General features: G+C 35.9%; 1 pseudogene; it reads right to left on the bottom strand.

Moving 5' to 3' along the window:
* Positions 1-19,496: 19,496 nt before the first annotated feature.
* On the bottom strand, positions 19,497-25,247 carry LOC120253872 (annotated as a pseudogene).
* Positions 25,248-63,325: the final 38,078 nt, after the last annotated feature.

The raw sequence follows: 63,325 nt of genomic DNA on the forward strand, positions 1-63,325 counted from the left end.
GAGTCATTTCAATTATTAATGATAAGACAGCAAACCAGCTTTTGTTGATTGAACAAACTAATTTAACTATTTTGTCTAACAAAACACCCGCTTCTTCACTCTACAACACCTTACTCACCTTCTTCACTAACAACTCCGCATGTAATCTTAGTTAGCTATTCGTTTTATAATGAAATATTTATAGAATGAGTTTTTCTAATATAAAAAGTTGTAAAAGTTTTTCTTAAAGGGATTTTTGTTGAAGAAAAATTGAAAAACAAAAACATTCACCATCTCTAAAGTAATGTGAATATAGGAAGACATATGGATGGCTTTTGATGTGCTGTAAATAGAGGTGAGAAGCATCAAAAGACACATGGATAGCCTTTTTAATGCACATCAGAATCGAGGTGAGAAGCATCAAAAGACGGTTAAATTTTTGAGGAGGTCATCGTAGCTTGGCCATTTCCACCTTTGGTCATCATTTTTCAATTTGTATCAAAGTGCCGTCATCTCGAATTATCATTTCACCCGAGAGCGGTCATCTCTTGATTTCCGGTTGAAATTTAGGCGACGATGGCGCACTGGGAGTAGCCATCCACATTAAATAAATTATTTCCTCACACCCAGCTTTGACTTGACTGTCGCATAATTTCCACGCTCATTTTAATTAACCCCACTCAACAAGCTAAGTCAAGACAGTCAACATCTTCTTCACTTCCCTTTCAAGTTCATGCTTTTTCAAGAGAGCTATGGAAGAGAATCGCGATTTAGAATCGACTGGACGGTTTTCCCCTGTCGGCTGTGAAAGCGAGGCGAAAGATGGAAAAGAACCCAGACCTTCGCATTTAGGGCATCGCCGATGGAGTTGAAAAGACAGGGCATGTGAGTGAGTTTCCACAGAATGCTTGTGAAGTGATTTTTGGGAGTCATGATTGTATAACCCATCCGGTCTTCGAGGAAAGTGAAGAGAATGGCTAGTGATGTGCGTTGTGAGATGATGTTCCCAAAAGCAATCATAATGTGTGTGCGGTTTGAGATTATGGCTGCGCAGTTATACATCAATCATAATTCTTTTTATGTCTTGGGTTGAGATTATGGTCATGTACTTCATGCGTGTTGTAATTATACATCAATCATAATTTCTTTTTTCTGTGTAGTTTGAGATTATGGGCTGCGGATTATACATGTATGTACTGACACATCAATCATACTATTTTTTATGTGCTTTGAGATTATGGTCACAGATTATACATGTTGTAATTATACATGTGTGCAATGAAAAACCATGGATGAATTGTCTACGATTAATAGTCTTGAATTGCTGCGCATTTCGATTCATAGTCTTGAGTCGAGTACATATTGCGTATTCATAGTCTTGAATTCTGCAAATTCACTAGCCTAAATTCGCCGCCAGATTGATTCATAGTCTTGAGTTCCGCAGTTCATGCGATTCATCAGCCAATGCTGTCGATAGATTCATAGTCTTGAAAATGAATTTAATTAAAAGTGCTTGAATATCAAAGAGTTTTATCAATCAGTACATGCTTCTTTCAAGATAGTACAATAACTCAACCATCATAATGGGAAGACCACATAATAATTTGAACCCGAATATTATGGTCCTTGCAGTATTCGTGTTTAAGATATCCACTTTGATCCGAATAGTATTCTTGTCCTTTAGCATTGAGAAGCCCCACAGTAAAATGGACAACCCTTTTCGCTATAAGCCTTACATCTAACTCTGCTATTAGGGCTCGAAATTCATCACAACCCTATTTTTACCCCATAATTTTTCACACCGCTTGCTTGAATTGTGAAAAAACTCTAAAACTTCATCCCTATGTGAAAATGAGATCCTTCTACATTCCTCTCCTCCGAATTGTAGATATCTCGGCCTTGGGTGGATTTATCTCATCCTCGGGCTTGTGGAACATGGTATGAGATCATCAGATGCTAGATAGTCAGCGAGCACCTCCTCCGGATCAACACTTCTTCCTACTAGTTTCCTCCGACGGTAGCGGCTCTTCAGGCTCATCAGCACAATCTTCATTCCTATCAACCCCACCATCATCCTCCTCACTATTCAAACTATAGTCAGAGTTATTAATATCACTCCCATTGGCTTCCTCATCTTCAGGATCTTCATCTACATGGTCCTGCACACCTTCATTGCCTACATTTTCTTCTAATTCATGTTCCTCGCATAGTCTCGTGGTCTTCATTCAAATGATTAACTTGTTCTCGATTCATGTTCTCGTACACCTTCATTGCTCGTATCTTCCGTCTCGTGGTCTTCATTTAAATGATTAACTTGTACTGATTCATGTTCTTCAGGATCTTCTTCAACTTGATCAATGTCTTCTGATCCATGTTCTTGCACAGCTTCATTCATTTCTTCTTCTTTAGTATCTTCATCTAAATGACCAGATTGTTGTACTTGGACGTCCTACACATCTTCATTGCCTTCCAAATCTTCTGTAACTTCATGTAAATGATCACATTGCTGCACTTGGACCTCATTCAATAGCTTCACATAAATACTTATATGCCTACTCCGCCCACATTCGAGCTTCATTCTAATGACATCCGAATCACTTTTTATTTCTCTCACACCACTCGGCTGCTTTCACGGTAACCAAAAACTCGCATCCCTCTCGTAAATACTCAACTCACGGGCCATATGTTCAAGCTCTATTCTTGATAAAAATCACCATCATCGTAAGTCCACAACACCGCCATCCTATACTCACTCCTCTTTTGAATGTCACCCATCCCGAGAACATGTGTATTGAAAAATAGTCGCGAATTGAACCGGCAACATCAAAGCAAAGTGTGTTAAAAATTCATCATATAATAATAACCCTCAAAAACAATATTTTCCTCATCAATTGAAAGGGCTACACAACTATCAACTATCAATAAAATACAACATCAACGATAATTTCCAATTCACAAACCCATTCAAAAATTAGATTAGGTCATTTGAAAAAGTAGTGTTTAATCACAAGAGACAACACCCCCAAAAATCTTCTATGCCATGCTTTCTAAAATGTTCACAAGTGTAAAAACAACTATGGATGTAATCAATTCCACAAAAACCAAATTTAACATGTTTGTTGACAATCTTCTTAAAAAAGTTTGAACACCTTTCATAGATTTAAGACATTCCCACTGGTGCTTCATCTTGAGCAAATCAATGTACAAAAACGATAAGTTAATGTGACTTACTTGACACTCGGAGCTTCATCTTGTGCACCTCTTACCCGCCAAGCGTCGACATGATGTAACGGAGATGGCTACCACCGTGTCGCGTCTCTAACTCCAATCATTCGCAAACAAAGAATTTGAACTCCCTCCCTCTTCCTCTCCCCTGCTTCCCACAACTCTCCGTGATCGGTTTTCTCGATGATCGGGCATGAGGTTAGGGGATTGTAGGGTTCGGGTATAGGGGCCCTCTCACGAGAGAAGGAAAGAGGAGAAATAAGAAGATGAGTGACTCGTCTACCGACCGAGCTTGTCGAGTGGGTTAATTAAAATGACGGGACTTCACGACGTGTCAAGTCCAGCTACGGTGTGAGGAAATAATTTATTTAATGTGACGCTGCTACTCCGGCTGCCACGTCAGCTAAATTTGGCCGGAAATCAAAGAGTGACCGCTCGGTGAAATGAAATCGAATTCAGATGACCACTTTGATACAAATTGAAAAATGATGACCAAAGTGGAAATTAGCCAAAACACAAGTGACCTCCTCAAAATTTACCCCTCAAAAGACACATGGATGGCCTTTTAATGCACTGTAAATCGAGGTGAGAAGCATAAAAAGCCACGGATGCCTTTTGATGTGTTGTAAATTAGTTTTGAATTAATTATAATTTAAGTGTTAAAATTTTGGGTTGTATGGACTAAAATTATGACTACCAATTTTGATTTATAAAATACTAATTAAAAATAGATATGTTGTAGTTGATAATATGGTTGTTTTTAATTAATAATTTATATTAATTCATGATTGATATTCTTAAATATTTTTAAATTATAAAAGATGATATATTAAATTCATTAAATTTATTTAATTTTTATGAAAATATATTATTATTATATTTTATTTTCAAGTTATTTTGCTTGATTAATTCAAACTTAAATTTTTAATTTTTGCTTCAAATAATAATCAATTAAATCGAGAATTTCCATCTAATCTTTTCATTTGTAGAAAATAATTACATGATATATAAGTTGAAATATTTCACTCAAAAGAAAAATATAAAAATATTTTAAAGTTTTCTTTTTGTGAGGGAAGAAGAACAAACCAAATTTTAGGACTTACATGTAATAATTTTTGCATGAAAGGGAAATCATCCAATCCTTGATGAAATTAAAGTAAAAATAAAAACTATCTTACAACAAAAATAATCAGTATATTTTTGGGGTTTGTAATTTGTTTTTTTAATTATTTATTTGTGAATCATATTATGTTTCTTTGTTTTATTTTTCCTTATTTTTTTGTAGTTTTTCCTTTATATTCTATTTGGTTTCCACAGGATATCAATTCAAAAAGTTATTTTTTTAAACAACTTAATTTTTATAAAATAAAAATAAGAACAAATTATCATTGATAATAATACTTCCACATTATTCAAATTATCATTGTTAATAATACTTCCAAGTTATCAATTCAAAGTAGCTTTTTGTTTTGTTTTAGGTTTACATTCACTGATGGTGCTCATCCAATAAGAGTGGTTATGATCACGAGAATAATGAATTTGATAAAATAATAATGATACTATATATATAGAGATATATAACATTATAATAAAAATCATACATGTACCTATAATTATTGTGTTCATCTCGAGAAAAATTTGTTTATCCATTGCAAGGAGAAATTTGACTATCACGATGATGATGATGATTATTATTATTATTATTATTTTGACAAAGTGGATAATCTACTCGTGAACAAAGAGCATGCTTTAATTAAACCACCACTTCAGCCTTTTTACCCTATGTATTGGGGACTCACTATCTACATCTACCATAAGGGACTTTACTATGTTTAGTACAGGATTTGAACACACGTCCTCTATATAAGGACTCACTATCTGCACCTACCATAAGGGACTTTACTATGTTTAGTACAGAATTTGAACACGCGTCCTCCATGCGAGAAAAAATGTGCTTTATCACTATGATTCCTCCACATCAAAGATTATCATACTCTTCAAAATGTGGCATTATTATAAGATATTTTATTATTTATTTTAAAAATATTTTTTACTTGAAAAGCATAACATTATTTTTAATTTTTCAAATATTTTTATCTCTCGTTATTTATTTTTAAACAAGTAATAATAAAAACTAGTAATATATTGTACATATTGTTTACCCGAGTATGAAATATTTGTTGACTTATAATCCATAATCATAAAATCAATATTATTAGAAACTATTTTTTTCTCTCAAAATTATTTCAAATTTGTTAAAAAATTAACTCTATATATTAAATAAAAACCATCCATGTGTCGACGTACCTTTTGGGTTTTAACATCGATCCCTTTTACGTAAGGTGTTCATCCTTACTAAGGAGCAGATTTTGAAACCCAACATATGTAGAGTGAGGGCATAAGTTTATGTCAAGAGATTAACTCCACCTCTATATACCTTATAGTACATGATTTGTTCATAATTTATAAAAATAAATAAATAAAAAACCACCCATGTCTAAAGCAACCTACAGAATGATATCAACTTTAACATTCATTAGTTTTAAAAAATCTAATTAAATGACCGAATTTCCATGTGCCTGAGATATAAGCGCTATTGATAAAATTAATTTTAAACATATAATAAAGATTATAATACATGTTTTAAATATAAAGACGAAAAATACACTATACAAGAATCAATCAATAGTGTACATTCAATAAATATATTACATATTTATTTTGCTAAAATAATACAAAATTCTATTTTATAATTAAAACAAAAATTCTAAACTATTATTTATAATTAGAACCATAAGTATGCACTTTGTTTTATTTACAATAAATTGTAATAATTTTTTCGTTATTAGTTATACTTTTGATAATTTAGTATCACTATTTGTTCATTTTTATAATTGGACCCATGATTGTGGATTAGCTACTTCAAATTATTTTAGTATAAAATTAACTAAACTGGGAAGAGGAATTATTTTATAGAGTTAGCTTTTAAATAAACAACACATAATATCTTAGTTCAAAGAACTTTTCTTTTTAAATAATAAAACCAATGAAGCACTTCAAGAAAAAATTTGTTTTATTATTTAGGTTTAATTATCCAAACAGTCTCTGCACTTTTGAAAATTTATCATTTTGGGCTCTTTACTTTAAATTATAAATTTTTAGTCCTTCTACTATTTAGGGTGATTGATATGACTCAATTAAAATAGTAGAGGGACTAATATATTACAATTTAAAGTTGAAGGATAAAAAAAAATATGTATAAAAAATTGGAGAGACTATTCAAGAATTATACCTATTATTTAGCAGATTAGTACCATTTAAAAAATAAATTTTTTTTTTAATAGGTTTGGTATGTGACCTGTTGGGTTCATTTCACTGGTGGCCACATAAGTTTCATAAGTATAACGCTATGGCCACAAATGTTTTTTTTGTAACGTTGTGACCACAAAACTATTCTCCAATTGCACTGATGGTCACAAATGTTTTTTTTGTAACATTGTGGCCACAAATGTTTTTATCATTATAACGATGTGGCAACAAAGGTTTCTCACGTAGATCATATTTTTGTGGCCACGCCATCACATTTGTGACCATCGAGCTGTCGGGAGAATAGTTTTGCGGCCACAACGTTACGTAAAAACATTTGTGGCCATCGACTATAATCGGAGAATAGTTTTGTGGCCACAACGACGACTTTTTCTCGACCATAGCGTATAGTTTACTATGAAACTTATGTGGCTACCAATGAAATGAACCCGTGACACCTGTTTCCTAATAACTTATTTTTGATAAATAAAAAATTAAAAAAATTGACTATATTTAAAATAAGAGAATATAATAAGACCACTATTCCATTTTTAAGAATGGATTATTTTTCCCAAACCTAATTAGAACATAAGTTTTTAGTTTAAATCCTGACAAATGCACTTCGTTTGGATTATTTTTCCCAAACCTAATCTCTGTTTTTCTCCATGGATGTTAGTAATTTTTGCAATCATAATTTTTCCATATTGATTTTTTTATTCTTTTCACAATTTAATATTTATTTTAAGTGCAATATGATTAAAAAAAAAGACATTTCTCTTAATTGAATTTCATAGATTAGATTTCAGCCCAAAATATCTTAAGTTGTTAATTCTAAACATGAGGGAATTATATTTATTGCCCTTACTATTGTTTTAAGTGGAAATTGCCACCCCCTAAGTTTGTAATATTACCAAAAAACACCCCTTTTAATTTGACAATCCCTAAAAACCCCTTCCTTTTAAACACAATATTTTACAAACCTCCAAAGCATGTAATGGTGGTGAACGGAGTGATTTTTCAAATTTTATGGACAAAAATTATGCTTGCATGGGAAGTCGTGGCATTGCAATCATTTTGGCGGTTTGAGAGGAAGTGGTGGATTTTTTTCTTGGGTAATCCCAAGAGAGCGGCTTTCATCGGAGCCAGTATACTTGTTTTTTTCTCGACTTGCCTCTTGCCTTTTTCCCTTTACAGGGTTGTCTCTATCGGCACATCCTCCTGTAATTTTTAGTTTTTCCCTTTCCACCGGTGTCTCGAAGGAGAAGTCCTGCGCAAGTATTCGGTATTTCATCAGTTTGCAATATAATGTATTGAAGAAGTTGTGATTATGGTTTTATGTTAACTATTCTGGTACAAAGAAAGATTTTTCGGTTTTGTTTTGTGGTTCTGTTTTTATTGGAAGATATTGAAGTCTGTATGGGGATTTCTCGGCTGGGGTTTTGTTAGTCTGCAAGAAAATTTCTCGGTTAGGGTTTTGTTTTGTTTTACAATTTTATTTGTGTACAAGATCAAAATAGTTTTTCGATTTTTATGATTTGTGTAATATTTATAATGTACGTTTTCCCTGTCATTTGATATGGTTGCAGTTTTACAAATGATCTTTCCGTTTAAAAATGAGTTTTAGTTTAAAAACGAATGTCTCCGTTTATATATTGTGATTACCGTTTAAGAAAATAGATCACTATTTATAATATTATATATATGTTTAATAATTTAGGCTTTTGTTTAAAATATTATATTTCAGCTTAAAACTTTTTGAATACTGATAAATATGTTGTTATTGTCGCAGGCTTGTGATTATGGCGGTTAACCTAGTAAATGGGCGATGCTACTTAACACCGGTAGTGGAGACCTTGGCTGAATTGAAAGTTCACATGACCCCTTGATACTGGGAAATCATCTGAAGGACACCGATTGCAGCATTTACTAAGCTAGAAGCTGTATTCCAAGAGAGGGCCCTTCTTGATTCTCTATTGCAAAGGTACGATGGCCGTACCAATAAATTCAGGATCGGGGAAAGCCTGCTGAGTTTCAGGCCTGAAGATGTGGCCCTCATTTTTTGTTTGCGTTGCGATGGAGACGTAGTCATGTTTCAGAAGAAGAAAACACATTCAGCTTTCGAAGAGAGGTATTTATTAAAAAACCTACCAGAGACACAGAGACTCCATCAAGAGAACTCTTGAGCAACTTGCTCAACAGAAGGGAGAAGAAGAAAATTTTGTCGAAACTCGATGGTGTACCTCGTGGGTACAATCCTCTTCCCAAATAGCTCATGCTCGATTTCAAAACTCGGATTGTTGATTGTGTCGATGTATCTACACTGGTATGGGGTGATGCGCATGGGCGCAGGCGACACACATGTGGCTTATGGAGGATATTCCTGGCAGACGCTCGAGTGCAAGCTAGATGGGCTGTGAAAAAGACCAACATTGGGTATATTAAGGGTTGCTCAGTCGCGCTTAACATCTGGTTTTACAAGCTGACCAGAACCGGAAAGAAAGTCCGTTTCAGCATGACCCCAAGGATGTTATGCTACGGTGAAAGTACTCACCGGAAGCAAGGGACGATACAAACCAGTTTGTTATCTCTCAAAAGAAAAGATGTAATAAATCATGAATGATGTGTTTAACAGTAGTCGTTAATGTTTAAATATAGTATTTAGCATTGAACGGTGTTTATTTTCCATTTACAAGTATTCTTTAAAAGTTTAAACATCTGCATTTTAAGTACATGTGATACCGTTTAAATATATAAGTTAAATGTTTAAATATAGTGGAAATTGCAAAAACCCTCTAAGTTTGTAAAATTGCCAAAAACACCACGTTAGTTTTACAATCCCTAAAAACCCCTCCTTTTAAACACTATGTTTTTCAAAACCCCAAAGCATGTAACGGATGTGAGCGGAGTGAGTTTCAAATTTTATGGACGAAAAATGCCCTGCATGGGAGTCGTGAGTCGCAGCCATCTCGGGCGGGTTTGAGAGGAAGTGGGGTGGGTTTAGTAGGGTAACCCCAATGCAGCCAATTTATTGAGTTGCATTTACTTGCTTTTTCTCAACTCGCGTCTTCGACTTTTCCATTTCAAGTCGTCTCGAAGTTGTCTCTCACGACGAAGCCTCAGCAGTTGGCATTTCATCAGCTTTTCCCTTTCCACGGTATCTCGAAGGAGAGTCCCCAGCATGACTAGTTGGCATTTTCATCGAGTTCTGCAATCTAAGGTATTGAGTATGGTTTTATGTTAACTGCTTACTACAAAGAAAGATTTTTCGGTTTTTGTTTTGTGCTCCTGCTTTTTGTTAGAAGATATTGAAGTCTGCTAGGGGGATTTCTCGTTTGTAGTTTTGTTAGTCTGCAGGGGAGATTTCTCGGCTAGGGTTTTGTTTTTGTTTTGCATTTTCGATATGTATACACTATCGAAATAGTTTTTTTCGATTGTTATGATTTGTGTAATATTTATAATGTACATTTCCCCTTTCGCTTTTGATATGGTTGCGGTTTACAAATGAGGTTGACGTTTAAGAAATGAGATGTTATAGTTTAAAATTTGTTGTCTCTGTTTAAGTATTCCCGTCTCTGTTTAATTAAATGGGTCTCTGTTTAACATTTGATATCTCTGTTTAATAACTGAGAGGTTACCGGTTAAAACCTTATATTTCCACTTAAACTTTTGTCAATACTCCATATTGAATGTGTTGTTATTGTCGCAGGCTTGTGATTATGGCGATCAACCCTAGTTAATGGGCGATGCTATTTGACACGGTTGTGGAGACCTTAGCTGAGATTGAAAGATAACATGACCCCTCGACTAATCGGGAGATTATTCGAAGGACACCGTTTGCGCGTTCATTTCGAGTCGAAGCTATATACCAAGAGAGGGCCCTTCTTGATTCTCTTTTGCAAAGATGCGATGGTCGCAGCAATAAATTCGAGGATCGGGAAAGCTCTTTGAGTTTCGAGACCTCAAGATGTGGCCCTCGTTCTTGATGCTGCGTATGCGATGAGTGAGCCGATCGTCTTTCGAAGAAGAAGAAAACCGGTCGACGTTAGAAGAGCGGTATATATCAAAAACATCACGAGAGACCGCAGAGACTCCATCAAGAGCATTACGGTGCAACTTGTTCGACGAGAGGGAGAAGAAAAATAATTTTGTCAAACTCCTGATTGTGTACCTCATGGGTACAGTCCTCTTCCCAAATACATCATGCTCGGTTCCGAACTGGATCATTGATTACGTCGATGATCTACCGGCCCATGGGGGCGATCACGCGTAGGCGCGGGCGGCCTTTACAAGTGGCTTATGGAGGATATTCCCCAGCGGCCGCCCGAGTGCAAGATAGATTCGCGGGAAGAAGACCAACACGAGGGTACATTAAAGGGTTGCTCGATCGCTACTAACGTCTAGTTTTCTACGGTGACGGAGCGGGGAAGAAAGTCCGCTTTGGCAAGGTCCCAAGGATGTTGTGCTACGGTGAAAGTACTTACCGGAAGCAAGCGACGGTAGAAACCAGCTTTGCATCGCTCAATGGGAAAGAGGTAATAAATCATGGACAATGTTTAACATAAGTCTTTAATGTTTAAACATATTATTTAGTCGTTTAACTTTAGTATTTACTGTTTAAAACTTATTCATACTGGTTTAAATATTTTGTTCTCCGTTTAAATATATTCTATAACGTTTAAATATATAACCAATCTTTTAAATATAGTTTTTACAGTTTAAAAATGAATGATTTCACTTTGACATTGTTTGGTTTTACATATGTTAGTTTCACGAGATGGTTCCGTGAATCTTTGAAGAAAAATATTTATTGGGGTCAACCGGCGGATGGATGCTATTGCTCCCGGAACCACTTGCTCCGAGGCGAGGATGAGAGGCGGACCTACATCGTGCTGGCTCGGCGTGAGTTCTCCTACTTCCGAGCCCACCACGCGACGCAATCCTCGGCCAGGAGAAGCCCTCTCCCACTGGCAGATTACGATAACCCCTCTACCACGACAGCGAGCAGTCCCCAGATTGTGGCTGCCCCAGGCCATGGCAGCTCAATCGGCGACATTAGGCGAAGATGTCACCGCAACTCTTATGCAAAGGCGTGCGGATATTGATGGCCAGAAGTTTTTCTCGGCTATCGCTCGTGTTGAGGCACTGGAGGGACGTTCACAACCGACTACGCCATCCCTCCAAAGAACTGAAGCACCCGGGACAAACGAGGCGTCGGAATTTGACGACGACGACATCATCGGGAAGGTCATTCCAAGACGGCCATATTCGAAGAGACTTGCTAAAAAGAAGAGAATAATACTGCCTCTGTCTCCACCGCCGGTGACGATGAAACAATAGCAACACCATCGGTGGCGATCTCATATCGGTAGGGCATGCCGCCGTTGATGACATGGCCATGACGTGGAGGACATCGTCAATGATGTCGCCGTTCAGCGGTTGAGAAGGTCGTCAACTCTCTTCTAATGAATCGATGGACCGGTGGAACCGGTTCGAGAGATACGGCATCAAAAGATGGACCCAATCCTTGCGGATCAAGAACAAGCTAAGGAGTGTGTCTCCCAATGATGATGTCAGTCGTGGCCGCACGTTGAGAGAAGATCGTTGAATCCCTGTTGCAGTGGCCGTGGCGACAATGATCGCAATGAAGCAGGACACAATCCCACCACAAATACAACCATGTAAGGATGCATCTGCGGTTGATGTTGTCGCCATCGTCCCCGCATCGAAGCCAGGCACAATCCCACAACAAGAACAACCATGTAAGGATGTGTCTACGAGTTGATCTGCATCGCCATCGCCCTCGCATCGAAGGAAGATCTCTTGGCGGTGCTGAACACCGTGAAGATGCAGCAGCGAGTGCCTCATGAAGACTCCCAACCGAGCAGCGAGAGATGATCAAGGCCAATCAACAATGGGACCGAGACGGCTCAAAAGCTTTTTATTCCCATGGGTTGGCCTGTCTCGTCTTAACAAATATAAGCGTGAGTTGATGAGGATCTTCCTCAAATTGCTCTATGGACTGAGTAAGTCTTAAGTTTTTATGATAGTGTTTTAAAGTTTTTATTATAGTGTTTTAACGATTTTTCTAATGGTGTTTAATGTCTTTTATGTTATCATTTAATTTGTCTACTTAACGTTTAATTATATATAATATCATTTAACGATTGATAATATCATTCAAACATTTACAATATGGTCTTATTATATCCATATCGTTTTAACCTCAGACCTTGATCGTGTGGAAGAATGACTGTCATGACTCACACGAGGACAAATTGTACCTACTTACTGCTTGAGGGAAGGAGATGGTCCGCAAATGATGTGATGGGCGCTTTCGTATGCATTATACAAAAAGTCGCGAGAGAGCCATATCCTTCACGAAGCGCGCCTCCATCACCGAGACCGCTTGCGCTTTTGTATGTCAAAGCGAGACGATGCACATGAAACAATTATGGCTATGGTCGGGGATCTTGTCGCATATCTGTATGAAGTTCAAATTATCATCCTCCCGATAATCATGAATGGACACTTCCATGTCATCGTCCTCAACAATGATAAACAAGAATACGAGGCATTATTCTTCATGTCAGGGAGTACGATAAAGGCGCGTTGGACATGGTAAGATCTTTAATTATGTCCGATTAATAGTGTTTGGTATTTAATCGGTATTCTAATCTCAACTTGCATATCTCGGCACGGAATCTATTCGAGCAATTGTGTCGATATGGAGTTCGGTGAGTCGGCGACAAAGTACCCACTGCGTGCGACGACGGACACCCGCGCAGGAAACAAGGAAGCGTCGATTGCGCGAGTCTCGTCATCGCGGTTTATCGAGCAATTACTTTGGGGTGAGAAGTTACGGCTCACATGAGCATGGACGTTCCTTACCTCGGATTAAGATATGTTACCCGGCATACTTAAGGAGGGAGGGCGCTGGCGTCCCATGACAAAGGGGGTCGTCATAGCGGGTTAAGATTTGTGACCGAAGAACATGTCTTGTATATCTCAATGTCAATTTTGTTTTCGAATATAAAGCATCGGACATTTCAATTCATTGTTTTCGTTTCGGAATAACATGACTTGTATATCTCAATGTAAATTTTGTTTGTTTTCAATTGTAAGGCAGGTTAAATTTCATTTAGTTTCATTTCATTGTTTAATTTATGTTGTAATTGTGTACATTTCCGTTTAATTGTTTAAATATACCATATATTGTTTAAACATCAGTTGAAATATTTCAAATTACAGTGTATCCGTTTAAAATAATAATGTCTCTGTTTAAATACATTCAATTCATTGTAAAGAGTAAGAGTTTAAATATGGAAAGTTGCCCATCAATACACAATATTTTCCACTATCATCGTCGACTTATTTATAATGCCTAGTCGTGACGGTTTCATTGCAAGAATACGTCGGTGTGGCAGGGATCCATGGCGGTACGTGCAATGTAACTTTCGTGGACATCAAACGCTGCGACTCGATCCTCTTTCGTCTAAGCCGCCCTAAAGTTGTCTTCGGTCGCGGGCGGTCATAAGCAAAAGCTCACGATTTCCGTCCGAAGGCTCCATCATCGTCCGGTATGAGGGAATATAGCTTCCTTGTACGCTAGTTTGTAATTGTCGACGGTGAAGTACCCGCTAATAAATCGATGTACGTTGGTGTATGTCTGCATTATTGCAGCGCAAGCGTGTTTGCAAGGGATACCATAAACTTGCCACCTTCGACATGAACAAGTTACGATGGCGAGATCTACGGAGTTCTCTGACGCGGTCGATCGCTCGTAACGATCATCGACTACAACGACCAACACGAAGATTTTAGCTGTCCCTCAACAATGATCTCTACCATCGAATGTATGTCTGGGCATAAGTAGGTCTCCCATTTGTTCGCTTGCTCACGCCGGTTACATAACATGCGCATCAAGTTGAACCTGGCAAATATGGTTAAACAAAGACAGTGATGGTTAAATAATTCGTAAACATGTTTAAACATTATTGTAAATATTTTAAGCGAAAGGATTAATATTTAAAAAGTCGGGACAAATGTAATTAAACAAAGATTGAGAAAGTTTAAACAATCACCTCTGAACAGATAATTTGACCAATGTGCCATATCTGATTTATTAATCAACGTAGTGATGAGCTTCGAGTGATGTGGCACTGCGGTTTATTCACGGCATCATGAAATCTTTAGCCATGGATGCCCACGCAACGCGGAAGCATATAGAACCAAAGACTCCTCCCTCAATGCCTTCCCAAGTCCGACATCGCTTTCATAAAATTGGCATCCAAATGTCAAGGCGAGTATGCATGTGGCGAAGAAGGGAAGACTCTGCAATTGCGCTCACAAGGCCCTTGGACACGTCCGACACGAAAGTAATTATCTCATGATAATCTCCATCCTCGTATCAAAGCATCGCTAACTTAGATATGAACCAAGTCCAATTAGCATTGGTCTCGTTGTCGACTATACCGGTAGACGTGGAAAAACTATTGTTTCCATCTTTCCTCGTGGCACCCGATGAGTGTACCCCGATACTTTTCCAAGGAGGTGGGTACCATCGAGAAAGCGAAAGTGCCCGCAAGCCCTCTTGAATCCCACAATACACGCTAAAAGAAAAAGAATGCACGCTTTAAAACGACCACCGTCTCTTTCCACGATCGCAACGCTGTCCGGATTTGTCTCGACCACCTTATCCACATACCAAAAGCAAACAATCATAGTCGGAGATGTCAACTGCCGCCGAGGACCACCCGGGCATGCTCTTTTTCCCAACCAAGCTCGCTTGTATGGTATGTGGACACCATGTTCCCGCAACATGTCCTTCCGAATGTCGACGGCCTTGACGAGGGGACGGTCCCTTGAGCTTCCGAATCACTCGTGCTTAACCCATTTTTTGGACGCTTTTCGGATGCGACGCGAACCTACGCCACCACCGCAAGTGTGTGACGGGTTGATTGTCTTGATTCTAGAAGGCCTATTTTTGTTATACTCTTTTGATGCATGAAGGCGCCTAATGACAACCATCTCAAGCAAGCATTCCACAAATCACTCGATGTTTTTCGCTCTTTATGAATTTGAAGTCAAAATTCCTTTTGATTGCATGATTTCAAAGTACATCCCTCGAAATGTTCGACACTCACAAAACGTTGTCCAATATCCAACGACAAAGACTTCGTAATGATCCGACGAGGAAGGAAGACATCCCACACCGCCGTGGTCACTACGGGATGAATCGAGCACTCGCAGAATCAATTCCCCGCCAACACTTCTAGTCAAATGAAAAGATCAATATGATAAGCGGAGAATATAATGTTTAAGTGATAATGACAATATTTAAACGTCAAATTAAAAACTTAAGCAGTTAACTAATAACGTAAACGACTAGGTACAAGATGTTAACTAGTAATCGGACATATTTAAACACTAATGACCTGATAACCGGAACAATTAAAAGAGAAGGAACTTACAACCCAGTAAAAACTCGCTTTTCATTAGGATTCAAGCAATGGCACATTTTCTGCCCTCTCGACGACAAGATCAACTACGCGACATTTGAAGATGGAGTGCACGCTGACACATCCTACCGGAAGTCAACATCGCTTTTCTATTGAGCAAACCGCTTTATATCCATCCGTGTGATGAACTTAACTCGACAAGAGAAACTTCGAGACCCCATCGCTCACATATCTCAGCCTAACACCAACTCCCAAGAAGTCTCGAGCCGTGAACATTAGCACTCTTCCCTCCCCGTTAATCTAGCAATACCACAAAAACTCTCCATAATATATCGACCGAAAACCAAAATCGATATAAAACAAAAAATGAAGAACAAAAATAAGTCAAGAAGAAGAAGAAGAAGATGTAAACAACAAACAAAGCAATGATAGGCAAACCAAAAAGCAGTATATATATATATATATATCATCGATGAAGACCAAAAAGTGCATAGAAATTAGACTAGACGTGATGTGATCGGGCGAGATTTTTCCTCCATCGTAGCGGCAAAAAGGAAAAATATACGCCACTCGCCGCGATGAAGACGATTGTCATCGCCGACATGAGTATCTCGCTTAAACGCTAAGCTTTTTTATGTTTAAACAGATACATATAGTGTTTAATATAACGATTACCGCTTTAAATAAAAGTCCATATCATGTAAATAATACGTAAAAATGTTTAAAATATAGCGACTTAACCGCTTAAAAATATATGTTATTGTTTAAATCGAATGCTTTCACCGACATCGCTATGAAGATGGGTACCTCTCGGGTCACCGCTTTAAAACATCTTTACGTATTTTCTTAAATATCGTCTGTCATTGTTTAAAGAGTAACTCGAGTATTGTTTAACTTTTTCTATCTAGCTTTACAACGACGCTCTTTTTTGTTTCCCACATTGTTTTTACTAGGTCTCCTCGCTTAAATTTCGTAGTTCACATTCAAATAAAAACATTCGCACAACATTTACAAAACATTTACAACATTTACAACATTTACAACATTTACAACGCCCTCCTGACTTTTGACACTCACGACTGACCAGATAACGTAAAACAAGTGTCCGTGACATTCGAACGCTCACAGGGCCGTCGATAACATGCGATCAACTTGAACCCGCACAACGCACAACATTAAAAAGGTTAAACAAACACATTCATGAAAACAACTATTAATTAATGTGTCATGGTCGGACTTAAGCGAAGATACTGATAGTTAAACACGTAACGTAATAGCTGTAGACACCGACGTAATGTTCTTAAACCAGTAACAAAAAGTCTCTAGTGATAAATATCAACCCTCAGCCTTTAAAGGATGCTTCCCGACCTCCTCCTCTAGAATCTCCGCAATCACGCAATACGTGAAAAACTTTCTTTTCTTACCCAAGTCGAAAAGCTCGCTTAATTACTCGCCTGTCATCCATCACCGGAGAATCCTCCTGATTCGTGCAATTATGCGAGCATTTCGCCTCGAGGTGAAAAGATAGTTTAACTTGTCAGTGATTACTACCGATCGATTCTCAAGATAAGGAAATGAGGTTCACTAAACATCCTTTCGTGACAGAGTGGTGTCCCATGGAAGAGGAGGAAGAGGAGGAGGACGAGGAGGATGACGAGGACTGATTTATGAGTGGTTGTCCACGGAAGGGTTCTTCCCGGTTATTTATGGCGTGCAGTCCACAGCAGTTGCAGACTCTTCATATCCGAGAAAAAAATTAAACGCACGAAGAGATCGACATCGATCGATTACAACGAACGCGTGTTCTGGATATTTATGTTATCAGGTCCCGTCATAAGAATTAATGTCGCACTAATTCTTACGCACGGGATACCATAACCTCGCCACCGCCACGCGCCACCGCCAACAATTCAGTATCAAACGAAAAAGATCACCGCTTTACGCAGTAGACTTTGAGAATTTAAACATTACATACGAAAAAGTTATACATGTAAAGATAATGTTAAACGGAGACTGACAAGTATTAAACTGGATATGACAATTATTAAAACATATTAGTAATATATTTAAATGGATAATAGCAAATAGTTAAACATTATTTAAAAATATACAAATAGATAACTATAACCGAGAAGAACTTTACAACGAAAACGAACTTGCTTTTCAAACGGAGACGATAATGACACATGCTCGCTCGACAATAAAATCAACTACACTCATTTGAAGACGAAGCGCACTTGACCAATCCGATGGAAATCAACTTCATTTTCTCGCTGGAGAAACCGATTTATATATTTCGTGCATGATAAACTTCACCCGCATCTACCACAAATGAGCCGCCATAATAAACACATGCCGAATGGTCAAACTGACAAGAATGAAGAGATTCTCACCAGACACTAAAACCTCAGTAATCAAGTCGAACAACTCAACCGAGGAGAAACGAGGAGAACAACAAGATGTAATGCAACCCTAGGCATTGCTCTATCGAAACCAAGCTAAAAGTCTTTGAAAAGGTCAATACGATGCGATTTCTGCTTTTGCTTTTTCCCACCATTTTTCAAGGCCAAAACTGGGATTTTCACAACACTGGGACCCATTTGAAGTCGAATCTGAGAGGGTAAAAAGTGGAAGTTAAACACTAACTGAAGGGTCATCTCGGGTGTAAAAAGTAGGATGGGGTTTTTGGGAAGTTTGGAAAATTATTAGGTGAAACAATGTAATTTTCCCTTAAAAATTACTTCTCGAATATAGTATTTTCAATTATTTGTGTTATCATTAAAATATAAATACAAATATATTTGCTTTATTCAATTTTGATTAAATAATAGTATATCTGTTGATTCGGTTTGATTTTTTATAAATCAAAACAAAAATAAATGTGCATCATTTATTTTATGGATGTTTGGTTATATGTAAATTGCTGTGATATAAGTAAAATTACATTTATATGATAACTATACTTTTAAACTTACATCAAACCAAATAAAAAAAATACAAATAAAACATTTCTAATTATAACAAACCAAACAGCAATAATGTAAATATTTTAACTTGCACTGTAATTTCAATTATATATAATTTCATTTATGGACAACCAAATAGCCCGACCGTCATATTCAAATTCTACGCACCACAGCTAGCTCAATTGAAACAAAAACATAGCATACCTTTTCTTTGTATAAGCATAGGAAGATATCTCATTAAAGTCTTTATAATCTCAAGCCATTTTTTTCCTTTGGCAGTTAAACATGCTAATCTACTGATAGATGGCTGCAAATGTTCTCAAACAGTTGACATAGAAATCTCATGTGTTCATGATATCATACAATGAAAAGACGATCGCAGGAATTCCTGAGCTAAGTATAAACATAAGCTCTAGTCGCACCATTGCACCAGTTGACTTCTCATATCATCATTGAAAGGAAAGAGGCAGAAGAGAGGAGAGCATCTTTTTCGAGTCCACATAATTCTTCATATTGTATAAGATTTTTCAGGAGAACAAATGGCTGAATCGACTCTAGGTCCTCACTCCCTCGGTCGCAGAAGCCAAAGAGAGCTCAATGCACGGAGCCGCGAAAAGTAATCACTGATGGCTAGGAGTGCCCGAGCTGATTGACGGACTGTAAGTATTCGGCGCATTTGCTGCAGGGTTTGCTGCTCAAGATTATCAGCCTGAAAGGGAAAAAGAAATTAAACAAAAATCAGCAGATTATTTAGAAGATGTAAGATTGACAATGTTTGTATTTTCAATTAGAACATAGTTCTTGATTGAAATTCAGGAACTTTACAGACAGAATCCTTAGAAATGCAATTTATTGTCAAAAGTGTGCATTACCCGTCAAGAAAGTTCTCGAGGGTGCCCAGCTTTCCCATGGCCATTGCCATCTGACCCATATAGTTTGCAACATTCCCTGATGACCTGAGGGGCCCAGAGAGCCGGAAGCCAATGTTTCAGCCAAGGACTGTTGAAGCGCATCCATACCTTGTGAAAGAGCCGCCTTCGGCCCTGTTGGGAGGATTGCTGTAGGTTGCATATCCCCACCAACTGTTGTTCAGTAAGTGGCTCGAGTTGACTTACAAGAAGCTGCATTTTAAAGTTCAGTGAAAGAAACGAATAGAAGTAAACTATGCAAGTATTTCCTCATGAATATTAAATTGAAGTACAATGCTACATTCATCATGAATATTGAATTGAACTAGCATGTTATTGTCTTCGTGAAATCCCATGATTTGAAGGACAATTCACACAAGAGTAACTAATAGTTATCATATAGGTTATGTCAGTAAACTTGGATATGATGAATGTATAAAAGCTAGGGTCACTCATGTTAACAACTTAAGTTCTTTTATTAAATTGGGAACAAAGAATAGGTGCTCGCTGCGGTGCCTGTATAATATGATGTCAGAGCTTGGTTAATTGGTTTGTTAGTAGCATGGCTAGCTACAATTTTTGTACCCTCAAAAATGCAATCTTACATATGGCTAACGATTTGAAGCATCATCAAGAAGGAATGCAGATGACATTCATAGCTAATGACTTATCATTTTTCAAGAGTTTTATGAGGCAAATGTCAAGAAAACAGTACCCAAAAACTTTTTGTAAATAAGACAAAGAAAAATTTGAGAAGAGAAGAATTTGTACCTTGAGAAGTTCAGATGACCCGAAAAGCCCCAAGCCACATAAAACACCTTTTTCTGCAGGAGTCTTCCACATACCAGATAACATGTAAAAAGACATCCGCCTTAGCAGCAGCACCTTTAAGCTTAAAAATTTCACCGAGTGTGCCATAACACCATCAACTGTAACCTCAAGATCAACGCCACTTGCATAGAGTTAACCGCATTCCTCGATCACCAATTTGCCGGGCTGTGCCTCTTTCTAGCCACCTCTATGCATTTCCACGTCAAATGTCAAAAGCCCCTATAGAAACAAGGACTCATGTAAAATAGGTAAGCTATTGATAATAAATATATATAGGTCAACAAAAATGTAAAAAGTTATCAATCCAAGGTAGAATTCGGCACCAAGCTAATTTTGAGTCAACCACAATGGCTTTTCTAATGGAAATGATGTACCAATGGAAATGATGTACTAGGGTTAACACCGATAGAAGTAGTGATTGCAATCATAATACAATTCCAGGCATCAAAAACATCGCCAACATCCCTAAAAAGCACTACATCTAAATTTTTGCATTCTATAAAGGTAACTTCTCACTAGATCCAAGAATCAAAAATGTCCTCCCTATTTAGTCTCGATAATAATTGCCTCATGGGCACATATCTATTAATCATTAAAGCAAGGTGACAGTGGATCTTTTGGCCTTGCACTATACCTCTATATTCACTTTGCTCCTTTGAACCTAAAAAGAGGCTAATTAGGAAGAATGCAGTGAATATACATAAACAATGAAAAAATGCAGAAAAAGGCTTTTGATCTTTCAAACAAAACGATGATTTTTTGTTTCAAAGAACAAAATGAATTTTGGGTATAGTTCAAGGACCAAAAAGTGGACTCCATACCTAAAAACAACGATCGAATGTAAGACCAATTATATCTGAATAGTGAATACTAGTACCATAAAAGAAATGCATGAATCAGGCTTATTTCAAGTGGAAAACATCCAAATCAACATGATTGTAGAATTAATCGAAAATTACATTCGTTGAAAAATATAGTACTACATCGGGTACATGATGAAGGTGAACGGCTTTATATATAGAAGATAGAGGGTTGTCACTAAATCTTTGAGACTTGTAGCGTAGACTCCCTAAACCAATATAGGCTCACATGTAGCTCCACTCAGCACCAAAAATATAAAATCTAATACTGGCATCGTAGAAATATATGGAGCCACCGAGTGCACAAGTCCATGTGTGTATGACCTCCATGGTGAAGCACTCCGAGCACACAAGTAGGTACAAATCCACGAAAATGCACCGTGCAGAGTCTCGGCAAGTCTCGACCGAGTTGAACTCGAGGAGGTGTTGAAAAATATAGTGGCCACCTCACTGGCGATGAGATCAGAATGTGCTTTATATACAGATAGTGGTCGAAATCATTGTTTTCGACACTTTGTTGCAAAGCACCCCAAGCCCAATATATAAACCCATATAGTGCCCACTACGCTAGTGTCAAAAAATATAAAATCTAACAACATTAAATTATTATCGAAATAACCATATGTAAAAAGAGTATGGACTACCATTTCCATTCATTGAAATGGGCCTGATCCCTGAATTTGAAATGAAAATACCCTGAAAGAAATTATATGTAGAGATCATTCAAAAATTAACATAGGGATCTTTTGATATTAAAAACCAATGATAAAATAGAAAAGTAGATAACTAAGAAACAAAATCTAGGGTGAACTGCTGGCGACAGCTCGGTGAAGCTCCTGTCTAGTTGGAGTAAGCTTTAGTCTGCTGCTCTCCAGTTGTTGAACATATGCTCAGCAAAAAGTATTACTAATATAAGTTGAATACTCAGAATGTAATCGAAAACAAAGAAAAATGAAATGTCACTAAAGCATGAGGAAAAACTAGTTCATTATTGCTCTCAGAATTTAATGACACTGTCAAAAATGCAAGTGGTCATCAAACAGGATTATTGATTAGAAATGAATAGAAAATGAAGGAAAAGCTCTAGTCTAAAGTGGAAAAAGTTAAAATTTATTTTGTGGATAAATTAATTTTTTAAGGTCAACTTAGTGGTGCATTATTTACTGAAAAATGGAGATGTTTTTAAAAAGTTCAAAGGAAAAAGTTAATTGATACACTTCCCTAAAGGGAATAATCAGCACATAGGCATAGCTTTTCGAGAACATGGGCCAAGGAAGTTTTAGAGCATATTTATGGTTTGAAACCAATCATTGTTCATTTTGGCTTCTCCAAGAAAACGCATCATCTTCAACTTGGAACCTAAACTAAGCATATTAATTCAGATAGCCCCTCTGGCTGATGTTAACTCACAACAATGTCAGCATGGATATCAAACGACTGCCCCTAGATAGTAAAGTTTTGACTACATTAGTTGTCACATCACCTTCAGCGTGCAACTAAAGGAAAAACAAATTTATCTAATTCAAGGGCCAAAATGAAATACATGCTTTTCACCCTGAGGAGCCAAAACAATCCATTGCCACTAGTGTTTTTAACCCTATATTTATTTACTTCCCTTAAACTATTAAAGTCTTGTTAGTATATATACATATATTCAAAGAAGTCCTAATATATATTCATGCTAGCACTTCATAAGAACTCAAAATGTGGCAGTCAACTGATCATGTTTGTAAAAATGTCCAGGGTGTGCAACATGGTCAAAAAGTTTGCTCCAAACAATAATGAGAATTGACAGTAAGCTTTTACCAAAGAAGATGACGTAAAATTGCTAAAAGATTGTACATGCCCATAGAAGTTAAAGGCAAATTACACCAGTTCAAATTAATATTTTAGTTAATATTATATCTACAAAGAACCGCAAAACAACAACAATAACAATAGTAAATAAACAAACTATAATCATTTAAAAATGAAGCCGATATTCCTAGATGCAAAAAAAGAGTTGCACAGCTAATTTTAGTTTATGAGGTTCACCAACTCCGTCAAATATTTAAGCATTTTAAAAAGTCAGAACACGCTGCACCAACTATTACACTTCCTCTGGTCTACACTTTCATTCACAGTAACATAGAAGAGAAACAACCAAACATCCAAGGGAATCATTTAGAAAAATTTAAAAATTATCGCGCATTACCTTTTTTCCTCAATCGGGCTTTTTTTCTAGCAGCTCTCACGGTTTTGAGCTAAACGACGTAAGTGCTCTACAAAAATTACAATATTCTCCTCAAAATAATAATAAAAATTCAACATATATTTGCAACTAATAACTGATGTAGATTATCGACCTTTTGGTCAGTCTTGTCTTTTGATCTACCACTAGAATCAGAAGCTCCCTACAGCAGCATGTTGTCCTTTGTTCATTCTGCACAAAGATAAATAACATGTAAGAAAATAAAAAATTATAATCACAGTAACATGCATTAACAAATTTAAAGTGCTCAATGTGCACCCATAGAAAAGCAAAATGATACTTGAAAACTTAAGAGAAAAAACCATAAGAACTTTGCAACCAAATCGACTCCTTTTGCTTGAGCACTATGGTGATAACAACATAGGTACCCAGCAATCACAAAAAGAGCACTCAAAAATGAAATAAATGAACAAAGGCTGATCTATAGTGCTTGCTTACAGAAATTAAACTGGTGATCAAGGCAAAAATCTGAATTTAGAAATTCCAAAAACCCTAAATTGTCTCCTCCATCCAAAACATCCAAGTCAAAATGATACCCACATAAATTTGATGTCCAACATTATTGTTCACATTTTCTTCAAATTGTATCATTTAGAACTATAAATAAGATCCTTTCCACTAATAAAATTATATCTTCCACCAATTATATTAAATTGCAACAAAAATAGAAATGCAAAAATAATAAATAACATAAAAAAGCAATTCAGGGAAATTAAAAACAAATCCCCTTTTTAAACATCAATAAAATACTTCATCACATAATGTACGGACTGCCATCTAGAATGTATTGAAAAAGGTGACAGCCATCTAAAATACCTAACCAGACAATAATAACTATAAATGCAAGTTTCAGATAATTGATCCAATATGACTTGAGAGATAAACAGGAAATACCATTTATGCTCTGGAACCTATCAAAATTAATCTCAGATTGACCAAAGTTTGAATTGAAAGGGGTGCATCACTAACAAAATTTACAATTATTATTACTTCATGAATCTCAAGCTTTTTGGTTAAAGTAATTGAGAGGGGCACCATGAACCAGCTGGTCCTCTAGTAATATTTATAACAAAACTTCTTTTGGTCAGCCCAAGAAGAATGCATGACATTTGTGAATTATATACCCTTTTACTGCAGATACTATACATTAAGATGCAGTGTTCTTGATTATTGCAAAATTCTAACCAAACATTAAAAAAGTTAAGCCATTCAAACTGTCACCAAACATTTCTATATGAAAATAAGCAATTTCTAGTCTTCTTTGATCTCTTTATCTCTAATCTCCCACTCCCCAATTCAATTTAAACTAACTGCAGTGGCTCCACTAATGGCGTAGAGATTAGATATTTATATTATTAGGAACAAGGATAAGAAGATTTTACTCCCTTGGTTCTTCTCATCAGTATCAACGCTAGTCAAGTATCAGTCCTAGGACTAGAATCAGCCATTGTGGAATCTCCCCAGTTTTCTAAAATGACCACTCAACAAAGAAACTAAATTCGCCTTTTGATCCTTCTTCTCAGGCAAAGTGAAAGATCCAACTCTAGCTGATGCAGTAATTTCAGGCAAAGTGAAAGTCTGGCATTGATGAAAGATCAATTAGAGCAAGATTTTGCTAGAGCAACAGATGGGTGTTTTCATGTATTATAACGAAACATATGAAAAGATAAGGAAATTCCTACATACCTTATTAAAACCAGTAAATTGAAGAGAATCAGAATTAATGGCCAGGCTAGTTGATTTTTGGATCAAGAAGAGGACCCTGTGCAGAAGAGATGTAGTATATATTTATGCATGCAAGCACAAAATTGTGAAGAGAACATTGCGTAGAGAGGTACACAAAGCAGCTCAGTTAAAATAATTTCATCTGTTAGTCCAATTTCATCCATAAGTACAAAGCAGCACCTTAGCTCAAATGGTCAAGAAATGAACTGGCACTTGAGCGAGTTTCTGTTTCATGCTCAGTACCAATTTTCGCTTAAAGAAGCGATGTTGTAGAAGTAAGATGTTTTGAAATGAATATTACCGATTTTTAACATAGACCACAGTCAGAAAATGCCATGGAGAACAGATTGAAGTAGGAGCAAAATCAACATCAGAAATTGGTTCAACAACTCAATACAGATTCCTATTTTTGATTGAGAGTAACTGTGATAAAAAGGCTATCACCATGTTGTGAGAATAGGAATTGAGTAAATAAGAAACTTTTCTCATCAATATAGTAGGAGAAAGCTCCTGGGGTACATGTTTCAACAGCTCATATAAATGTTACACAAATCTGATAATCTATGTGTGTGCCCAGTATTATGTAGATGCTTGCAATGATGTAATCTCAAATTTTGGCACAAATCAATGAGGCAATACTTATTTAAAAGTAATTAGAGACGTAAAGATCTGTAAGGCTCTTCGATTTTTATTCTAGATAACCATGAGTCCAGTCAATGGGGCATGAAAAAACAAAGATCACATACTTATGCTGAGGTCCACAGTGTCAATACGACGTAGTCCAACAGACTGCTCAACTCCCCCATAGCCTGAAACAGGAGCAGCTTGGTGTTGTTACCTTCTGTGCTACTATGAAAAGCAATCCGAGCAGGCAAAAGTCACATGCAAAACAAAAAAAGCGACCAGAGATCTCCGTTAAAGAGGGGACGAGAAAGATGGATATCACAAACCAAGGTCACCAGTCCACAGGCAGAAAAATTGACCTTCTAAAAATATGAAGTATTAGACTTATAACTTCTTAAAGATGGGAAACTAGCCTTTTGTTTTAGATATTAAGGAACAAGGATTCTGGCACAGAATAGGAAATAAAATGAAAAAATCAGTTTTGATGCAGATCCCACAACACAGCAGCCTTTTAAAAATTGGGAATAGAGGAAGAAGGATAAAAAGGAAGCAGTCTATACTTAGAATCTCAGGAATCAAGACTTGAGGCATCTTCCAAAAGGTAAATAAAGAATGCAGTAGCTGAGATTAAGCATGAGAATAACTCCCTCAACACATAGAAACACTGAGGAAATAAAGGCAAATTAAATAAGAGAGGCTATGATATGCTGACGTAATGCGTTCCAGTTGAATAAATAGAAAGGCGACAAAAGAATACCTATTTGGAAAGAGAATGAGAATTGGCGTGGTCTTGTAAATGAACTTGAAGGGAAACGAATAATACATCATGCTCATCACTAAATCATCATCCATAAAAAAAACCATCGATCTAATTCCAAAAAAAAAAGCAAAGATACAGAAATAGAAAAGGACTGTCCATTGTTCAGTAAATCAACAAAAAAACTGTGACTAAAAGCAATATGAACTCAATATGTAATGAAAAAAATTCATCAAGATGAACCAACAAAAACTAACACATAATACTCTCTCTTACTGAGTAAAATATAGGAAAATTTAAGATCAAACACACACAGAAACATTTAAAGACGATGAAAAATTACTAGGTCGAGCGGAAGAAAAAGAAAAAGAATCAAAGATGCAGAAATTAACAGAACTATTGATTGTTCAGCAGATACACTGACTATAACAGATCAACAACAAACTGAAACTAGAACAAATATCAACCCAACATCCTATGAATAAATGTATCAAGGTGAGTAAAAACAAACATTAACACCTCTCTTATTGACTGCAATCTAAGAGATTTAAGAACAAAAAGAGATTAACACAGAATGAAAAATCACTAGGTCAACCAAAGAAACCAAGAAAAAACTCCTAATTTCATCACAGAAATAACAAAGAACCAGCAGTAAAGAAATCGATTCTACTTACACTGGAAGGGCCACTGAAGTTGAAGAAACAAAGCTCGGCATCACGAGATCAAACTCGTTATTGTTACCCACACCAACCCCACCTCTCCTACTCCCCATCCACCATCCCCACCAGATATCCAAACCCCCAAAAACACCACAAGAAAACCACTCAAAGGCGGCACCTTTTCCTAATCAAACACACGAAAAAGCCACAGAAAGACTGCTTCTCAATCGAAAACAACACCTCTCCAAACCAAGCCCGTGAAAGAGATGAAACCAAACGGATTGAACAAAAAAGTAGCAGTTTTGATTCAAGAGAAGACAAAGGGAAGGCAAAAAGGAGCTAACTTTGTGTTTGCGAGCTCACAGAGGACTTCAGTGGCGGCCACCATCGTCACCACAACCTTCTTCTCCCTTTGACCATCTCCTTCCCTTCTCAGCTTCTCTATGTCTCTTGCTCTCAAATTCAACTCTGGTGTTCAACTGTGGAAAAAATTTAAGAAACTTTTTTATGGGAAAGAAATGAAAATTAGTAGCAGCCTCTGAAGTCTGAATGCGACGGTGAATATTTTAATTAGAATTCATGGAAGCGGGTGAGTGACGTTTTTCCCCACTCCATCCTTCCTATTTATTTATTTATAGACTCTTAATACATTATTTATTTATTTATTTATTTATTTATTTATAGAACTTTAAATTGAAAAAAAAAACATACATAAAAAAATATTAAACTAAATGGCTATGCCCGGGAGGGCACACATGTGTTGAAGTAAAATGTGTTAAGGTATTAAACTCCACCGTTGTGAAACTATTTTTGAGGGTATGAGTTGTGGTTGTCGGTCAGTGGTTTCAGAGTCTATATGTGCGTGACCCCGCCCTTACTTGCTCTACCGAGGATAGTGTACATCCTCTACTTTTCTTAGCAGCCTAGCTGAGGATCTGTTCACTTGTGGGAAAGTTGAGGGAAGTGAAAACACTTTTAGTACTTCTGGTGTTCATTTGTCAGGAAATGAGAATAAAACCAGAGAATTTAAGTGTTTGGTGGAGTTTTGTAAATTCAAAAAGGATTTTGGAAGTGATAGTAAGTGAGTTATTTTAGATTTGCTCGCTCCCACCACTTCAATAAAAAAATACTAAAATAAGTTTAGTTTAAAATCCACTTCAGACTAAAGTGAAAGAAGTATCCGCCTGAGAAAAATAACACTTCCACCATTTCAAAACAAAGAAGCACTAGAAATGCGGGTAAATCGGACCACTTCTCCCCACTTCTCTTCACTTCAATTCAAATTCATTAAAAAAAAAAAAACCTCCACCTATGATGTCTTTTTATATATATGAGTGCTTATTACCTATTTATCAATAATATATATATATATATATATAATTTATATGCCACCTGCTTAAAATAATAGCAAAACTACTTGCTACCTTTTAATTTTTCAAATATTATTTGTGATCTTTTTCTTTTAATTTATTTTTCTGATCATCCTATAATGTCAATTTAATTTGAATTTTTTTATATTTTTATAATATATTTTATTAAATTATTACATGTGTGACTAATTTTGATGCATAAATCTTGATTTTTTTTTTTATTAAAAGTAAAAAAAAGGAATTCATTTTTACTAAATATATCATGAGATTTTTCATTAAATATAGAAGGCATTCTTGTTTTATTATATATATATATTATTTATGTATTACAAAATAAACTTATATACATAAAAAAATTATATATATATATATATATATATATATATATATAAGGTTTAATGAAAATATTAAAAATCAAAAAGATGTGCCAAGTAAAAAAATCTTTATAAAAAACCTTTTTATTTTTTTCAACCTGACATGAATAATATGATGACCATGAAATGTCTTGAAAAATTGCAAGCTAGAGGTTTTTTTATTTTTCTTTTTACTTACGTTAAAAATAATGTTTATGCAATGGATGTTTTGGAACATGACTTCAAATGATTTAAAAATTGATGTATCAATTGTATATTTTTATATCAATAATAAATTGTGTATAATTATTATTATTATGGATCCAAAACTAAAAAGGTAATGTAAGGGAAAAAGGAAAAATAGTGTTGAATTTTTGTTTGGATAATTAAATTTTTAGTAATAGAAAAAGAATGGAGAGTTATTTTGATAAATCTTACTTGGTTAAAAGAAAATAAATGATATATAATAATAAAATTTATCAATTATATTTTTATCATACAATAAGGTTTAGAAAATTAAGAATAGGCTAGTCTTTTAAAAACTTATGAAATCTTTTTGAAGATTCTCTTCCTTCTCAGCGCCTCAAGTTGGTTGGCCCCCACAAAAGGGAGGGGGGGCGGGTTCTAGGGCGCTAGAGGATCATGGTTAATTTTTCTTTTCCTTCCTTTAAATTTTAAAAAATTATCTAAATAAAAGAAGGGTTTGCCTTCACTCTCTTTAACCCTCCATTTAAGTTGATTTTTCTAGTGAACCCTTAATCCAAACACACTATAACTGTTTTATGTGGTTTCATTATTTATTTATTTATTTATTTTAAGTTTTTGCCCCAAAGATATTTTTAAAAGTCACGAACTCTAAACAAGTAAAATATTAAATGCCCTATGAAAAATTAAACATCTTCCACCATGTGCTTTTTATAGAGTCATTTCGATTCATGATCACAAATGTTTTAGTACTTTTATAGTCAGCGATCACAAAAATTTTGTAACATAAAAATCATTTTAACTTTTTATCGGTTGCACGTAATACCATAATGGTCTCTTTTAAGAGCGGTTTTAAAGCGATGTCTTGACATGGCGCCAAAAACCATCTTAAAATAGGCCACTATAGCCCTCATTTGTGACTCGGAAAAAGTTATGTGACTTTGTGTTATCAAAAAGTTTTGATGGCTGCGAAGCGTTATAAAATCTAAACATTTGTAGTCATAGTATAATTAACCCGCTTTTTATACATATACAAACATTTTGAATTAAGAACTATTTACTTCAGCAAAGTGCTAAATCTCTACCACTTAAACTAACCTCTTTTGGTATAGTTCCATTATTATTATATTTGGTCTCAGTAAAAATGAAAAATAAAGCATCGTACTATGTATAATTAATTAAGAAATATACTTTTGGCTTTTTGGATATTTAAGCGGTTGGATCGAATTATATAATCGATATTTAATTGCAGGTCCCTAAAAGTTTCAAAATATTCCAATCAATCTTTTTGACATTTGAATTTCACAGACAATCTCTTCTTTTTCAATTTGTTTATTTTTTAGTCCTCGCACCTCACTCCATTAGTTTTTTTAAAATAATTCCAAAATTGGGCTTCAATGTTGGTGAGAAAAATCATGTCCAACTTTTTAAAAAGATGTATGGATAACCATCACTTCAATTACTTTTTTCCCATTTTTCACTTAACTTTTGTCTATGGAAATGCTACATCTTAATCTGTAGGTAAAAATATTAAACATAAACAAAGCATACTAATTAGAAAACTTGTATTGTTTACGGAAAACTAACAATGATAAACAAAAAGCAAATTCACAAGCAAAAGGTGATCACGATTCTAAGAGCCCGTTTGGTATTTTGCATGGAAACATCATGCAAAAGTATTTCCTGCAGTTTACTTTCCATCGCAAAAAGTAACGAAAACGTATTTGTATGAACCCTGAAAATTGCAATCAAAACTACATGCAAAATGAATTCCTTTTATTTGGTATGAATAACTCTTCTCATGCAAAAGTTATGTCTATTCTCAATTTTACCCTTCAATAATAAAGAAGTAAAATAAAACCATACCTTAAATATACATGTTGTTAAAACAATAATCATCACATCTTAAATAGACAACATTCACACATAGCAAGTAGTTCATTTATATCTGTTACAAAAAACCATAATCCAAAATCAAAAGTACAACAAATTGGAAACGGTTCAGTTTGCAAAGGTCCACAAAATGAAACTTGCATATACTACAAAGCAAAAAGTAAAGGCTAAATGAGTTACTTATAACTCCATTGAGTACACTCTTCAATAAATCAACTTGATTTGTCATCCGAAATAAAAGTATGATTCAATCTAGCACTTTTGTTAGCAGAATTATGCGTAATCGCAGTCAAATCGCTTCTTCTTCGAGTTAAACTATTGAGTTTTATTATGCTCTCATAAAGAAGTGTTCTTTTTCCACATTTGCATTCAAATATGTGGAAATGGAGTTGCCACTTTACTTATCTCTCTTTCTTTGTTCCATCACAAATATCATAAAATCTTTCCATATGCTTGGAGAATGTATCATCAACTTGATCCTTGGCCAAACCCTTTTTCTTTCCTTTCTTCGAAGGCACACTCGACTCCCACTTGCATTTGCGTGTGGCACCTTCCCTCCTTTTATAAGAACCATTCAAGGGATCATTGCATGCATTTTTAGATATAAAGGCACATTCATTCATATCTTCCAACTCAGCATCTACACCAAAATAGTTATCTTGATCGTGTTGTTCATTGATTCATGAGGCTTGATGTCGCTTTTAGTTGCAGCACAAATGTTGAATTCTCTCTTTCTATAGCTTCGATTGATTCACTCCGCGACTGCTCCATCTCTAGTCGCTAGCTCATCAAAATAAAGAAATGCCTTGTTTCTAGTTTCTAAGACCCGAGGCATCGTTATGACTCTACATATATAAGTTGTTATTAGTAACATTGTACATAAAAACATAATTTTATAAAATAATTAGCATAGGCCTATTTCATATTACCTTAAGCCATGAAAACCACACATCATCATCACAAGTAACACATTGATTAGCTTCATCCCATCAAACCCGGATTGATTCCCGCTGATCTCTTTAAGTTCTCTAAATTGTGCTTTTAAGTGTCCTCATCCTAGATTTAATGAGGATCACCCATAATTTTGCGATTGGTGTCTTTTCAGCCATCCATTTTTGTAGTTGAGTCACAATACCCGTCTTGAAGCCATTACCTGATCTCCTACCTTGGTTCACAAGCTCTAAGCAACATTCAACCAAAACTTTATCCTCGACTGAGTCCATTGATGGTTGTTCCTCTTGTTGAGTCCTTGCACCTATTGGATTTTGTTAAATTCTCCATCTGACATCAAAGCTAAAAGTAAATATTGTTTTTGCCAAGGCTAGGAAGTAGAGGATCTCATATGATAAACAATTTAATAGATACACATCCAAAATGATAGTATATTAGCATAACAAGAAAGAGTTTAATTGTCATAAGAGAGTTTGTTTTTCCATTATAAAAAATAACATAAATTGTTCAAAAAGACATTAAACATGGGCTAATAATTGCCATTGAAAAGTGAAAAACCAAAAACATTAATCTCCGGTTGCTTGATTCCTAGAAGCTTGTCATTCATTCCACATTTCTTGAGCCAAGTTGTTTCTAAAAGTTGTCCATGCATTAGAGGTCTCAATGTCATCGGATACTTTGTCGCATCGGAACATAGGGTCGGAATCCACATGACTCATCCAGCTCGCCCAGCAAAGTGGATCAAGAGCCATCTCCCTCCTAATATGAGTTTGTGTAGTAATGCACGATGCACCTATAATTCGTCAGATGTGTTTTTAACGAGATACCAATACCTATCCCTAAGTATTCCCCATCTCATTTTCAAAAGTCCAAAACATCTTTCAATGACATTGCGCGCACTTGAGTGTTTGTAATTAAATAATTCTTCTTGTGATCGAGGGAGATTGTCTTGTCTCCACTCATTTTAAATGGTAACGATCGACCTCTATATGGAACTAAGAATCCTTCTCCATTTGTATAACCAAAGATCACGTAGATAGTAAAAACCTGAAAAACAAAAAGTCCTTTTAAGTTTTTTTAATTAGATTGATAAATATTATACTAAGGCTTTACTAATTTAAGAACATTTGATATTATTACCTTGATGAACTTTTAATCCATTTTGGCCTAGAAATTGCATTTCTCAATACCCTATAATCTGTTGCAGAGCCTTCCCAACCAGGCAATATGTATATAAATTGCAAATCTTGTGAACACACACTAAGAACATTAGTGGCAATTTCTCCTTTTCTTGTCCTGTATCTAGGTTTTTCCACTTCCGGGACATTGACTTTAATGTATGTCCCATCTAAGGCACCTAAACAATTCTGAAGTTTAACATAAAACACATTAATTAGTATATCAACTAGTTCAAATAAATAAATGTTAAATTAAAGACATTTATATAAATTTCTTTTACCTTAAACCATTTTCATTGAAAATCTGTAGAATTCAGAGGTACAGGATCTGGCTTCTTAAATAGTTATTCATGTAACCTCAACACAGAGAGTAAGACAAAGACCAAACTGTCTCTCCACTCCTTACAAATTCTCTTTTCACAATTCTATTCTTAGCATGATGAGAAATGATGTAGAGAAACAAGGCAACCATTTCTTCAATGTTCATATTTTTTGTTGGGGCAAGCCTACCAATGCTTTCAAGCATATCACATAATTTGTAAAAGGCTGCTCTATTCATCCTAATGTTCTTCATACATGTCAAATCTGAATCAAACACCATTTTTCTAAAATTTACTTGCCTAATGAGATGCCTCTCATAAGTATAACTTATCCTTCTCTATCGCTTTCTATTTTTCAATCTTAAGCGGTAGAATTCCAACATTGAAGCAATGACAAAAAGTAGGTTATTGAGATGGAGAGCAACAGTATAAGAAGCCAAGAGTGTTGCATGTTCTTCTTTTAAAAATTAATCCATTTCAGCAACTATAATAAGATTTATACCTATAAAAATGTATGACATAATCAAAGCCGTTAAAAAGATTGATGAATTCAAAGCGTACAACATAACCTCAAATAAACAAAAAAATAAAATAAAAGCATATAAAATGTCATGTTTTAATGAAATCAAATATTGTCATGTTGATATATAGAGGGTTCAAGAAATAGACTGTGCTTACTAGAAGCACACTAGTTAATCATGTAATTATGTGGTTGTAAAATATGTTTGCATCTTTATTAATACTTGTTTTCTCATGTCTATTATGTATATAGTCATTTAAATACTACTTCATATTGCACCCTTTAATTTACTAAGTTTTAATATTAATTGAATTTTTCATGTATTATTGTGTGAGAGAATCTATTACCGTAGTATTAGATGTTGTATTTATTTTGCACTTCAATTTTCTTCTTACTTTCTTGAGTTAGGTAATCTAAATATATATATATGGCTAATTCTATAGCAAGATTATACATAACTTCTATTTACAATGATTTAACAGCATAAAAGAAAATATGAGAAACACAAGAAACCTAATGAACATCAATTGTTTTAATTTTCACATCAACAAAAATAACATGATAATAGTATAAACAATCAAGAAATTGTGGACCTAATGAACCTAATGAATATCAATTATTTTAATTTTAACTATGTTTTAATTTTCACATTAATCAATGGTTTATATATAAATAAATTAAGAAAGTTGCTTATATACCCGACAAAAGTAGATATTTAATTCATGTTTTTATTATGAGAAATATGATTCATCCCGAACTTGATCCAAGAAGCACGCTTCCTATATGAATCTCGCAACCTTTTTGGGGATAGATCTCACCTAAAGAAAAAGGTTTTTAAATAAAAATCCATTATCAAGTTAAACAACATCAAAAGGCAATATGAAAATATTCTTAAAAATTACAAAAGAATTAGATGACTTATCGAGATCGCTTTGCGCTTAGGGTTTTGAAGAGGAAGACGGTGGAGAAGTTCTTCACTTTAGGCTTTTTAAAAAGAAGACAGGATAAAAGAGAAGAATTTTAATATTAGAAAAGGGTGAAATTGGAATTTTACTTGTCTCCCACTTTCCCACCCACGATGTAATCCGTTTCACACCTCCCTCCCCTCAGCGACACCGTCGGTGAGGGAAACTAATTACAATTTGACCATTACTTTACATTGTTTTTTTCAACTAAACATATGATACCTTTTCACAACATCAACTTTCCAGGGAAAGTTGTTACTTTCCCCCATACCAAACGGCCCCTAAATGGAAAATTAACCTATGATCACCATTTATTTCTCGGAATTCACAACTACCCAAAATTGCTTCCTAATGTCTAACAATGAGACAATGATCAAAACACTCCAAACTTCACTCCCTTTATTGACAGAATGATCAAAAAAGAAACACAAAAAAAAAGAGACTTGGTGTAAATATTGAAACTTGCAAAGTTTTATTTTGTGGATTACCGAATTTGAGGAGACTTTTTTGTTCAATAAATAAAACATACTTTATTTTTTTTTTCTTCTGTTATTCTTTTAATATGATTTGTTAACCATGAGATTCATTGTTAATTCAAAGCATGTGTTTCCATGAGTTTTTTAATTTATCAAATCCCAAAACACCTCTAAATTTAAAATATTATTTTTAAAACTAAATTAAATTTAAATTATAAGCCAAAGCACTTGATTTAAATAATTAGATGTACTAACATAAGTTTTTTGTGTGGTGTATGGAATGGTGAAGGTTGGAATCCTGGTTGGAGAAATTATGTGCGTCACCCCTTGATAGGCGCATTCGAGTCATTAATTCACGCATGACAGAAATGCTAACATGTGGTTATTGTCTTTGTAAAAAAAAACTTTAATTATAAAACTATCACCATCTTAACCCCCTGCACCAATGAGCATTAACAGAAGGCATCACACTTGAATCTGGTACCTGGCACCTCTTGTAGGTGTTATGGGTATTTTTGGTGTTTTATTAATAAATTAAAAGCACATACATAATATAGTAAAATATTTTAAAAAATAATGATTAAAAAGTAAACGGAAAAGCCAAAATTACTGCATGATTGTAATTGATATATCCAGAAGTTTTTAGTTTTCCTAAAAGACAAAAACTAATATTTATGAAAAAGAGAAAGGGTGTTGGGAAAGCAACAGTATTTTTTGACACACACATATTGAAAAAATTTTGTCAAAGATTTTTTTTAGTTCGGGGGTGCTTATTCATCTATATGGATTAAAACCTAATTATTATTATTATTATTATTATATAACTATATATTAATCTTAACTAATAGTACTTCCTAGCCTCTCCAATTGACATTTGGACTTACAAAATTGGTTAAACAAACCAAATAAAATTACTCAATAGCCTTTACACTCTCATTTAATTGAGTGGATCCCACACCAACCTATCATCCTCTCTCAATATATATATTTATATGATATTAATATATATATATATATATAACATTATATTATATACTTTATCTTTTTGCTTTTTAATTTTGTTTTAATTGTTTTTATTATTTTTCATTAGTATATATATATATATATACATAAACATGATTTTGTTATTTGTATATTTTAATATTCTTTTTTAGATATATTGTGTTTTTATTTTTATTTTATTTTCATTGTTTTTCATTTATATATATGATGATGATTATTATTATTTATATTTGTTTTATTTAATTAATCTAATAATATTGGTATTTGTGCTTTATATATATTTTTTTGTTAAGTGATTTTAAAAATGATTTTAGTATTATAAGATGAAGCCGGTAGCACAAGCACGGGCATCCATAGTAGTTATTATTATTTTAAAGTTCCAATCTTTCTAATTCGGCTATCAGAAACACTCATATGTTTATAATATATATATATATATATATATATATATATATATATAATTTCATATTTATATAATATTTTAATTAAAGTTTAATCTACCTAATTTGGTGGAATATAAAATTTTCATTAATTCTACCGTTATATTTCATCTACCACTAACTTGGACATCTATATCACATTTGGTACAGCAAAGGAGAGGGCATATATAACTCATTGAGGTAACAACAAAAATGTTTACTGAAGGAATAAGAATGTGGATACTAAATTTTTTTAAAAATATTTATTTAAATAATTAAATTTTAATCATAAGATGGTTGTCCATTGCTCATCCCATTTTTGGCCCAACCAAACAAATGAAAATAAAATAGGGATAAAATAACCATTTTTATAATTTTAATATGATTATTTCATACATGTATTTAATTAGGAATTTCTATATATATGGCATTTCAACAACAAAACTAATGAAAAAATTTAATGACAAAAAAATGTAAGAAAAAACTTTTGGTGAATTGACTTCTAGATTTTATTTATTTTTAAATTTAATTAGCTTCCATATAAATTGGAAATTTTAATTATATATATCGGAAATCACCAGAATTATTCCCCTCTTACTACCAAACACCAGGCTGCTTTTTCCGGGGACATCATAAATTTTTTTTTCCGGTCGTTGGATCTAAAACCTCTCCCCCATTCTCTTTCCATCTTCACTAACTCTTTGTTTTTTTAGTTTTTGTTATTTATGGACTTTTACGAATTCCCACATATGACTTATTCGATAAATACTCATTTTTTTTTTCTTTTTAGTTGTCAACTTTAACTAATTCACACCGATTAAAAAAAATTAGTTAAAAAGTGAGTTCGGTGTAGGGTATGCCCCCTACCCCTACCTGTACTCTTACCCTTACCCTTACCCGTTGAAGAGCGTCGGGATGAAAACCCGCATCTCGCACTCCTTACCCTCTCATATATATATATATATATATATATATATATATATATATATATATATATATATATATATATATATATATATTTTTATAAAACTAAACATTTACTTCACTAATTTACTCAATATCTATTTTCATAGTGATTAATTTGAAAATAATACTTCAAATTTTTCTCTTAATATATTATTTTTAAATTTTTATTTAATTTTTTTATATTTATATTTGATAATATTATCAAAATTGAATTTTAGATATATATTAAGAATCATAATTAAATTAAAAAATAAACAAATATAAAAATTATACAACATCCTGAAAAATAAGATACTAATAAAAAATCAATTGGATATAACTTATGAGAATTACTTATAATGTTTTTTATATTCAAAATATTACTAGATATTTATAAAATTTGAAGCTATATAAAATATAAATAGTAGATATATGAAAAAATTTTAAACAAAAACCAAGATGATTAAACATGAACAAAACAAATATATATATATTATTTATGTGATTATATAATTTAAGATAAACAAATATATATCAACTTATAATTTTGAATTTATGGACATGTGTTTAAAGATTGTAATATAATGTATAATTAATTTATTTTTATTATTATTTAAATTTAATTCGATAATTTGAACAATCGAGTAGCTGGGTACTCACTGCGAGTGTAAGGTAAGGGTATGATTTTTACCCCGAAGAGTACGTGGTATGGGAGTAGGGGTTACGAGCACGGGTAAGGGTTTTTGGCATACCCTACCCTATACTCCCTCACGGGGTCCCCACCCGTTGTCATCCCTGATTGAATATGATTTATTGAAAATTGTACAAGTACATTAAATTAAAAGGTAAATTTAAAAAAAAAAAATTAATATTGCACAAAATTTCTATGTGACAAATAAAAAGAAAAAAAAAACTCCAAAACGTAACAAGTAAAAAGGAATGGAAAGAGTATATATATACATGTCCATCTTCAATAAACACAATATTTTGACTTATTTAATGGTAATTAATAAGCAGATTGACTTGAATAATAGTTGAAATTTATTATAAATTAATAATCTCAGCAATACTTAATAATCATGTTATATTAGAAGAGTTATTTTTGGCTTTGACCTTATTCCTGCTTGTCTTATTTGGCAATTCATTATTCCATGCTAGAGTTTGTCGAATTTATTTATAACTACTATCAAAAGACTCCCATTTCACTATTTGCTTTTCACTATTTGCTTGAATTCAACTAAATTTCTAATACAATGAATCCAATTATCACGTAAAATTTTGGAAGCAAACTATTTTAAATTTTTAATGGATAAACAGCTCATACCTAGATGATTCTACAATGGTAAAAAGCCAAAATCGAGATATTAAATCTTCCCGTTAATGCAAAATCTTAGCAAAAATTAGCATGTTATATTTAGAGTAACTTTTGTTAGAGTTTGGCTCTATAGTTGATACTATTTGACACTAAGTCAAGATAACGTGGCAAATTTAGTGATATGGCAAGATGACTTGGCAAAAAAATGATGATGTGGCTTGAAGACTAGAAAGCTATGTTTGGTGCAATATTATTTGGAGGATCTTTCAAAAAAATATATAGAACTATCTTTGGTAAGAGTTTATATTTGGAGGATCTCTCTCAATGAACCAAGTGGAGAAAATCTATTGAAGTTATCTTTGGTAAGAGTATCAACCTTGGAAGATCTCTTTTGAGGAGTAAGCAAAAGGCATGTTGAGAATATCTTTACAACTATCATTGGAAAGTCTATCTTTGGAAAGAGCATCAAGGTGAAAGGATCTCTCTTGAAGAGCAAGTTTATCATAGATATGATTTAATCTATTTTTGGTAAGATCTAAAATGATAAAATCTATTTTTGGTAAACTCTTTTCTTGAAGACCATGTGAAGGATATTCTAAAAAGAAGAATAATCTATTGTTGGCACGTATAAATATCATCTCTTGGAGACTAAGAATTAATTGCATGGAGCTTAATTTGATGTTAAGCAATTTGAAGACAAAAACTAAGAAAGGCAGGGGCAAACCAACATGATTTTAAAGATCATAATTAGCAATGCAATTTGAAGAAAAGATCCAAAGCTAATTATGGGAGGAGTTATTTTGAAGACACAAGCTATTTAAGGGCACAAACTTTCTTTGGCAAGTGCATAAATATGGAAAAAGATTGATGGCCCGAGCTTGGATGAATGAAGATCATGCTTGGAAGATATTGAGGAGTTAAACTTGGATGAGAGGAGATCAGGTTTAGTAACAAAATATTGAAGACCAAACTTGGATGAATGAAGATCAAGTTTGAAGATTGTGAAAACCAAACTTGGATGAATAAAGATCAACTTTGGGAAGAAGATTATGGAGATATTTGAAGACCATCTTTGGTGAGATGGATTCGCGTCTTGGTGGGTATGACCCTCAGGAGAGGGACTTGCTAATATGACATGAGGAAAATGGCTAATTGCTGGTAGAAAGAACTCTGGAGGAGTTGACTGCATCAACGCAAACTAGGGCAACCCGGAGGGTTGGAGGTGTCGCAAGTTGTGTTGCAACGGGAATTGGAACTCAGTCAGGATCAGTAGACGACCCACATTGCAAGCTCGGTGGCAACTGGAGTTGCAATGTTTAACTTTGGAAGATGTCCAAATTAGGAAGCCACGGAGATTCTAAAAGAGGAAGCTATTTTGGGGCGTAAAGACGTCTATATAAGATACCCTATTTTGAGATTTAGGATGAGCCACGAGTGAGAGACTCTTATGTATGGGTTGAGGAGAGTAGGCATCAGGCAATCTAGAAAGGATTATTTTTTGTTGTGAGAAAGAGTGTGTGTTGTAACTCTTCTTTCTTTTTCCTTTTTTAGTGGATTATTTTCTCTTGGCTTGGCTCCCTAGACATAGGTAAGATTGTACCCAACTGGGTAACAAATTTGTGTGTCTTCTTTCTCTTGCATGATTGATTGTGTGTGAATACATTATTTGTAAGGTTGAGCGAAAAATTATCACACATCTACTTTTCCGGAACTACAACTTTAATTAGTTAAGCTATGGTACTTTTATTAAGATGGACTTCAATCCTTGCTTAACAAGTGGAATTTTTTAGTCTAAGGCCTTGTTTGGATTGGCTTTTGGAAAACCCAGAAGTGTTTTTTATAAGTTAAGCACTTCTGAGTTCCAAAAATGTTGTTTGTATTGACTTTTCTGAAAAGCAGAAGTTATAAAAAAAGCTGAAAACAACTTTTTTTTCAAATGCTAGTCATGACCAGCTTATGAAAAAAGGTGTTTTTTAGCTTATTTTTACAGACTTTCTACTCTACATAAAAAGCTAATTCAAACGTAAAAATACAAAAAGTGTTTAACTTGTTCCGGAGAAGCATCGTAAGCACTTCTACTAAATTTTTTTAAAAAAAGCACTTTTTAATAAGCCAATCCAAAGAAGGTTTAAATTTCCTTCAGGTTTGTATATGAGAATCAATCTCTATCTGCCTTAAAAAAACCTTTGCGCCTTGTCCTTGGTTCTTGGATTTGTAACAAATTTAAAATTATGGTTTTCTAGAGTAGTATCCATTGATTAAAAAATAAAACAAAATAAATACCTAAATTTCTTATTTTTCTATTTGGATAATTTTCTCACTCATTACATTTAGGAATCGTTCATAATCTTATATAACTTCTATAGATAGTTTAAGTAAATTAATTGTTTCATCAAAATTGAGCACCCTACCATCAGTCAATTAGCAATCCAAATAAAATATCGGTCAATTAGCAATCTAAATAAAATATATTATATAAATTTGATTGAAATAAAATTGCGATGCACAAGCTCTAATTAAACATTAAGAATAAAAAATAAATTATCAATACAGTTGGTTTAGATGGCACCCATTTAAATCATTTAACTAAATGGTATCAATTTTCAAGATCTAATATTTGTATATAAAATAAAAAGAAAATGTTGCCAATGATGTATCATTTTATATAGAACTCCTAATATCTCAACTTAGTAAATTGAACGAAAAAAAAAATCACACTAATCAACAGTGAAACACAGAGCGTTGGAGGCTAAGGGTTTTGAAAAAAATAGAAACCTATGAACAAATAGAAATTTAATTATACATAAATAAATAAATAAATAAAAGTTCTTTTGTTTCCTATTTTTAATGCAGCTTACCTAAGTAATTTTCGCATAACACAAAGTCGAGGTTGGGAGGTTGGCAGGGTTTTGAAAAAATAGAAACCTATGAACAAATGTGTTCGACCAAACTAGCCGTGGAAGACTAGGTTTCTTCTCTTAGCAGCCCCTGGTTTATTATTATTATTATTATTATTATTATTATTATTATTAGTGGAAATTGCCAAAAAAACCCTACAACTTTGCCAAATTGCCAAACAAACCCCCATAGTTTCGGAATACCCAAAAACCCCTTCCTTTTTCAACTCCATGATTTTTGAAACCCCCAAAAGTACGTATCGAGCATTAAACGGAGTGTATTTAAAAATTTTATGGATCTAAAATGCCCTTGCACGTGAAGTCGTGAGTCGCACCCATTTCGAGGTGTGAGAGGAAGTGGGTGGGTTTTTTCTTAGGCATTACAGCTGCTTGTCTTCTCTCAACTCGCGACTCGACTCAACTCGCGTCTCCAGCTCTTCTTCTTCCCACCGCGACTCTTCCCTTTCCACCGTGCCCTCAAGAAGAAGTCCCGTCAAGTATTCGAGCATTTCGTCACTTTGCGTCTAAGGTATTCATTATGGTTTTTTGTTAACTATTCCATTACGAAGAGACATTTTTTCGGTTTTTGTTTGTGATTTTTGTTTTTGTTGGAAGACATTGAAGCTTTCGAGGGATTAATCGGGTGAGGTTTTGTTAGTCGCGAGGAGATGTCTCGCTAGGGTTTTTTTGTTTTGTTTTACATTTTCAGTGCGTATACTGATCGAAATGGTTTTTTCCCGATTGTTGTGCTTTGTGTAATGTTTATAATCTACGCTTTACTCTTTCGGTTGATATGGTTGCGAGTTGTAAAAAAATGAGGTCTCCGCTTAAACAATGAGTTTTACCGCTTAAGTTAGTTCGTCTCCGCTTTAATTATTTGTATCTACGCTTTAATAGTATACGCCAACGCTTAAAAATGATATCGGTGTTTAAGAACCCGAGTGTTTACCGTTTAACAAATTACATTTCCGCTTAACAATGTGTCTGTTATTGTCGCAGGGCTTGTGATTATGGCGGTCAATCTAGTTAATAGGGCGATGCTACTTGACACCCCAGTAGTGGAGACCGTGGGCTGAATTGAAAGTTCACATGATCCCTCGACATCGGGAGATCATCCGAAGGACACCGCTCACGACGCATCGAAGTTGGAAGTCGTATACCAAGAGCGGGCCCTTCTTGACTCTCGCTGCGGAGATACGATAACCGCATCCAATAAATTCAGATCGGGAAAGCATGCTCGACTTTCGTGCATGAAGATGTGGCAATCGTTCTTGGCTGCGTTGCGATGGGGAAGCGTCGATGTTTCGTAGAAAAAGAAAAACACGTCGACTTTCAAGAGAGGTATTTATCGAAGACGATCGAGAGACACGAGACTCCATCGAGCACTCTTCACAGACTCGTCTGGAGCGAGAAGAGGAGAATTTTGCCAAACCATCGATGGTGTACCTCCTGGGTACAATCCTCTTCCCAAATACCTCATGCTCGGTTCCTAACTGGATCGTTGATTATGTCGATGATTTACCTGGAATGGGGCGCTACGCATGGGCGCAAAGCGACCCATGAGTGACTATGGAGGACATACCACAAGCCGCCACCCCGAGTGCAATCTAGATCGCGGGGAAGAAGACCAACACCGGGTATGTTAAGGGTTGCACGCGTAGCGCTTTAACATCCGGTTTTACTGATGACCCGGAACCGGAAAGAAAGTCCGTTCTGCAAGATCCCAAGGATCGCTGTGCTACGGTGAAAATACTAATGGAAGCAAGCGACTTTATAGAGACGAGTTTGTCATCTCTCGAAGGAAAAGAGGTAATAATTCAAAAAATATTTTGTTTACTTTCGTAGGCGTTAACGTTTAACCATATCATTTTACCGCTTTAACTTTTATTCATCTATCGCTTAACATTATAACTTACCGCTTAACTTTGTTCAACTACCGCTTAAACTTTTTAGTTTAATGTTTAATTTGTTTGTTCTATGCTTTAACACAATAGGTTATAACGCTTTAAATATACGAGTTACATGTGTAAATATAGTTTTTAATTGTTTAAACTAAATAATTTCGCTAAGATTGTTTGTTTTTACACATGCTAGTTTCTGAAATTGGTTCCCGCGAATCTCGATGAAGAAGTATTTGTTCGAGGGCCAAACCGTCGGTCGAGATGTTATTGCTCGGGAACCGCTTGCTCAAAGGCAAGATGAGAGGGCAACCTCTTCCTGCGCTACTGACGCCGCTCTCCCGCCTCAGTGCCAAAACGCATTCGCCGAGGTCGAGAAGCCCTCCCCACCCCCTGCCCGACCCGTGGCTTTTCCCCACCTTGTCAGCCCCCGAACGTGGCAGCTCCCTGCCGCACTAGGCGAGGGATGTCACCGCAACTCCTCATGCAGGGCTTGTCGATTTTTGATGATCGAGTTCCCTCGGCTTGTCGCTCGGGTGGAGGCATTGGAAGGCCGTGGCCACGTCGCAATCGATCGCGCCTTCCCTTCAAATAAATGAAGCACCGGGGACGGATACGCCCGTCGGAGTTCGACCGACGAGGACATCATCGGGGTGGCCCTTCAAAGACGGCCTCATTCGAAGAAGCTTTGCAAAAAGAGGAAAACAATAATGCCTCCGTCTCCACCCGCGTCGGTGACGATGAAATAATAGCGAAAGACCATCGGCAGCAGCACCATCGGGCGGTCGATGTTGTTAACGTTGATGACATGCCCATCACGGTGGAGGAGATTGAAGATGGCGCCCGAGTCTTGCGCGGTGGAAAAGATCGTCGACTCGTTGTTGATCGACATCATGCATACGGTGGAACCGGCGCGACGATGCATGGCATCAAAGATGGACACAATCCATGAAGAAGAACAACCAGACAACGTTGTGTCTCCCATTGATCTCTGCTGCAGTGGAACTCACGGTTGAGAAGGTCGCTGAGTCTATCCTCAACGGCGTGGAATTCACGGTGGAACCAAAGGGGTCGATGCGTGCGCATCGAGGCGCATACACAATCCCACAAGAACAAGAAGCATGTAAGGAAGTGTCTCCCGTTGATCTCTGCTAGTCGTTCCCCATTAAAGGAAGTCGATAAAAAGTAGAAGAACTTCGGAAAGTCTTCATTCAAGAAAAATACGTTGGCCAATCGGCTCTCAATAAGTATGAGCTGGGAGTTGATAAGGATCTTCCTCAACTCGCCCCTATGGACAAGTAAGTTTGAAGTTTTTATGATATTGTTTTAAAACTGCTTTTAGTTACCATTTAAGTAGGAGTGTTAACGCTTTAAAATTTACTGATAACATTTAACTTATAAGTGATACCCTTTTAAATATTACTGCTACTCGCTTAAACATTCAATATAGAATTTAAAGTTTATACTTTAACGCTTAATTTTTATACTTACAACATTGTTTACATGTCTTTGTTCGCTCAACCACACAGACTGCGCTGTGGAAGAACGACTGCCGCCATCCACACGGCCAATCTATTCGACCGCTCGAGGGGAAGGAGATGGTCACGCATCGATGTGATGGACGCATTCAGTATGTATCTTGCAAAAAGACGATGAGCGTAGTGTCATATCGTTATAAGAGGCGCGCCTCCATCACACGGCCACTCGGCCTTGTTCATGCCAAAGCGTGGCGACGACGCACTATGAATCCACGATGGCTATGATTGGAGATGCCGCAAGCAACTTGCATGAAGTGGGACATCGTCATCCTTCCGATAATTATGAGTGGCCACTTCCATGTCGTCGTCCCTGACAATGAAAAAAACAAGAATACGTGCATTATTCTTCATGCCAAAGCGAAGAATACGATAAAAACGCCGCTAGAAATGGTAAGTGATTTAATAATTTGTGTTTGTGTAATAGTGTTCCGTAAATAATCGGCATTCTAATATGAACTTGTATATCTCGACAGCGGAACCCTATTCGACCTCCGTATCGACATGGAGTTAGGGCGAGTCGGCGATCAAGAAAGTACCCGCTTGTTCACGACACTGAAGCCCCACGACAGAAAAAAGGAAGTATCGACTGCAACATCTATGTCATGCGGTTTATCTAGCAGTTACTCGCCGGTGAGAAGCTACGAGTACCGCAGACTGACGTCCCTTATCTGCGATTAAGGTATGTTTCCCGCATACTTAGGGAGGGAGGGCGCTAGCATCACAGCCCAGGAGGAGTCTTCAAGCGGGTTCTTAGTCATTCTTTCTATATTTGTATACACGATTCTTTCTTTAATAATTCGATTCATTGTTTAACATACACTTTCGAGTGTTTAAGTATATAGTTCATTGTGTAAATATCAATGTAATTGTTTAAACTCCGCTTTCTATCGTAAAACGAACCGTAGGGGAGTGTACTGCATAGCGGGTCATAGTCATCAGTATAGGTGTAAATATCATTTTTGTTTCGCTTTTGAGGTTCCGTTCTTGTTGGATGATATTGTAGTCCCTGCAGGTACATTATCGGGTAGGGTTCTGCTTTTCATTTTTCATTTTTCATTATCGGCTAATATCAACATTCATTTTAACTCAGATAATGATAACTTTTACCCTTTTAACTTTCGTTACTGCTTTAAGTTTAGGTTTCTCTGCTTAAATTTAATATTTTCTCGCTTTAAAATATCCTTATTATTTAATAATATCAATGTAATTACAACAAAAAAATATACTTAATATTTTCTGCTTAAAATATCCTTATTACTTAATAATCTCTTATAAAGTGTAATGTAATGTTCCGATTTTTTTATGTGCGACGGAGTGGAAACGCTCGGTGTACCGAGCGGTATTAATTACGCATTGGGGAACCGCTAGCACCACCCTCGTCTGTACATTTTTAAGCGGATACAAATTTATTTTTAAACGATAAAAATAATCAGCTTAAATGTAGAATAAAATATTTAAAACGTAAGAGATATATTTAAATATAAAGTTCAATATTTAAACAATAATAAGAAGTATATACACAATGCCTAGTCGGCAATGATTCATTCCACGATCCGCGATCGTGACTGAAAACGTGGCAATGGCTACAACGCAACTCTGCGGACCCTCGGACGCTACGACTCGATCCTCTTTCATCTAGGACACCCGAAAGTTGCCTTTGTCGTCACAGCGGTCGCAAAACGCAGCTCGCGATTTTCATCCATCGGCCCTGCATTGTCCCGGTATGGGGAATATAGCTTCCTTTATACGCCATTTTTTGAAGTCGAAGCTTCCTTCTACGATCACCCGGTGTTTCTCGCTCTTCAGAATTTGAAGTCAAAATTCCTTTTGATTGCAAAAATTCCTAAGTGCGTCTCGAACTGCTCAACGCCTTTCAAAACATCTGTCCAATATCCAACGACAACACTTCAGCTTGATCGGATGAGGAAGGAAGGCATGCCACACCCCTCGAGCTCGCCATGATGTGGAAATGCGAGTGACGCGATTCTCAATTCCCTCGCCAACACTTTTAGTTTAAACGAACACGATCAATATTTAAACAGAGACACAAAAATATTTAAACGATAAAACATAAATCTTAAACGTTAAAACAAAAAGTTAAATAATAAGTTAATAAGTTAATCGGAGACAATAGTGTTTAAATGGAAACTTGATAAATGTAAATAGTGACAGGGATAATAAACAATAATTAACTTCTACAACTATATAAACATAAACGAGAAGAACTCGTTTTCAGTAGGATACGATGCCACATCATCTGTCTCAACAACAAGATCAACAACAGAACATTTGAAGATGGAGTGCACGTGACACATGCGCTGGAAGTCAACCTCGTTTTATATGAGACATACCGTTTTATGTCCATCGGGTGTGATAAACTTCATCCTGACATGGGAAATATCGAGACCCCATCGCTCACATATTTCAGCTAACACTGATTCCCAAGAAGTCAGCGCCGTGAACATTAGCACTCGTCCCCTCCCCGTCAGATATCTAGCAATAGCACAAAAAAACTCTCCATAATTTAATCGGAAGAGCTAAAATTGAATACACCAAATGAGAAGAAGAAAAAGAAGAAGAACAAGAACAAGAACAAGAACAAGAACAAGAAGAACAAGATATGAGCTTTCTAACTTTGTTTGAGAAAAAGCAAGCAGAGGCATTGAAAAACTATGCATAAAGAAAGTTATGATTGGGCGCCATTTTTTTCCCACCTTGCAAGGGCAAAAAGGAATTTCATATCGTGGACCCACTTCAACTTATCGCGGGGGTTAAAAAGGAATGTAAAATATAACGGAGGGTCAGTCCGGGTGTGCAAAAAGTTGAGGGGTTTTTGGGAAGTTTTGAAAATTACGAGGGGTGAACAGTAATTTCCCTTATTATTATTATTATTATTATTATTTAGCGTGAGTGTATTAAGCATTTGTTTTATAGAGTAATCTTAACAATCAATTATTAATCAATCAAAATTAAAAGGGTGCTATCATTGATTCATTGATTCAATCCTCAATGTAGCACTGAAAAGATGGGTTTAGTGGTGTTGTAATAAATTGGAATAAAATTGAATATGATTTTGAAGGTAATTTTATTTATTTATTTTTTGTAGATAGACTCTACCTTAATTAATAAATTTCAAATCTATTTGCATCTATATCCTAATAAAAGTTGGAACTTATGTAAATAATTGTTTAAATAATATATTTGCATGTGAACCTCCACAAAGTCCATATCTATTGTATACCATTATGATTAAAGATGACGTAACAGGGCTGAAAATAAAAAAATAAATAAAAATAAAAGGGACATCGAATGACCATTTAGTATATATACATAATCATATGGTAAACAATTGAAAATTATTGGTGAGCATTTTAGGTATTTTGTTCAACTAAATCATGGTTCATATGCCAAGTAACTAACTATAATAAAAGGGGGTAAGTATCACTGGTGGCCACAAATGTTTTGTAAGTATAACGCTGTGGACACATACGTTTTTTTTGTAACGATGTGGCTACGAAACTTGTCTCTAGTTACACTCATGGCCACAATTTCATGTTTGGGGGCTGTTTCCGGCGAAGGTGCTGAGGTGGCGTCCGACGTGGATGGCTCTATAAACATGAAATTGTGGCCATGAGTGTGACCGGAGACAAGTTTCGTGGCCACATCGTTACAAAAAAAACGTATGTGGCCACAACGTTATACTTACGAAATATTTGTGGCCACCAGTGATACTTACCCTAATAAAAGGTAGTCAGTGAAAGTATATATACTTGAAATTTTTATGGTATACATGTAATTATATTATTTATAGTGATATACAAACTTGCTATGGTGGTATATGCGAAATTTTCCATAAAAGGATTAAATACCGCGATTATAATTAAGGTATTTTTAATAGTTAGTTTCTTATAAATTAAATAATAATTATTTTATCAAATTAATTTAAAATTTTAAAATATTGTTAATATCAAAAATTAATTCATCATTAATAAGTAATTAAAAAATTATGATTTTAAACGACCCAAATCAAGTTGAAGCCCCGTGAGTATGACATAAGAAATTTTTACAGAACCAAATTCAAAATTGAAAAATTCTATTCTAATACCTTTGGAATTGAACTAAAGGGTACGTTTTGGTTTGTCGGATCGAGAATGGAAAAGAGAAAGAGAGTAATGGAAATGAGAAGGAGTGGAGGAGAATTGGAAATGTAAAATATGTTTGGTTGATAAAGTATTAGGGAGTAGTTCTTTGGGAATGAGAAAAGTAAAGAAGAAAAAATGATAAAATTACATTTATAACCTTTATAACCTTAAATTTAATTATATCATTATTATTTGAATAATTATTATCAAAATATTTGTTAATATTCAAATATTTGTTAATATCATTAATTAGTTATTAATTAACCATAATAAATAACTAATTACACTTTTTAAATGTTTATTATTATAAATAACTATTTAGTTTTAAATAAAAAAAACTAAGTCATAATAACTATTTAATTATTATTATTAAAATTTAACAATAAGTAATTTTCATTTATGAAAACTTAAAAATATTATTATTTATATTAAAAATTTTATAATTAAATATTAAAATTAAATAGTTCACTTTCATTACTATTCATTTTATCTATTATAATTAATATTTAAATTAATTATTTTATATTTATAATTATTATTATAATAAATAATAAATAAAGATAATGATTAAACATCATGATTTAAATAAATGAATGAAAAGTCAAGGGATAAACTTGTTATTTTATGTTCAATGAACCACACTCCCTCTACAATCCCATCATTTTTGAGAGGATTGTGATTCTCCCATTCTTTCACCTTCTTTACTCTTTCATGCCATCTCCACTCCCATTGATGTACATCCAAACATGAGTGTAGTAGTCATTTTCACGCCAATGCTTGCATCCGAACAGCACCTAATTAGACTTCAATTTCAAAGAATTTATTTGTCTTTCAATCTCTTAACACTTTTCAACTTTTATAATTACCCTCTTTATAATATATATATATATATATATATATATATATATATGAGCCCACATTCCCATGTACATATATATAAGCCCACATTCCCCACCCGTGTTTGCTCTTTTACCCTTTCGTCTCTGTAGATGTTGACATTTATATATATGAATATAATACAAAAAATAATTATTTTTATAAAAACAATTTTTAAAATTTATTGTTTTAATATTTTATGAAATAATTTATATAGTTTTTTTTTTGTAAAAGTCTATTGTTTGACTAGTCCTTCTTATCTCAAACTAATATTTATAATCTAAAAATATTATAATTTAAAAAAACATATTTGTAAAATTTCATTTTTTAGCTTTTAGTATTTAATAAATTAGTTATATAATAACAACAAAATTTTTATAAAAATTTATTATTTATTTTCTATAAATTAGTATATATATTAATATATATATTTTTTAAAAAATATTTATAAAAATTTATTATTAATTTACCTCCTTCATTTTTTTTATGTGGAAATTGCCAAAAAAACCCTTTAAGTTTGTAAAATTGCCAAAAACACCCCGTTAGTTTTGCAATCCCCAAAAACCCCCTCCTTTTAAAAGTCTATGTTTTTCAAACCCCCAAACCACAGTAGCGGATGTGAACGGAGTGAGTTTCAAATTTTTTTGGACGAAAAATGCCCTTGCATGGGGAGTCGTGGTGCTGCTGACCATCTCGTCGATTTGAGAGGAAGTGGGCGGTTTTTCCGTAGGGTAACCCCGAGAGGCAATTTATTGGAGCCGTTTAATTGCTTTTTCTCGACTCACGTCTTGACTTTTTCCATTTCAGGCTGTCTCAGAAGTTGTCTCTGCAGTGAAGCCTCTGTAATGGCATTTCATCGACTTTTTCCCTTTCCACCCGGTATCTCGAAGGAGAAGTCCCCATGCGACTAGTTGGCATTTTCATCGGTTCTGCATCTAAGGTATTGAGTATGGTTTTATGTTAAGCTGCTACATTCTGAAAGAAAGATTTTTTTCGGTTTTTGTTTTGTGCTCCTGTTTTTGTTGGAAGATATTGAAGTCTGCGAGGATTTCTCGGGTGGGGTTTTTGTTAGTCTGCAGGGGAGATTTCTCGGCTAGGGGTTTTGTTTTTGTTTTTGCATTTTCGTATGTATACACTATCGAAATAGTTTTTTTCGATTGTTATGATTTATGTAATATTTATAATGTACATTTCCGTTTCGTTTGATATGGTTGCGGTTTTACAAATGAGGGTTGACGTTTAAGAAATGAGATGTTACAGTTTAACATTTGTTGTCTACTGTTTAAGTATTCTAAGTCTCTGTTTAACAAAAATGGGTCTCTGTTTAACATTTTATATCTCTGTTTAATAAGCGAGAGTTCTAGTTTAAAACCTTATATTTCAGCTTAAACTTTTTAGTCAATCTGCATGTTGAATGTGTTGTTATTATCTGCGAGGCTTGTGATTATGGCGGTCGACCTAGTTAATGGGCGTTGCTATTTGGCCGGTTGTGGAGACCTTAGGTGAATTGAAAAGTTAACATGACCCCTCGACCTTTGGGAGATTATTCGAAGGACACCGTTTGCGGCGTTATTTTGGTGGAAGCCGTATACCCTAGAGAGGGCCCTTCTTGATTCTCTTTTTGCGAAAAGTGCGATGGTGGCGCTGATAAATTCGAGGATCGGGAAAGCTGCTTGAGTTTGGGACCTCGAGATGTGGCCCTCGTTCTTGAGTACGCGTTGCGATGGCTGACGCGATGGTCTTTCGAGAAGAAGAAACCAGGTCGCGTTCGAGAGGGCGGTATCTATCAAAGACCTACGAGAGACAGAGACTCCATCAAGAGCGCTGCAGTGCGACTTGTTCGACGAGAGGGAGAAGAAGATAATTTTGTCAAACTCGATGGTGTACCTCGTAGGGGACGATCCTCTTCCCAAATACATCATGCTCGGTTCGAGGCTGGATCGTTGATTACGTCGATGATCTACCGGCCGTAGGGGCGATCTGGCGTAGGGCGCGAGGCGGCACTGAAGTGGCTTATGGAGGATATTCCTGGCGACGCCGGGAGTGCAAGATAGATCTTGTAGGGAAGAAGACCAACCACGAGGGTGCATTAAGGGTTGCTCGGTCGCGCTTAGCGTCTGGTTTCTGGTGGCCGGAGCGGGGAAGAAAGTCCGTTTCGGCGAGATCCCAAGGATGTTGTGCTACGGTGAAAAGTACTAGGAAGCAAGCGGACGGTAGAAAAGCGAGCTTGTCGTCGCTTTCGATGGAAAAGAGGTAATAAATCATGAATGATGTTTAACATAAGTCTTTAATGTTTAAACATTTTTATTTAGCGTTAACTTTAGTATTCTACCGTTTAACTATTATTCATACTTAGGTTTAAATATTTTTGTTCTCCGTTTAATTATATTCTATAACGTTTAAATATATAAACACTCTGTTTAAATATAGTTTTTATAGTTTTAAAATGAATGATCTCATTGAAATTGTTTGGTTTTACATATGTTAGTTTCTGAGTGGTTCGTCGAATCTTTGAAGAAGAAATATTTGTTGAGAGCTAGCCAAGCGGATGGATGCCGTTGCTCGGGAACCACTTGCTCGAGGCGGGATGAGAGGCGGCCCTCTATCGTGCTTGTTGCGGGCCTTGGATTCTCCTACTTCCGCCCACACGCATGCGCGTTCCTCGGCCCTGGGAGAAGCCCTCCCCTACCCCGTGATTGCAGACAACCCCCACCAGCGACAGCAGCAGTCCCCGACCATGGCGGCCTCCCGGCCGTGGCGGCCCGCGGTGACATTGGGCGAAGATGTCACCGCAACTCTTATGCAGGCATGCCAGATATTGATGACGGGAGTTTCCTCGACATCGCTCGTGATGGGCATTTGGAAGGGCGTTCACGGCCGGTGCGCCATCCCTCGAAAGAGCTGAAGCACGGGACGAGCAGGCGTCGGGAATTTGGCGACGGCGACATCATCGGGAAGGTCGTTCAAAGCGGCCCACATTCGAAGAGACTTGCGAAAAAGAGGAGAACAATCACGCCTCTGTCTCCATGGCGGTGACGATGAAACAATAGCAACACCATCGTGCGGTGATCTTTCATTCTTGAGTGCATCGCCGTTGATGACATGGACATGGCCGGTGGAGGACATCGTAGATGATGTGGCCGTTCTGCAGGGTTGAGAAGGTCGTTGACTCTCTTCTCGATGAAATCGTCGACCAGGTGGAGCCAGTGCAGAGATGCGGCGTCGAAGATGGACACGATCCACGAAGATCGAGAACAAGTTAAGGGTGTGTCTCCCAGTGATCTTTGTTATCGTGGCCCGCGGTTGAGAAGATCGTCGAATCCAGTTCGTGGCGACGTGGCGTGGCCGAGCGATACCCTGACGAAGCCCGAGACACAGATCCCTGCAGACAAGAACAACCATGTAAGGATAGTATGCTGCGGTTGATCTTTGTCGCCGTCGTCCCGCATCGAAGGAAGATCTTGATGAAGACCCGAGCAGAAGCGGCGAGAGAGATGATCAAGGCCCGATCAAAAATTGGACGAGGCGGCTCGGGAAAGCTTTTATTCAGAAGAAGAAGAAATGGGTTGGCTCGAGTCGTCTTAACAAATCTGACGAGGAGTTGATGAGGATCTTCCTCAGTTGCTACATGAGACGGAGTAAGTGTAACGTTTTTATGTTATTGTTTAAAGGGTTTCTTATAGTGTTTAACTATTTCCTAATAGTGTTTAATACCTTTATGTTATCATTTAAGTTTTCTACTTATAGTTTAATTATATATAATATCATGTAACGATTGATAATATCATTTAAATACTTTCTGATATGGTCTTATTATATACTATTATCGTTTAACCTCAGTTTGCATCGTGTGTGGAAGAATGGCATTTATCGACCTACCTGTGACAGTTATACTATTTGCTTGAGGGAAGGAGATGGTCGTGATGATGTGATGGGCGGCTTTTCGTATGCATCGTACAAAAGTCGGTGACAAGCCATATCCTTACTGAAGCGCTCCATCATCGGAACCGCTTTGCTTGTTTATGTCAGCGGGGCGCGCGCACATGACACAGATTATGGCTATGATCGCGGGGATCTTTGTGCGCGACATGCATGAAGTTCAAATTGTCGTCCTCCCGGGTAATCATGAATGGCCGCTTCCATGTAGGTAAATCTACAGACGATGATAAACAAGAATACGAGGCGTTATTCTTCGTATCAGGAATGCGATAAGGACGCGTTGGACATGGTAAGTTCTTTAATTATGTCCGATTAATATACATTTTGGTATTTAAATCGGTATTCTAATCTCGACTTGCATATCTCGGCAGTGAGAATCTATTCGACGCTTTGTAGCCGATATGGAGTTCGGCGGTCGGCTGACAGCAGTACAGCTCGTGCCGCGACCACGAAACCGCCCGAAAAAGCAAGGCGTCGATTGCGGCGGTCGTCATGCGGTTTATCGAGCGGTGCGTGAGGGTGAGAGTTCTGACTACAGCGACGAGACGTTCCTTACCTCGGATTACGGTATGTTACCGCATACTTAAGGAGGGAGGCGGTAGGCGTCATATGAGCAAAAGTCGTGCGGCGGGTTAAATTTTGTTTTGAATAACATGTCTGTATATCCGTTGTCGATTTTTCAAATGTAATCATGGACGAAATTCAATTCATTGTTTTTAGTGTTGAAAGAACATGACTTATATATCTTAATGTAAATTTTGTTTGTTTTGAATTGTAAAGTGAGGTTAAATTCCATTCGGTTTTTATTTCATTGTTTAATTTCGTTGTAATTGTGTACATTTCACTTTCATTGTTTTAAATATACTATATATCGTTTAAACATCGGTTTTAAATATTTCAAAATCACGATGTACCGTTTAAAAATAACTACTCTTGTCTACGTTTAAATAAATGCACTCATTATTTAGACGATCAGGTTGAAATATTTCAAATTACATGTATCAGTTTAAAAATAACAATGTCTACGTATAAATACATTCGATTCGTTGTAAAAGAGTAAGAGTTTAAATGTGGAAAGGTTCCCATCGATACTGTAATGTTTCCACTATCAGTACGATCGGTTTATTATGATACCTGAGTCGGGCGACGTTTCATTTACTGAAAGATCGTCGATTGTGGCGGGATCCTGGCGGCCATGCTGCTGATGTAACTCGCGGACATCAAGCAGCTTGCGACTCGATCCCTCTTCGTCTAGGCGCCCGAGTGCCTTCTAATCGCGGTGATCATGAAGCGAAGCTCACGATTCTCGTCGCGAGCGCTATCGTACGTCGGGTATAGAATATAGCTTCCTTATCGCCAGGTTTGTAATTGTCGGCGGTGAAGTACCGCTAATAAATCGATGATGCGTTGGTGTGCATGCGCATTATTCTTTGCTTGAAGCATGTTTCGAGGGATACCATAAACTTGCCAGCCGGCATGAACAAGTTCGATGCGCGAGATCGCGGAGATTCTTTGCGTTGGTGCGATCAGCCGTAGCGATCGTGGAACATGACGACCACCACGAAGACCTGGTGTCGTCCTCGACGATGATCTCTAACCCGAATGTATATGCGGGCGTAAGTAGCTCTCCGTTTGAGTCGGCTTGCTCGCGTGGGATTTACATAACATGCTTGTCAGCTTGAACTGCGAAATAATGTTAAACAAAGGACGTGATGGTTAAATAATTACGTCGAGCATGTTTAAACATTATTAGTAATTATTTAAAGCGAAAATGATTAATATTTAAAAGTCGGACAAGTGTAATGAAACAAAGATTGAGAATGTTTCAAAAGGGTAATACTAAATGTTAAGTGTAAACCAACATTGCATGACCTTATGAGTCGACCATTTTAAATGCTTAAATGGCGAGCTTCCTTGATCGAAGCGTTGAGCGACTCACGTGACGTTGAGACCATACTCCTGACGATCACCTCACGAGCGAGATAGTTGAGCCAGTAATGCCGTCTCAGATTTATTAATCGACGGTGATGAGCTTGGGGTGATATGAGCTGCGGTTCGTTCCGGTATCATCGAAATCTTTTGGTAGTGGATGCCCGCGTCATCGCGAGCATATAGACCGACTGCACTCGCGATGCCTTCCCCAGTCGGCAGTGGCTTTTCATAAAATTGGCCTCAAATGTCGAGGCGATGCGCGTGTGCGAAGAGGGAAGACTCGCACGATTAAGCTCATGAGGCCCTTGGACTGTCAGAGCCACGAAGGTAATTATCTCATGATAATCTCCACCCTCATTATAGGGCCTACGCCTAACTTAGATATGAACCAGAGTCGATTGGCGTCGGTCTCGTTGTCGACTATCTAGAAAGCGACGTGGACCATTACTTTACCATCTTTTCCACTGTGGCGCCCGTGATGTACCGATATTTTTCGGGAGGTGGGTACCATCGAGAAACGCACGCAAGCCCTCTTGAATCCCACAGTACCTGTTGAAAGAAAAGAATGCGCGTTTAAAAGCGATCTGAGTCTCTCTCGCGATCCTTGCGGCTATAGGGTTGTCTAGACCCTTATCCGCATGCAAAGCAAACGAGTCGATTCGCTTGGAGATGTCAGCTGATGTAGGACCACCGGGCATACTCTTTTCTAACCAAAGCACTGCTTGTATGGTATGTGGACACCATGTTCCCATAACATATCCTACGAATATCGATGGCCTTATACAAGCGGTCCTTGAGCCACAGATCCCATTTCAAATGCTGCTAGCACGTTTTGGGCGACTTTTCGGATGTGGCAGCCACGACCCTAATGCCACCGTACCGCGAGTGTGGCAGCGTGGTTGTGTCTTGATTAAAGTAGTGTTATACTCATCTCGGTGCGTGAAGGCGCGGCGACGACGCATCGGCGGCACTTTCCGCGATCGCGTGTGTGTTCTTTTATGATTTGAAGTCGAAATTCGACTTTGTTGCACGCGATTTGATATCGTCCACTGAAATGGTCGAGAGGCGTCAAGCGTTGTCGATATCCGGCGACAACACTTGGGAATGATCGTGAGGACGCCGCGTCAGCGTACTTGAAGTCGCTGGTAGGGATGAATGGGAGCGCTCGCGGAATGCTGAGTGTCCTGCCGACGACGATTGATGAATGAAAGATCGATATGCATAAAAGCGGAGAGTATAATGTTTAAGCGATAATGACAATGGTTAAGCGTTAAATTAAATAGCTTAAAGCTTAATTAACTATTCTTCGTGAGGCAAGTATAATGTGTTAACCCGGTGACGGACGTATTTAATGCTAATATTGACGGACAAGCTGGAATAATTAAAAAGAAAAGGAACTTCCTGACGAGTAAACCTGGTTTTACGTTTAGGATGACATGATGGCACACGTTTTACGTCTCTGACTGACAAGATCGACTACGGTTGCGTTTGAAGATGGAATGGGCGATGGCGCTGTCCGTGTGAAGTCAGCATGGATTTTCGATTGAAATGCGGGTTTGTCCTCATCGATCACGGTGTGATGAACCCAGCTGACAAGAGAAACTTGAGGACCACAGCCAGCTCGCGTGCTCATTCATCGCGCGACTCGAGAGTGCGGTGAGCGTTTAAGCGCTCTTCTCCCCGGGTTGAATCTAAGCGATACTTGGCACAAAACTCTCCAGCCAATATATCGGTCAGAAAAGCCAAGATCAAGTACGACCGAAATGAGAATGAAGAGCGAAAAAGAAGGCGAAGAAGAAGAAGTAGAAAGATGCAAAACGAATAAGCAGTGATCGAGAAAAGCGAAACAAAAGAGTTCGCGGGTTGCTATGTCGTAGGGGTTAGACTGGGCGATGATGTGATTGGGCGGTATTTTGCTCCGTCCCAAGGGCAAGGAAATATATGTCCTGTCGCGAGGAAGGCATGTGTCGTCGTTCGAATGAAAGTTCTCTGACTCGACTGATGCGGGTCGTGGCAATAGCGTCGAAAGCTTTTATGTTTAAAGCAGAGATACGTATCGTGTTTAGCGGTTGTGTTTAGCCCAAAGTCTATGTCGTTTAAATAATATGTTATTGTCTAGAATTGGATGCTTTCAGCGGCGTCAGCGTTGAAGATGGGTACCTCTGTGGTCGGCTGTTTAGAGCATCTTTCACGTATTTTCTTAGCTTGCGTTGTCGTTGTTTAAAGGTAACGGGTAGTGTTTAATTTTTTCTAGGAGGGTTTTCTAAGCTGTAAAATTAATACGACATGTAACAAGAATTTTCCTTATTTTCAATATAGGCATAGCCAAATGTGGAGAAAAACTCTCAATCACATCGTGGTGAGTTAAAATTTCAACTCTCGCATTGTATTCAAACACTCATATTCTAATAATACAAAGATGCAAAGAATATATTTTTAACCAACCACTTATATTTTACTTCAGCATCGAAGTATTGAAGTAAAAGAATTTTCAGTAATATTATATATATATATATATATATAATAATGTTATGAATTTGATTGGTTGGAATAATTATGAACCTATTGTTTTTTTTTTTTTTTTTTTTTTTTTTGAGAATTATTGGAGGATGGCAGAGCACCTTATCATGCGAAAGAACTTTCAAGAAGTTGGCATGCTTTCGGCAAATCATGCATGATTTCAGAGATCTCCATTTCTTTTGGTCTAGCGGATTTCATGCCTCCTCAAACATTTCAACGTTATACCTATGTTGTTCACACAGAAACCTTATGATAGACATCTAATGTACCTTGAAAGTTTGGTTCCCTACCAACCCCTAAAAGTTAATTGTCCAACCTCTCTCAAATTTTAATTATATTATTTTTAAGTTTGAGTTATTGTCTTTTTAAATGTCTAAAATGGTTTTTTAAAAAAAATGAAATAAATGAACATTTTATTTTAATTAGCTTTTCTTCTGGCTCATGAAAAATGTAACAAGTTCAATACATCAAGTGTCGCTACTTCTAGAACAAAAGTAATTTTTTAAAATTTAGAAATTGAAACAAACAATTGCTCAAATTTTTAAAGCCATTAGATTTATATAATCCATTTAAATTTTAAAAAATATTAGATCAACATTATAAACAAATCAACACAATAAAGAGTAATTGAGAAAATATTTTAACATAACATTTTGAGAATAATATAAAAAACACACAAAATCCTAAATTAAAAATACTTTTAAAAATCTTTAAAAAAAATCAATCCTAAAAATAATCAACTTATACTTAACTAAATAGTTTGTTATTTATCACTTTTTCTTTAGCCAAAATTATGTCTTATTCGATCATATCTAAAATGTATTAAATTTAAATTATATATATGGTCATTTGAATAATAACAATTATGTTGGATAATATATGTCAAAGAAAAATGAGTAACAAATAATTTTTATTAATCACACAATAAAACATAACTGTCAATGATGAACTTCACCCTATGAGATAGTGAATACCCCACCACACCCAACACCAAACACACCAAACTCTCACCACTTAATATGGGTAAAGCAGCCAGTGCTCATTCATAAACTTCTAATCACATTCAAATATCCTAATAAGAAAAACTTTAATTATGACTTAAATCTAACTTGCCTAAATGGTATGGATCATTACTTTAACTAATTCTATTCATACACTATAATCTTAGTTTAATACAAATTTTAGAATCATCTAGAAGCATGTTTAGATATGCACATCGTTGCCACTAACTTCTTCACATTATAAAATCAAATTTAACTTAAAAATAAAATTTGACCTAAGCTTGAGCAAGCACATCACTTTTTTGAGTTCGGTTTTTTTTTTTTTTTTTTTTTTAATTTTACACTGGTCAAATGCAACCTTATAATTAATCATAACTGTACAAAAAAAATACACAAATTTTTTTTTTTTTTTGCGTGCCGCTACAAGCACTGCTCCACAAGGTGTCAAACATGTATTAATACGCATAAGCACCAATTAATGCCACACTACTTTTAAATTTATTTGATTTCATTTGACGCGAGACGCCATACGTAGACTATTGTGTTTTACTATATGCACATCCAAAAAAATATTTTAAAAATTAAAACGAAATAATAATCCCATAATACAACCTTGTAGAAGAGAAACAATATTATTCTACAAAAGACTCGGGAAGTTAATGAAAAAATACAAGACGTGAGCCAGCATTTAAACTTGAATGAATCATGTGGATGCAAGGAAAGTGGGAAATATTTGGTAGGGAGGCATGGGACATAAAAACAGTGCTAGGTGGATATACATGCACGTGCGTTGCTCGATCGACCTTGGTAGCTGAATGTTGGCAAAGTAATGGAATAAAAGGCATGTATGCCATTCCAAATATGTCGAGTCCTTTCTCACATGGATCAGGGAGATGGGGGAGCATGCATGATTTCTAGAAAATGTTTATTATTATTATTATTATTATTATTGTTGTTGTTAAAAGTGTGATAGAGGAGGATTCAAACACTCAATTTGCTATTAGCAAGACGCATAAGAGATTAATATGAAAAGAAAATAAAATATCAATACTTTTGTTATAGTTATAATTCACGTACTTGCCTTTTAATTTTATAATTTTTTTTATACTACCAAGAAAAGTATACACAGGACGTGCAGCTTGGATTTAAAATTGGAATGTGGTGAACTTTTATGCCTCAATCGGCATGTATGCATTGAATCGGCGAGCCCACACATATAATTAGTGCTATGTTACCACTAATATTTTCACATGTTTAATCAATATTTTTGAATGTCTTATTTTTGTTTTTTTATATGAGCTAAATGCCACAAAAACCACATGAGCCTTTGATTTAATTCTCCTATAAAGCATAAATAGGTTGATTCTTAATATTTTATGTCATTTTAACTAAATTAAATGGAAAACAATTCCTCATGGAACTCATAATGCTAATAATCACATGACTATTTCACACCTTTCAAAGGCTAAATTCCCACTGTTTTGGCTATATTTCGACCAACCAGGATCGACATCCACCTCCAGAGTACATATATTATTCTTTATAATATATATATATAGAGTACATATATTATCTTATAATATATATATATATATATATATATGGGGGTCAACTGTCTTGGACCTATTAATGTAAAGATTGTAGTGTTAATTCATACACTGTAAAAATTACAATATATAGCAACATGCAAAGCCTACCAACCTAAGAAATATACAAGAATGGCAACTAATAGTTATAACAAACAAAATGATTATAGATAGATTTAACAAACTTAATCCGTAACATACCGCAAGATGGACGGCCGTCAAATAGGCCAATTTTGACAAAAACATATCAAATTTGGTGGTGGCATGAAATAAGGGTTTTGGTAAGGAACGTTGGTCACCTGGAACACGAAAGTAACGCCAGAAGTGCCACGGTGTACTTGCTCGTGAATAAAAATGGTACGCAAGGGCCAAGGTTTCATGCTAAATGAAAAAATGTGATTGTAGTAATTTCATAAAATGAGCGGCACCAAGATTGTCACAAAGAGATAACCGGAATATGAGGGAGTGACATGAGGAGTGGAACACCCGCATTTCATGCAACAAGTGACGTATCCATAATATCTCTTCGCCGTCATGTAATGACAACTTTATACTTAGCTTAGAAGACAAGCTAAAACCAAGAAACTTCGAGCTCCAACAAGAATACGACTAAGAAAGATCAGCATGACCCATAGTCCATGTGTGTAGTCATCCTTGTTTCCACTTCAACCAAGAAGATAGCGCTAGAGCCTTCATCACGCCTTCGTTGAGCACTTCAGGAGCATGCATAAATCAAAGGATAATTTATTTACGTAAAAGTACATTTGTCGTTAGTGAGATAATCGAAGCTTCCCAACGAAGGTGGCGAATACTGGGCAGATTATTAATCAAATCATCTCAATGCAATGTTAGACAAAATCAAATCCACCATAGGAGTTGAAACAAGTTTTGCAATAGCCATTTTCATCCTCTAAAGAAAATCGGTGATGTACTTCCTTTAGCTCAAGAACAAGCCTTGCACGGAGAGTGACAACTTAAACCCCCAAGAAATATGAGGAGAACCAAGATCTTTTAGAGCAAAACTCAGGCAAGGTGGCATTTGAATGAAGTCATCTAGGACATGAGAATTAGGGCTTGTGAGAACAATATCATTCCACATAAACAACGATGAAAGGGGTGAGGAGTTAAGCCGTACCAACGGTCATGGTACCAGCGACGGACCAACCCAAATCCCAACAAGAAATTAGCAAGCTCAAGTGTAACACGCCTGGCTTGCTTCGAGCCCATAAATGGCCTTTCCGCTTACAAACAGTTAGTTAGGAAAAGAGACATCGATAGTTAGGTGGTTGAGCCATAAAACTTGTACCCGCCTAAGAAAATATTTAAGAAAAGCATTGTTGGATATCATTGGCCATCAAGATGCAAGTGGTCTAATCAAAGAAGATTGGGTGAGAGAGCGGATGGTGACAGTTTTGACTACTAGATCAATGTGCGCAGTAGTCAACACCCAAAGATGTTGTTGGAACCCTTAGCAACGAGGCGCAGCACAATAACGCCTGTAACGGTACCATCGTGGGTTTTATATTTGACGCAAAA

This window comes from Dioscorea cayenensis, unplaced genomic scaffold (genome assembly GCF_009730915.1).
Source record: "Dioscorea cayenensis subsp. rotundata cultivar TDr96_F1 unplaced genomic scaffold, TDr96_F1_v2_PseudoChromosome.rev07_lg8_w22 25.fasta BLBR01000231.1, whole genome shotgun sequence".
NCBI lineage: Eukaryota > Viridiplantae > Streptophyta > Magnoliopsida > Dioscoreales > Dioscoreaceae > Dioscorea > Dioscorea cayenensis.